The 60,948-nt window shown below is 51.2% G+C and overlaps 3 protein-coding genes across 5 annotated transcripts; 1 reads left to right on the forward strand and 2 right to left on the reverse strand.

The window, feature by feature from the left end:
- The first annotated feature begins 9,498 nt into the window (after window positions 1–9,498).
- On the forward strand, window positions 9,499–39,824 carry Pkn1 (protein kinase N1). The gene is made up of 22 exons (XM_021169479.3): window positions 9,499–9,697; window positions 15,911–16,211; window positions 18,398–18,549; window positions 22,443–22,587; window positions 24,983–25,128; window positions 25,546–25,759; window positions 26,177–26,371; window positions 28,539–28,648; window positions 28,731–28,874; window positions 31,923–31,998; window positions 32,082–32,223; window positions 32,312–32,405; window positions 36,242–36,321; window positions 36,396–36,471; window positions 36,559–36,650; window positions 37,603–37,779; window positions 37,955–38,017; window positions 38,131–38,207; window positions 38,482–38,624; window positions 38,892–38,999; window positions 39,102–39,182; window positions 39,554–39,824. Exons 1-22 carry the CDS (start codon window positions 9,677–9,679, stop codon window positions 39,755–39,757), a joined length of 2,841 nt encoding a protein of 946 aa, XP_021025138.1. The 5' UTR covers window positions 9,499–9,676; the 3' UTR covers window positions 39,758–39,824.
- A 127-nt stretch (window positions 39,825–39,951) lies between these two features.
- On the reverse strand, window positions 39,952–43,289 carry Ptger1 (prostaglandin E receptor 1). Of its 2 annotated transcripts, XM_021169480.3 has the most exons (3): window positions 43,006–43,289; window positions 41,073–42,040; window positions 39,952–40,652 (listed from the first exon to the last, which is right to left on the reverse strand). In XM_021169480.3, the coding sequence occupies exons 2-3, from the start codon at window positions 42,021–42,023 to the stop codon at window positions 40,386–40,388; spliced, it is 1,218 nt and encodes a 405-aa protein (XP_021025139.1). In that variant the 5' UTR covers window positions 42,024–42,040; window positions 43,006–43,289; the 3' UTR covers window positions 39,952–40,385. The 2 variants fall into 2 exon arrangements, with proteins under 2 accessions (XP_021025139.1, XP_085699897.1); XM_085843771.1 differs by lacking the exon at window positions 43,006–43,289 and having other exon boundaries at window positions 41,073–42,347.
- A 1,838-nt stretch (window positions 43,290–45,127) lies between these two features.
- Gipc1 (GIPC PDZ domain containing family member 1) lies at window positions 45,128–57,252 on the reverse strand. 2 transcript variants are annotated; one of them, XM_021169924.3, is made up of 7 exons: window positions 57,155–57,252; window positions 48,695–49,015; window positions 47,797–47,982; window positions 47,522–47,702; window positions 46,780–46,892; window positions 45,931–46,012; window positions 45,128–45,804 (listed from the first exon to the last, which is right to left on the reverse strand). In XM_021169924.3, exons 2-7 carry the CDS (start codon window positions 48,980–48,982, stop codon window positions 45,653–45,655), a joined length of 1,002 nt encoding a protein of 333 aa, XP_021025583.1. In that variant the 5' UTR covers window positions 48,983–49,015; window positions 57,155–57,252; the 3' UTR covers window positions 45,128–45,652. The 2 variants fall into 2 exon arrangements, with proteins under 2 accessions (XP_021025583.1, XP_085699898.1); XM_085843772.1 differs by lacking the exon at window positions 57,155–57,252 and adding an exon at window positions 49,838–49,860.
- Between the last annotated feature and the right edge of the window lie 3,696 nt (window positions 57,253–60,948).

Below are 60,948 nucleotides of genomic sequence, written 5' to 3' on the forward strand. Positions count from 1 at the left end.
CCACACGTACACACGATTGAATAAATGCAATAAAAAATAAACACTGGGACTAGAGAGATGGCTCAGTGGTTAAGAGCACTGACTGCTCTTCCAGAGATCCTGAGTTCAATTCCCAGCAACCACATTGTGGTTCACAACCATCTGTGATGGGATCTGATGCTCTCTTCTGGTGTGTCTGAAGACAGTTACAGTATACTGTACAGTGCACCAAAGATAAATAAATCTTTTAAACAAACAAACAAACAAACAAATACTGAACTAGTGAATTCTAGTTAAAGTCTCCTGAGCTGGGATAACCGTCCCCGCCACAGACCCCACTAAGCCCCGACAATAGACCTGCTCTGCTAGGGTGCTGGATGTTGTGTTAGAATCAAGGCTAGTGTCTAGACAGACCACACCAGGGCAATACATTTCCCTGTAGGAGGTTTACTGTGGGGGAAGAGGGCAAAGGTGGCGACGAAGACGAAGGGGAAAAAAGAGGGTGGAGATCAGCAGGGTATGCCTTTTTTTTTCTTTAAAGATTTACTTATATATTATATGTGAGTACACTGTAGCTGTCTTCAGACACTCCAGAAGAGGGAGTCAGATCTCATTACGGATGGTTGTGAGCATGTGGTTTCTGGGATTTGAACTCAGGCCCTCTGGAAGAACAGTCAGTGCTCTTAAACGCTGAGACATCTCCAGCTCGAGGGTTTGCCTTTTATTTGGGTTGTGACATAAACACTTGCAGGTAAAGGTGGGAGGTGAGGTAAATGGATTCTGGAAATGTATGGCGGTTGCCACAGCAACAGATGTGTGGGTTCCTGTTGCCTGTGGTTGATGTCACTGAGTTCGGAGGCGATCTGCCAAACCGGTTTCTGATACCAACACCGGAGGCAGAGTCACTAAAGCCCACCAGGAACCTAAGACCTAGAGCTGCTGGTATCAGACGTTTGTTTGGGTCTTTTGTGTGCTTGTTCATTTTGGCTTGATCTGGTTTCAAGATGGTTTCTATGTGTAGCCCCGGTTATCCTGGAACTTGTAGACCAGACAAACATCAAGGCTAGAAGAGATCCACCTGCCTCTGCTGGGTTTAAAGGTGTGAGCCATCATGCATGCTCACACCTTTTGGATTGGTTTATTTCCTTTGTGTCTGTGACAGTTTCTGCATGTAACAGGTGGGAATGCTGGAATTAGGTCTGAATACTGCAGGACGGTGGCAGGTGTCAACCCCACACACAGTTCTTACTTCATAGGAAGTGATAGTTTATTCTAGAGCCAAACATAAGTGGTCATGGTTCAGGAGTGCAGATTTCTGTGACTCCAAAGTCCAGTCTTCCAGCATGGAAGCAGCTTCATGGAGTTCCTATAGTAACAGGACCAAGAAAATTATAAACCAAGGCACCTTTACTTATTATTTTGTTTCTTGAGTTTTGTTTTGTTTTCGAGACAAAGTCTGGCTGTCCTGGAACTCATTATGTAGACCAAGCTAGCCTGAAACTCACAGAGAGATCTAAGCCTGTAACTCCCCAGTGCTAGGATCAAAGGCCTGTGGCCTCCCAGTGGAGGGATAAGGACTCCAACCCACCCATGAAACTTCTGACTCCGAATTTGTCCTGTATAAAATAAATGCAGGAGCAAAGACAGAACAGAGACTGAAGGAACGGCCAACCAATAACCAGCCCAACTTGAGACCCATCCCATGGGCAGGCACCAATCCCTGACACGGTTATACTTTGTTATGCTTGCAGACAGGAGCCTAGTGTAACTGTCCTCTGAGAGCCTCCACCCAGCAGCTGACTGGTACAGATCCATGCATATTACCAAGCCAATCAGTGGCTGGAGGTTGGGACTCTTATGGAAGAATTGGGGGAAGGATTGAAGGCCTGAACACCAGGGGGCTTCCCGAGACTGAGCCACCAACCAAAGAGCATCCTCAGGCTGGATGGGGACCCTCAGCACGCATGTAGCAGGTACACAGGTTACTCTTCATGCGGGTCCCCCACTGACTGGAGAGGGCGCTGTCCCTGACTCTGTTGCCGCCTGTGGATCTTGTTCCCCTAACTGGGCTGCCTTATCTGGCCTTAGTGGAAGAGGAAGTGCCTGGTCCTGCAGTGCCAAGATGGTACGGGGGTGGGGGTGGGGGGGTGGGGGGTGGTCAGGGAGGATGGGAGAGGGGCCATGTAGGTCAGAGGTGGCTGGGAGGAGAGGGATGGCTGTGATCGAGATGTAAAGTGAATAAATAAATTAATGGAGATGGAAAGGGAAACGCCTGTGCTATGACACCTAGATAAATGAAGACATTTAAAAAAAAACACGTCTGTAGAAACAGCAGAGAGGCCTCGGTTGCTGTCTGTCAGCATTCTTAGCCTTCTAGTGAGAGAAGAGGGTTTTCTAAGTTAGCACACTCCATTGTTTTGTTTTTACCAGTTTATCGGGATGCTAGGCCTGACGTAATAGACTGGGTTGGCTCTTTAAGGTTTCAGAAAGATGGTCCTCGAGAAGTTGTAATCAGGTTCTGGACCTCCTGCATTCCAAGCTCCGCGCAGGCATTGATGTTTTCATCAGCCAGCCTTTAACAGACACAGCTTCTTTTCAGGAATCCTGTCACACAGGGTTCACTCCCAGGCTTTCAGTCTGAACTCAGATGAGTCACTCCTTGCATGTAGTGTGGTCTGTTGTTGAGATCGTGTCCCTCAGCCTAAGCTGGCCTTCAGCCCCTGGTCCTCCTGCTTCAGCCTCCCAAGGCATGCGACATCACAGTGGGTTCTGTGCCTGGTTTCCTTCGCTATCACACATTATTTTATTTTGTTTTGGAAGGGGTGGTGATGGAGTCTCAGAAAAGCTAGGCAAGGGCTCTGCCGCTGAGTTCACCCAACCCTGCTCAATTTGTTCTTGTTGAGGTAAAGTAGTTAAAAGCACTAAGCAGCCCAGGCAGACCTGGAGGTCTTAGACTGTCCTGCCTGAGCCTCTGGAGCGACACATTTAGTATTGATGTTAGGTAAACCTGTCCTATGGTATATATGCTTCCTCCCTCTCTCTGTGTATGTGAAAGCCAAACAAGACATCAGATGTCTTCCATTGCTTTCCATCTATTTCTTTTTTTAAAAAAAAGATTTATTATTTTATGTATATGAGTACACTGTAGCTGTGCAGATGGTTGTGAGCCTTCAAGTGGTTGTTGGGAATTGAATTTTAGGACTTCTGCTCGCTCCAGTCCGCCCCATTCACTCAGTCCCTGCTCGCTTCAGCCCAAAGATTTATTTATTATTGTAAGTATATTGTTGCTGTCTTCAGATGTACCAGAAGAGGGTGTCTAATCTCATTACGGGTGGTTGTGAGCCATCCTGTGAATGCCGGGATTTGAACTCAGGACCTTCCGAAGAGTAGTCAGTGCTCCTAACAAGGAGGCATCTCTCCAGTCCCTGGCATTTTGGAGGTTTTGGTTTGTTTTAGTTTTGTTTTGATTTTTGACACAAGGCTTCTCTGCATAGCCCAGGCTGGCTTTGAACTCACACCAGTTCTCTAGCCTCAGCTTCTGGATTGGTGGCTGGATGACAACCTCACACCACTGTGTTCAGTTTTATATTTGGTTGGCAAAGAACTTTTACCTCTAGAGAAACTCAACCTCATTCAGCTCCACCCTGACTAGGACTTTGGCTCTGGATTCCTGGTGGGAGTGAGGCTTTGGGTTCCTTCCAGCTCCTGAAACTAAAACGCCATAACACGTGGAGTGGAGCTGCCATCCTTGGGGCCACAGCCTCTTCCCCAGGATCTTCTCTACAGGGTCATCTTTCCAGGCCAGCTTGTACCCCCTAGCCACAGCTGTCTGCCAAACACTCAGACCAGATTCCAGCTATGTCCAGTTTATTTCTCTTTCCAGACACTTGGTATAGCTGTTGTTGTTTGTTAGTTATCTTTTGGTGGATCGGGACACGGATCCCACGGCTTCCTACATGGCAGGCAAGTGTTTCACAATTGGGACAAGTCCCTAGCTCCTAACTGGAGGATTCCAGATCCGGGCCCTCTGCCCCTGGCAGTTGTTGACATAGTTTCTAGTGCGTTCTAGACTTCATTGTAGAAGCTTGGAACTCAGTTATGAACAGGATAAATTCCTAGTCTCAGAGAGAGAGGAACAGCAGAGAAAATGTATTTACTTGTGTTACTCCAGTTACTCCAGATGCTAAGTCAGGAGGACAAGGAGTTTTGAAAGCTGCCTTGTCTACAGGGTGAGTTCAAGGCTGGCCTAGGCTGTGTAACAAGACTCTGTCTCAAAGTAAAAGTTGGAGCTGGAGAAATGTCTCAGCAGCCAGGAGTTCTATTCTTGAAGAGGCCATGAGTTTGGTTCATAGCTCGCATGTCAGAAGCACGTGTAACTCTAGCTTCAGGAGAGTCAGTGCCCATGTCTGGCTTTGGTGGATACCTGCAGGTGTTGTATAATATACATGCATACATACATAAATTCAAAAAATTAATTTTTCCAAGTCCTTATTATCTTTATCTGAATGCTGGGAGAATTTAAAGAGCGGCTCTGTTTCCTTTATTCTTCTTCCTTTCCTTCCTTCCTTCCTTTCTTCCTTTCTTTCTTTCTTTCTTTTTTTCTTTCTTTCTTCCTTTCTCTTTTCTTCTCTCTCTCTCTCTTCTTTTCTTTCTTTCTTTCTTTCTTTCTTTCTTTCTTTCTTTCTTTCTTTCTTTCTTTTTTTTTTGAGACAGGGTTTCTCTGTGTAGCCCTGATTGTGCTGGAACTCACTCTGTAGACCAGGCTGGCCTTGTCCGAGACCCATCTGTCTCTGCCTTCTGTGTGCCTGGATTAAAGACGTGCACCACCACTGCCTAGCTCATCAATTTCTATAATTAAAAAAACAAGGAGTCCAAGTCTAGACTTCTGAGAGTCGTCTTGTTCCAAGACCTAAAAATCTAGTTTTTAAAATGAAAAGTTATTTCTGAAAGGGGTGGGGGCTGGGAATACAGCTCCTTGGAAGAGCACATTCATAGCATGTAGGTGTTCAACCTACAGCACCAAAAGAGATTAAGGTTTCAGGGAAGGGAGCTGGCTCAGTGGGTGAGAGCATTGGCTGCTTTTCCAAAAGACCTTGGTTCTTTTCCTAGCATCCACACTGTGGCTGACAGTCATCTGTGACTGCGATTCCAGGGGATCTGACGCTGGCCTCTGGCTTCTGAGGGCACCAGGCACACACGTATTACACAGATGCACATGCAGGCAAAATACCTACACATGCAAACTAAGTGAAAAAAATATTATTTTCAGGAAAGCATACTATGGGGCTGGGCAGTAGAACCCCTGTCCAGATGCACAAGACCCTAAGTTCAATCCCAAGTCCCAAGCAAAAACGTTGTTTGTGGGTACTGGCAAGATGGCTCAGTGGTTGAGAGCATTTGTTGCTTTTTCAGAGGACCCATGTTTGGCTCCCAGCTCTGGCTTGGTGGCTTACAGCCACCTGTAACTCCAGTTCCAGGGGATCTGAGGATCTCTCTTGACTTCTGCAGGGCCAGGGATGCATATGGTACACAGGCATACATACAGGCAAGACACTCATACACAGAAAAATTATATGTTCATGTACACATATATGTATGTATACAGATACACATACATATATAGTGAATGTGCCTTGTTTTAGGTGAAAGCGCCTTGTTTTAGGTGAAAGCGCCAGAAAAAATCCGGCTTAGGAGGTGGCATTTGAACAAAAGTGGGAACGAATGGAGAGAGAGAGAGAGAGAGAGAGAGAGAGAGAGAAAGTGAAGATAAAAAGTAACATTACAGATGGAAGGAATTGCCAGTTCAAAGGTCCTGAACAAAAGTGGGAACTAATGGAGAGAGAGAGAGAGAGAGAGAGAGAGAGAGAGAGAGAGAGAGAGAGAGAGAGAGAGAGAAAGTGAAGATAAAAAGTAACATTACAGATGGAAGGAATTGCCAGTTCAAAGGTTCTGAGGTTAGGACAGGCTTGTTTTGTCTGAGGACTAGTGAGAAGGCCCTATGACCACAGTGGATTGATGAAGGCAAGAGAAAGAAGATGGGGGTCAGAGACCCCAGAGCTTTCCTTAAGAATCTCTGGACATCTTCCCCTGCTCTTCCTTCCTTCCTTCCTTCCTTTCTTTTCTTTATTTTATTTTTGAGACAAGCTCTTACCATGTGGCCTCAAATTCACAGAGATCTTTCTGCTTCTACCTCCTGGTCTCTGGAATTTTCTAACTACTGGGCATGTTTCTACTCATTCTTTAACACTCAGCACCAGGGCCAACTCCTCGGGGAACCCTGGCCTGCTCGCCACCATGGTGCAGGTGTCATCAGGGATAGTGTTCCAGTGCCACCGTTCACTGTGTCCACTGCTCCATTCTACAGATAGAGACAGCAAGGCCTGTATCTAAGTCACTGTTCTATTGCTGTGAACAGACATCATGACAAAGGCAACTTATAGAAGAAATTATTTAAGCGAGGTGTTGTGTACAGTTTCAGAGGATTGGTCCATGGTCATAACCATGGTGGTGAATGGTGGCAGGCAGGCAGGCATGGTGCTGGAGCAGCTGAGAACTTCCATCCTGATATACGGGAACGGCTCAGAGAGAGCAAGTCTAGGCTAGTATGGGCTTTCGAAACCTCAAAGCCCACTGCCAGCAACACATCTCCTCCAACAAGGCCACACCTCCTAGTCCTTCCCAGACAGTTCACCAATGAGAACCAAACACTCAAATGTCTGACTCTATGGGAGCCAACCTCATTCAAATGACCACAGCTGGAGCCGAGTACCTTTGATATTAAGTCAAACCATGCCAAGGGCTGGAGACACAGAGTCGAACCATAGGGGAAAACCATGAGAGTCTCAGAATGGTGACATTTCCACAGATGATTAAAAAACAAATAAAAATTATTTAAAACCTGGCCAGTGAGATTCCTCAGAAGGTAAAGGCAGCCACCACTATGCCTGGCAATCTGAGCTCAAGCCCAGGACCCACATGGTGAAAGGTGAGAGTGAGTCCTGAAGTTATCCTCTGCCTCCACATATGCCATTGATAACACACGTGTTCTCTCGTTCACACACACACGGGGGGGGGGGAGATTAAATATATTTTGACATGTAATAAAAATTTGGGCTGGAGGGATGGCAACAGCTAAGAGCTCTTTTGCTCTTGTAGGGGACCCAGGTTTGTTTCCCAACAACCCATGGTGGCTCACAACCATCTGTAACTCTAGCTCCAGGGGATCTGATGCCCTTTTCTAGCACATGGACACTTGGCTGGCCTCATGGGCACATATCTACACACACATACATATATACATAAAACTACATCAAAAAACGATTTTAAATGTAATTAATTTTTCTTTAAAAAAAAAAAATAAATGAGCAAAGGGGACCAGCCTTGGGGAAATGTGACAGAAAGACATTTTATTCCAGATCGCAACCTGTACAAAGACCCTATGGCTGGCAGCAATATAAAGAGACCAGAGTGGCTGAACAAACTACCTTGAAGGCCAAATGAGGCTGAGAAACCTCTTCTACAGCTGCTTCAAAGGCAAGCCCAGACTCTCCAGCAGGGAAGGAGCAGAACACAGTGACAGGTAACATATCTGGGGCCCAGAGTAGGCTGGAGATCGGCCAGGGATGCCTCAGGGATCTGGTGGGACTTTTATCATTGCTATGTGGAGATTTTACAATACATTCTTTGTCTGTCCCTTTTAAAGCCTAGAGTACAGCTCTGTTCTCAGTCCACCCAAATCCCTAGCAGATTGTGATAAAGACTCACTGAGTAAATGAATGCCGGAAGGTTAAGGAGACTCTGGCTGGATTCCCAAGCCTCATCCCCAGAGGCTGCTCAGAACCTGGCAAGCAGGGCCCTGGGCAAAGCTTTCTCCCTGCCAACTCCCTCCGTGCCCTCCTCATCTGTAAGATGGGTGGGGTCCTTGCCTGATATGCAAGGGACCATGAACATCCTGGCTTGATTATGAAAGCAAGGGGCGTCTCTCTTTTATCAATCTGCAAAAAGGAAGTTAGATGACTAGGGTGGCAAGCTATTTAACTCACTCCACCAACATTTGAACTATAAAGAGGATGTCAACTTGCTGAAGCAGCGAGTGGCGAGTGACCAAGGGCGGCAGGTGACACAGGACCTGGTGGGCTCCTCCTGGAAATGTCTAGACTTTAGGCCCTGTTGGTATGCGGTTTGGGGATGAGACTGTAAGGAGGAGGAGGCTGGGGGGCAAGGAAGTAAGCCTCGACTATAGTCCTGAGAGTTCAGTGATGGAGTGTTGGGCCTGTTCAGGGCTTAGGAAGGTGAGTTTGGGTGCCCCCCCCCCAAATGATAGGGTGCAGAAGAAAAGCGATCCTGTAAGTCACTCACTGGCCACCACACATTTGCCTTGGCATGTGTGGTACATGCACGTGAACACACTCAATAAATGGATAAAGATTAAAATAGGAGTTGAAGAGATAGAAGCAATACTACTCTTGTAGAAAACTCAAGTCTGGACCCAGCACCCAGGTGGTGCAGTCCACAAACAGTTTATAACTTCATTTTAGGGCATCCCATGTCTTCTTCTGACCTCCAGAGGCACCCACACGCATGTGCATAACTCACACAAAGAAACACATATATACACATGCAAGAAATCAAATGTGAGTCTTTTCTAGCAAATAGTGTAAGATTTGTCTTTTGGACAGTAATTAAAATCATTATCTCTCCTACCTTGTAGGACTTTTAAGGAGATGTTTTAATCCTCCTCACCCAGTAAAACTTTTGTTTACACAAAGCCCCCCCTGCTCCATTCTAGGAAATTGATCGCTTGGAGCAGTGACCCCTTTCCCCTTCAATTTCCTCTGCGCCAATTTTCTCAGACTAGCCAATTGAATAAGACTGCGAGGTCACCTGAGTTAGAATAGAAACCATATGCACTTCCTGTCTTCTCTTTGCTTTTCCGCAGTGCACTGTCTTGATGAAGAGTAAAGTTTGCCTTGTTCGGACATTTCATTTTGAAGGATGGTCTCTTTCTTTGCCACCCCGGAACTTATTCCTAACACACATGAATCAAAATAAAGTCTTTAAAACAATGAGCTAAAAGTGATAACTGCTGGCATTTATTGTGCACTTGGGGTCTTACACTTGCCCTACTCTTCCTCAAGTTTTACAGACATCCTAGTCCTGAAGGGTATTGTGTTCCCCCAAGGCCCAGGACACTGGGATTTGAAGTCAGGCTCTCCCTGTGTTTGCCTCCGGGGAAACGGGAGGGAGGATGCCTCTGTGCAGCTGGGCCGTGTGTGTCGGGGGTGGTGGTGGATGGTGACCATTGCATTCAAAGGGGTCGGAGGCGGGGGACAAGGCCTCTGAGGCTCGCGGTCGCTTAGGCCAGCTCAGAGTCCCCTACGCTACAACGAGCGCTTGCCGCACCCCACAGCCAACAGGGACCCCACTCCCCGCTGCAAGCCCCGGGGGCCGCCGGGAGCCCCGCCCCCGCCCCGCCTCCTCCCCAGGCGCGGACCTCGGCGCTCACGTGACCCACCCTGCAGCCGCTGGGGCCGGAGGGCGCAGCTCGGCGGAGGCCTGGCCAGGCCGGGCCGAGCGCAGCAGGCCGGAGCGCGCCGCGCGCCTGGGAGGGTCTGGGCGCCGCGCCTCCCGCCTCACCCGCCCGCGTGCTCGCAAGCCCTTCCTCGGCGCTGGGACCCCTGGCGGGCGGCCGGAGGACATGGCCGGCGACGCCGTGCAGGTAGGCGACTTGTCCGCACCCGCGGGGCGGCCAGACGGCGCGGAGGACCCCAGGCACGGGTAGAGTCCCGGACGAGGTCCCCATCGGGAGCCCGCGCGGGCTCTTGTAGCAGGTGGAGGCGCCGACCGGGTCGGAGGAAGGGGTACTGTTCGGGATTCTACCCTAGCATCCCCTCCTTTGGCCCTCCCTGAGAGTCAGCGTGTGTAGCGGGGTCCCCACTTCGGTGTCCGAGGCTAGCTGCGGATCCCGGTGCCTGTCGTCCCCACGTCCTACTCTGGGTCCTGCAGCGTTCGGTTTCTGGCAGGTGCCGCTTCACCTGGAGCAGGTGCCTGGCACCCTGCCGCGGACCGGAGGAGTGCCCGGCCCGATCCCCTCCCCCGCACAACAAAGCCCGGGCCACCCCCGCCTGCAGACGTCTTTACGATGGTCTTGACGCCACCCAGATGGGCACCTGTTGGAGGAAGTGTCTAAGTCACTTCACTAGGCCTGAGGCCGGGTTCCTCCTTCCGCCTCGTTCCCCATAACCACCCTTCAGGCTGACAGATGGAGCTGTAACCCAGGTGGGGCGTGTCCTGTCATACAGACAGGAAGGATTTTATGTCTGGAAGGTGACAGGGCTGGGTCTCTACTCCCTCGCAACAGACACCTGTGACTGGCATCTGCCAGCCACATGGCCCTCCCTGTGTGACCTGTTGGGCGTTACTGAAGCAGGGTCAGGGTCGGGGTGACTGACTTCCCACTCTAATTCAATGGCCCAAAATCTGAGATCTTTGTATCTTTGTGGCTCCATTAATTCGTCACCATGCAGTCCATTGTCCTGTGTAACTGGTTCTCATCTCCTTCTACACCTGCCCCCATGTCTCCCCTGTACCCTCCTGTACCCGTCTTCCCCAGTCCTGCTGATGGCCTGCCGGCCTTGCCGTGGAGCTGGGCGTATCTGGTGCTGCCGATCTCACAAGGTCAGACCTCCAGGCTGATGCACCGGTGCCGGCTCCCTTTCAAGCCCACTGAGGGCTGTGCAGGGCTCTCCCAGTACATGCATGTGCTTGGTGTGTCCCGCGTAGGACCCACATGGAGGCTGTGATTCCCAGAATGAGGCTGGACCTACATCTTGGTCCCCGTCCCGTCTTCTCCCTTATGTTCATTCCCGCTTGGACTTGCTGCCTGGTTCCACCGTCTCCGTGCCTGTCTGTTCTGTGTCTGGCAAACGGATGTCCTGTCTAGATTCTGGAAACGCCCCAGGCATTGAAATCTCAGGAAGTGGGGTTTTGGGTTCCTAGCCACTTTGCCAAGAGGGTTTCCCCAAGGTGACAGTTCTTGGTCTGCTGTCTGCAGATCTGTAATGGCAGGTGGAGAAGCTGACGTTCTAATTCCTCAAGTCCAGGCCAGGCGTTTGCCCTGCTGCCCTCAAGTGACTCCTTGTCCCTGGGCAGAAGTGAGTCACCGGGGAGGAGGACCCAGGAGGCCCTGCCTCCTTGCCTGCATGCTTTTCACATTCCCAGGCCTTCTCTGCTGGAGGTGGGGCCAAGGACCTTCACCTCTCCTCTTTGCTTGAGCTGGCCCTGCTCCTGGCTGTGTACCTGCTTTGCCTGCTGGGTTGGGGGCACTGGTGGGCGACAGTGGGTGGGGCCTGGTCATGACAGAGTATTGTTCAGTGAGGCCAGGTTTAAATACCAATGCTGCCTTCCCTAATGAGTTCTTGGGTCAAACGCTTTTTACCTTACAGAGTCTTGTTTCTGTTTTGGAGGAGGCAATGGGGTTAGGGATGGTTATGAGGGCCTGGTGGCGGTGGTGCACACCTTTGATTCCAGGACTTGGGAGGCAGAGGCAGGGGGATCTCTGAGTTTGAGGTCAGCCTGGTCTATAGAGTTCTAGGACAGCCAGGGCAACTCAGAAAAACCCTGGGTGAGGGTGGGGAGGTGGGGTGGGGGTTAGGGTGAGGGGAGTGAGGGTGGAGATGGTGGCTATGCAGAGAGAGGTGGAGCCTCAGCCAGTTCTGTGCTTCTCTGACACTTTTACTTTGAACATAGAGCTTGGCAGTCTACGCTGGGAACCCACACCCCTTCCCAAGGCCCCAGCAATGGCCTTTGTGTGGGGGTCATTGTGTAGTGAGACTGTCCTGTGTACCTCGGGATGTTGACACTGGATAGGTGTCCCCTGTATACTTTGGTTGTAATGACAGCAAGAATGACCCCAGATACTGACATGCGTTTCTTAAGGCGATGAGAAGATGACCTTACCTTCACTGAGAGCGCAGCTATGGCCTCTTTGAGCCTCAGTTTTCCCCTATGGTGACTACTGCTCAGATACACCGTGAGGAGATGACAGGGTCACAGGATCTGTCTCTTGGCCTGCAGCCTCATCAGAAGGGCTTAAGAGCCTAGGAGAACATTGCTCATTGTGATGGTGATGGCTCACTACTGCAAGGTGTGCTGGACGTGGGATTCTTCCCAGCTAATGTGAATCTTGGCTCTGTCTCTTGCTGCCTGTGGGACCTGGAGCAGGGGGCTTCAGCTAGTTTGTTCGTCTGTCCGTCTGTCCTTTCTCTCTTTCATTCTTTCTTTCTTTCTTTCTTTCTTTCTTTCTTTCTTTCTTTCTTTCTTTCTATCTGTCTTATGTATCCATCTCTAGCATCTACATCTTGCTGTGCTAGGTGCAAAGGTGCCTGTTACAGTCCTAGCTCTGGCAAGGTGGAAGCAGGAGGATCAGGAGTTCAAGGCCAGCCTTCACTATGTATTGAATTCAAAGCCATATGGGTTATATGAGACAAAGCCACAAAATGAAACATAGTACCTGTAACGTGGAGGACGTTCTCTGAGACCTGGGTGAGGCTGGAGCAGGCGCTGGTTTGTTGCTGTTGAGGTACAGAGCTTGTACGTGCTACCAAGCTTCACCCTCTGCCTGCGGCTGCTATTATCACCACCACTACCATTACTTTTATTTATTTGTTATTTTTAAGTATATATGTTGGGGGGTGTGTACACATGCCCACAGAAGCCAGAGAGGTCTGATCCACCCAGAACTGAAGTTACAGGCATCTGTGAGCCATTTGTCAGGGGTGCTTGGATCTGAACTCGGGTCCTCTGGAAGAACAGTGTGAGCCCTTAACTGCTGCACCCTCTCTCTAGCACCACTACTATTTTAAAATTATATATTTGGTTTTTCGAGACAGGGTTTCTCTGTATAGCCCTGGCTGTCCTGGAACTCACTTTGTAGACCGGGCTGGCCTCGAACTCAGAAATCTGCCTGCCTCTGCCTCCCAAGTGCTGGGATTAAAGGCATGCGCCACCACACCTGGCGATATATTATTTTTTAGAGCGGTTTTAGCATCATGGCAAAATCCAGGGGGAAATAGAATCTCATATGTATCTTGATCCTGATATAAACAGCCTTGTAACTGCTATTTCTGACAGTTGAAATTTAGTAAATAGCTGTGGGCTGCGTTTGGCCCCTCAGGGTTGTTTCTTTCTGGTGTTGGCATCAGGGAGCGACTACTAAGCCAGGTGGGCTCCCTAGGCCTCTGCTGTGAGCAGCCAGGGTGGACATCTGGGTAGGAGGAAGCAGGAAGTTGATGCTGTCTGTGTACCGGAAGCATGCATGCAGCGTTTATGTGTGTGTGTGTGTGTGTGTGTGTGTGTGTGTGTGTGTGTGTGCGCGCGCGCGCGCGCGTGCGTTTAATCTCTCTCTCTCTCTCTCTCTCTCTCTCTCTCTCTCTCTCTCTCTTTCTCTCTCTCTCTCCCTACAGAACTTGCTGTTCTGATACTTAAGGGGAAGTTGGGGACAAGGGACAAGTGGGAGGGTCTCTCAGTAGTGACATGAACACGCACTAGCAGGGCTGAGAGCCTGAAGGACGTGAGGGCCTGAGGTGGTGCATCTAAAAAGAAGTCAGCATGTACAAGCCCTTTACCACACACACACACACACACACACTCTCACACACATACAGTTGCACGTAGGCATGCACATGTGTATGAGCTTGTGGGCTATGGCCACTTGGCAGGTGGAGGGTGTGTGAGTAGCTTCCAAGGGATGCAAACTAGCACCCAAAGCTGTTTGTTTATCGGGGTGTGTGCAGGCAGGTGTGGGAGTGTGCACGTTTGTGAAGCTGTGTCCCACCTCCATGCTGATACCGATAGGAGTGCAGTATGTGTGAGACTGATGTGCATTCCTGAGCCTGGGTCCCAGACATACACCTGCAGGCGGCCGTGTGTGAATTAGCATTCTGTGCACACACTGAGCCAGGCATAGACCTGCAGAGCTAGACGCGCACACCTTTGGGAACCTATGTTCTACCCACAAACTCGTGCAGGTGGGGACTGGTCTAGTCTGCTTTCCGTCACTGTGATAAAAGACTGACCAAAAGCAACTTGGGGAGGAAAGGGTTGGTTTGGTTTTATAAATTATAGTCCATCATGGAATGAAGTCAGGGCTGGAGCTCAAGACAGAAGCTTAAAGCAAAACCACAGAGGAACACTGCTCACTGGCTCACTTCCTCTGGCTTGCTCAGCTCCTTTTTTTTATACACCCCAGGCCCACCTGCCCGGGATGGCACTGCCCACGGGGAGCTGGGCTCTCCCACATCAGTTAGCAATGAAGAAAATATCCTATAGACACGCCCACAGGCCAATCTGACAGAGGCAATTCCTCAGCAAATCTCACACTTGCAGAGCTGGAACTGTGACCACACCTATAAGACTGTGGTCCACACACATGCAGTGTACCACATAAGATCCTGCCTGCTACATAATCTACTGTGGATGTGTCTATCCAATGTGTCAGGTATTGAGGACTGTTTCTCCCTGGCTTGTCTCCAGAGAAGCAGACATGGCCATTTAGGGGGTGATGTGGCACACACCCTTAATCCCAGTGCCTAGGATATAGAAGCAGGTATATGAGCTCTAAGCCACCCTGGTCTGCATAGTGAATTCCAGATCAGCCAGTACTATGTAGAGAGACCCTGACTCAAAAACAAAACAGAACAACTCCCACCCCCAAACAAAACAACCAAAAAAACTTGCCCTAGAGCTGGCCTGGCGCAGAGGATGCTGGGAACTGGAAGGAAAGAGGAAGTGGCAGTCCAGAGGCCCTGGCAGGGCTGAGGTTCAGGAAGAGGGCGAGGCTCTTAGGCCAGACCTACGACCCAGATGGCAGCTGATCCCCCTTTGGATTTGGAGCTGGAGGTAGGGGCTGGGATCTCCTTAGCATGGCAGAAGGAGATCCCACGTGGCAGAAATCGAGGTTCTGTTCTGGGTGCCTCTCGATTGGCGACTAAGCATAGGAAGGAGGAAGGGAACTGGTGACATCTCTCCAGGTGGGGGGGTGAAACTTGGGTGCTGTGTCAGCGCTCAGCTTTGGGAGATGTGGGAGGAGATGAGCTCTGCTCTTTGGAGTACCAGATATAGAAGATAAGAAAGCAAGACCAGGCCTTGGGACCTTCTAGTTTGGGAATGTAGATGAGAGACGTCAGGATATGTTTCTAAGGACAGCAAAAGAAACAGTAGCCTGCCCTTGGGACTTCCTGGTTAGGAATGCAGGACACCAGGAGAGAAAGGGGGTTATCTGACCCTTCTGGAAGAACCTCATTGCATAGGTAACAAATTAAGGGAGACCCTGTAGGGACCCTGGTGTGCACATGGGGAAGGAAGCCTTGTGCTGGCCTGGTCTTCACCCTCCTGTTTTCTTATTGATATTATTTTCTTGTTATGTGTATGTGTCTGGGGGTTGTGTCCATATGCACACCCGTGCCTGTAGAGGCTAGAGGCATCACATTCCCCCCCCCCCCCCCCCGCCCACACCGATTTGAAATTAGAGGCTGGAAACTGAATTAAGCTCCTCTGCCAGAGCACTATGTGTTTTTAGCTGCTGAGCCATTTCTCCAACCCCTGACTTATTTATTCATTTACTCATTCATTCATTGATTCATGCATCTATGTGTGTGTGGGAGGGGGTGTCAGAGGACAACCTTTAGGACTTGATCATCTTCTTCCACTATGTAGATTCCTAGGGGATGAACTTGGGCAGGCCTGGCAGCAAGAGCCTTTACCCCTAAACCATCTCTCTGGCCAAGACATCCCATTTATGAGCGTCAGGCCTCTGTCCTTGGGATTTTGGGGTGGAGTAGGGTAGGGTGGTTGTGGGTCAGGTGATCTGTGTTCTGGTGAGGCCACCTGCCCTCTAGCTTCTGACCTTCTGTGTGTGGTCCCTCCCCTACAGAGTGAGCCTCGAAGCTGGTCGCTGCTGGAGCAGCTGGGGCTGGCTGGGGCTGACCTGGCAGCCCCCGGGGTGCAGCAACAGCTGGAGTTAGAGCGAGAGCGACTGAAGCGGGAGATCCGAAAGGAGCTGAAGCTGAAGGAGGGTGCTGAGAACCTGAGGCGAGCCACCACTGACCTGGGCCGCAGCCTGGCCCCTGTGGAGCTGCTGCTGAGGGGCTCCGCTCGACGCCTAGACTTGCTGCACCAGCAGCTGCAGGAGCTGCATGCACATGTGGTACTGCCTGACCCTGCAGCAGGAAGCGGTGAGCAGAAAGCCTGGGAGCTGCGTTCCGTCAGGACACTGTCCTGGGTTTACAGAAGCCATAGGAGAGGCCAGGCTTACAGGGCCACTAGCACCTGGATGAACACAGTCACACCTGTTTCCCAGACCCCACTCAAAGCTGTCTTTGGCATTAGGAGTACCTAGATAGACTCACCAGCATCCAGGTAACACCAGAGACCCACACACTGTCACCAGATACCTAAGGACACCATTACAGCTATTCCCAGACAACCTCTGAGTAACATGCTATCACATGAGCCTCCAGAAGCTCAAGTCACACTGACAGACACCCAAATACTGCACATCTGTCACCCTCATGGCTCCCTAAATCATTCCAATACATCAGCAGCTGTAAACCTTTTCCTGTTGTTTTTGCTTAATTTGTGTGTGTGTGTTTTATATATTTATGCTCTTCTCATGTTTGTTTTCTTTTTATGTTTTTTAAGACAAGACTTTTCTAAGCTGCCAGGGCAGGGCTATGCTTCAGTCTCGGGAGTGGCCGAGATTACACACCTGAACCTAGTTTTTAATTTGACGGTCGTGGCACACGCCTTTAATCCCAGCACTCCGGAGGCAGAGGCAGGCAGGTCTCTGAGTTCAAGGCCAGCCACTGTGGAGTGAGTTCCAGGACAGCTAGGGCTACACAGAGAAACCCTGTTTTTAAAAACACAAAATTTGTTTTTGATTGTAGTTAAAGTAAAATCCCACAGGTTGAAGAGCTGTGCTAGTAAACGCTTTGGCTAGGGAAGTGTTTGCTGTGTAAGTATTAAGATGTGAATTTGGATTCCAAGCACCCAAGTAAAAAGTCTGTGTGTTGGTAATCCTAGCACTTGGGTGGCAGAGACCTATGGATCTCTGGGCTCACTGCTCAGTCCACGAGGCAAATCAGAGAGCTTCAGGCTCAGTGAGAGACCTTGTCTCAGAAAGGGAGGGAGGAAGGAAGGAAGGAAAGAAGGAAAGTGGAGAACAATTGAGTAACTTACCCTATGTCCCTCTGGCTTCTATGTACACACATGTGTACTTGTACATAAAGAAAACCCACAACACAATTTATCATTGCCAGAGTTCAGTCACTTTATGTGTGTGCATGCAGTAACGAAGCAACGGTTCCTTCATCTTGTACCTAAGATGGTCATGGTCACAGGGACACCAGAAGACACCCAGAGTTTGTACTGTCACACACATATCCAGAGAAGTACAGCCAATTATGCCACCCGGGCAACACAGCAAACCCGATTACGTGATTCCAGAGATAGGAGCACAGTCTCGTCCAAACAGTGTCCAAGGTTTGCGTCCTGTCACTTTCACCTAGAGAGACACACTAACTAAGCCACAATGACACTAGAGCTCTCCCACTAGGTCACACCAACCTCGAGAGGTATCCCACCACTGTCCCATCCACAGCAGACTCTAGCTACAGCCAACAGGCTCAGCCCCTCTACATATGGCTGTGTCAGCTGATGGGGTCCAATACTGCTGGAGTTCAGCCAAGAGTCTCATAAGCCCCTTCTGCAGTTCCCCACCACTGCATCTCTCTTGTGTTACAGACCTCACCTCTGACAATGACAACAGCCAAGTCTTAAAACAATCCTAGACACCCCTAGAGATCAGAACTGAGCTGTAAAGCCGGGTGTGGTGGCGCACGCCTTTAATCCCAGCACTCGGGAGGCAGAGGCAGGCGGATTTCTGAGTTCGAGGCCAGCCTGGTCTACAAAGTGAGCTCCAGGACGGCCAGGGCTATACAGAGAAACCCTGTCTCGAAAAACCAAAAAAAAAAAAAAAAAAAAAAAAGAACTGAGCTGTACCAACAAGAAGCAGTGTCATCGCAAGCTCACACATATACACTGTTACACCCACATCTGGGGTTCTACCACCAGTGGCCTACAGACATAATCACACTCACACCAGTAGGCTTATACACCCTAAGGCAGATGGGGGCATTTTTTCCAGCTAACCCTGAAGACCTGCATACCTGGTCACTAACTCACTCTCCCTCATGCTAAAGCCCAGTCTGTCACTGAGAGCCAGATATCTCCTGCCCGTGTACTGGCCCCTAGGCTCCTTTTCTGGATGAAGGTTTCCTATTGGCTGGGACAAAATCTCCCAGGTCTCCTGGGTACACTGAAGTGACCACTGTGTGATTCTCTTCTCATCTTGTTTCCTCAGATGCTACCCAATCCCTTGCAGAGGGCAGCCCTATCTGCTCATCCACCAACCTGAGCCGAGTGGCTGGGCTGGAGAAGCAGCTGGCCATTGAGCTCAAGGTCAAACAGGGGGCAGAGAACATGATCCAGACCTATAGCAATGGCAGCAGCAAGGTGAGACCACAGTGCTCCAGAACCTTTCGTCACTGTACGAACCGGAGGCTGTGTCCCTCCCGTGTGCTCCCTGCCTCTGACTTATCTACTCTGGGCATCATATTATTGCAGTACATGGCCATTTGTCTGTGGCTCTGCAGACACTTGCACAGAGATGTTCAGAGAGGTGAGGAGGGTGTAGCTCCAGCTGGTCCAAACTGGGTTAAGAGTCCTCAGTCCAGTGGAGGTCCAGACTTTGTAGTTGAGAGCACTGAGGCCCAGAGAAGTGAGAGAGCAAGGCTGAGGTCAAAAGCTAACCTGGAGTGACAACTTTGGAATTTTTGTTTCTTTACAAACTCAGAAAAAAGAATGTATTTTCATTTTAATCCAAGGTGTGGGGTTTGGGGCTGCTTCCGACCGTCCATAGCAGCTGACTATGATTTGCCTCATGCTCTAGCAGAGGCATGGTTTTGCCAGCTGCAGATTGTTTCTGCAGTTGTGTAACACTTGAAATTCTGGGAACTTCTCAGAGGGTATAGAAATGCTACAGTCCTGATAGGTGGGTGTAGCTGGTGGTCATTCGGGGGGATGGTTGCAGTTTGTTAGTAGTTGTGCTCAAAGAAGAAAGGAGAAGAAAGGAATAAGACTCCAGGATTCCCGCTCCTCCCTCTCCCCTCTATCATTTCTCTCCTATCTAGTGATGGGGGGAAACCAGGGGGAGAATGGTTGGGAAACGGAAGAACCCACAAAGTAGCACAAGACAGACTGTAAGTGGTGCCTGGACATGGAAAGTGAAGAATAAAAATGGGAAATTAGAGAAAACAAGCAGGGAATGGAGGAATGGATTTTGTTTTTTCAAGACAGCAGCAAAAAATGTATTGTAGCTGTTGTCACTGGGATGTTTCCTGCTTTGCTCACAGAGGGTTTTTTTTTTTTTCTGTTTTCTTTTTCTTTTTTTCTTTTTTTCTTTTTTGTATATTTTGCTTTGAAAAAGGTTGAAGGACTGGCTGGGAAGCTGGAAAAGTTGCTAGTGGAAATGGAGGGGCCTGAGAAACAACGTTTAAACAAACATGACTGAAATGGAGACAAGAAGGGGGCCACTCTGCTCTCTCTTCTGAAGGGTTGGAGTTGACTGTGCATGGGAGAGGTTGCGGATAGAGGTGGTGAGCACCAGGAAAGAGAGAAGGAAAAGGCTCAGTCCTGAGAGCAGGAGTTTCCCTCAGGAGGAAAGAGGGAAAGAAACTGTGCCCGAGGGCAGTCAGGTCAGAGACCAGCTGAGGAAGTAAGAGGACAAGCTGATGAACTGGTTAGAGAGAAGGGGTTAACCTCGAACCAGCTGCAGCTCCAGAGATGGAGGAGGGGCAGCCTGGCCTTAGGAGATCACCGATAGTTAGTTGTACAGCATGTGCCTGCTGACGGTGTGGAGCAGGGTCATGGGGACATAGGATGGCATTCTCGAGGCACGATAGAGCTACGGTCTTTTAAAAAAGGGCTATGACTTCTTACGAATGCACTAGCTTTATATGAAACAAATCCTAAATAACTGTGCTACTCAAAATAGAATTATTCTCCAAGACTAGAAGGGATTGGTGACAGCTTAGACACCAGTCTGCAGTTGCCATGGTTAACATGGTGGGGGGAAGAAACTGCAAATATTGGATCACGAAGTAGAACGAGGGGATGAATATAGTAAAAGACGAGGGGTTGGGTGAAGGGCAGTACTCTGATATACAAGAACAGATTCAATTTGATGATGTTACTGTAGAACGTTGTCACTTAGTGGCTTTAAGAGCTTGGGGCAGGGGGGCTGGTGAGATGGCTCAGTGGGTAAGAGCACCCGACTGCTCTTCCGAAGGTCCAGAGTTCAAATCCCAGCAACCACATGGTGGTTCACAACCATCCGTAACAAGATCTGGCGCCCTCTTCTGGAGTGTCTGAAGACAGCTACAGTGTACTTACATATAATAATAAAAAAAAAAGAGCTTGGGGCAAAGCTGAGGAGCCCAGGAGAAAGTCCACCTCATTTACAAAGATTATATACAAGGTTCTGGAGAGGCCTTCACTGACTTTTATTTTTTATTATTTTTTTATTACTATAATTATTTTTATTTATTTATTTTTTTGGTTTTTTGAGACAGGGTTTCTCTGTGTAGCCCTGGCTGTCCTGGAACTCACTCTGTAGACCAGGCCGGCCTCGAACTCAGAAATTCGCCTGCCTCTGCCTCCCGAGTGCTGGGATTAAAGGCATGTGCCACCACGCCCAGCTTATTTTTAATTTTTATTTTTTTTTACAAAAATTAGTCTCAGCTGTGAACAAAGCCATATTAGACTGTCAAGCAAGACAGGTGTTGACAGAGGACTTGGTTATGAAAATATGAATACCAAATGTAAAAAAGTTATTAGACCATTAAAGGCTCAAGCAGTGCCTATAGACGATTGCATAAGGGATATGACCAATGTTGGATCTAACATGTGCCATGCTAATATAGTAGGTCAGGTTTAGCTACAGGTGTCCAATATCAAAATGCCTGGTACTTCAATTACAGGAAATTCGGTCATTTGCAAAGAGACTGTGACTAAGCCGCTAAAAGTCTTACATCTCAAAATGCCTGGTGCTTAAATTGTGAGAAATATTGTCATTTGAAAAAAAAAATTGAGCGAGGCATCTGTATAAGGAAATGTGTTTTCTAAATATAAACCAGAAGGAAGGCCCAGCCTTTCAGGAGTGTGCAGGCGATGTGGCAAGAATTGCCGTAGGACTGATCAGTCTGTAGGACCAAGAGAGTTATCCAGGGCAGTTTCTAACTGTCCAGAATTGGCCCTGGGGCCTAGCTTGAGGCCACACAGAAAAAAAGTAGGAACAGTTTGCTTCTTGTCAGCCAGGAAATAACAAGCAGGCAGAAAAACCTCAACACTCAGCAAGAGAGAGTCACCGGGTTATAGGAAAAACCGTGGAATTAAATCAACCGATATACTATAAGAACGCGTGAACATCAGAGCGGAAGCCAGTGAGAGCTTTGCCTGGAGGATGCAGATGCGTTTATATTTCCACAGGGAAGCAAAAGCTGTGGGTCCCATCAGAACTGATCAAGATAGGAACCCAGCAGGAGAGGGCTCCGGAAAGTCTTGGCCATGGACCCGAAAAGCACTTATTTCATTGAAAATGTCTCTGTTTATAATGTCCTGCTATGCACAGTTCATGGCTTAAAACAGAAGGGAGAAACGTAGTGACAGCTTTGGAGTTTTGGTTTCTTTAAAAACACAGAAATATTATAATCCCGGGTGTGGAGTATGGGCTGCTCCAGACCGTCCACAGCAGCTGACTGTGATTTGCCTCGTGCTCTAGCAGGGGCACAGTTTTGCTAGCTGCAGATAGTTATTGCAATAGTGTGACATTTGGAGTTCTGGGGACTTTTCAGAGGGTACATAAATCAGCACGGCCCCAGTCGGCAGGGTTGGCGGTTGTTGGTCATACAGGGGGTTGATTGCAGTTTGCTAGTAGTCACGTTCAAAGGAGAAAGGAGCGAGAAATTAGACCCAAGGATCCCCATCCCTCTCTCTGTCCCTGTCCCTCCCCCTCTCTCTCCTCCTCCCCTTCCCTCTCCCTCTCTCCCTACTGTTTCTCTCCCTCCCCTCTATCCCTCTTTCTCTCCTATCCAGTGATGGGGGTGAAACTGAGGGGATAAAGGGTGGGAAAAAGAAGAACACACAAAGTAGCAAAGATCAGCTACACTGAGTTGTTGGGTAGCAGAGCTGGAACTGAAGCCCGTGGATTACCTGCCTCTGCACTGGCCCAGGAGGCTGGGACTATGTGTCCTTGTGTACACAGGAGAATGCTCTTACCTGTTATGATGTGGACAGCAGCTCAGATTTGAGTTCCCACTCTGCCTGGCACCTTCCATGTCTGTCCCCAGGACCGGAAGCTGTTGTTGACAGCCCAGCAGATGCTGCAGGACAGTAAGACCAAGATTGACATCATCCGCATGCAACTTCGCAGAGCGCTCCAGGCACTACAGGCTGGCGAGCTGGAGAGTCAGGCAGCTCCTGATGAAGCCCAAGGTAAGACCCTTCCTGGACATTGGCTGCCTGCATTCAGCCTTCCAGGGGTCCACCTGCAACCCACAATGCCTATTCCTGTCTATTTCTGGCTGTTTCATTCAAGGTTTGGGCTAGGATAGTTGTTGCCAAACGCCACCCTCAGGCCAAATGCACCTGATCCATCCTTCCATCCTTCCATCCATCCATCCATCCTTCCTTCCTTCCTTCCTTCCTTCCTTCCTTCCTTCCTTCCTTTTGTCCTTCCTTCCTTTTGTTGTGGTTAGGGTGGAATCCAGGGACTCCTATGAACTAGGCCTGTGTTTTTATTGAACCGTGCCCCTAACCCTTCAATGGTAAAATCTATGTGGCACTATAGTACTTATCAAGCCCTATCCCTTGTTTTTAGGGTTGTTTTGAGATTTATCTGTGCGTGTGTGCGTGCACGTATGCATGTGTGTGTATGCAGGTGCCTCAGAAGCCAGAAGGAGGCATCAGATCTCTGGAACTAGAGTCTCGGGTGGTTGTGAGTCATCTGCTGTGGGTCTGGGTAAGCAGACTCCTCTGTTGAAGAGCAGAAAGCTTTTCAACAATCAAGCCATCTCTCTAGCCCCACCCCTGGTTGCTTTCAGTTTACTTTAGTTTTGAGACATTTTCTATAATAGCCCTGCCTGTCCTGGAACTTAGTATGTAAACCAGGCTTGCCTGTGACTCACAGAGGCAGAGTTCTTCCTGCCTCTGCCTCCTGAGTGCTGGAATTAAGCGTTTGTGTTACCATATCGAGCCTGTTATTGTGTTTTGAGATAGGGTGTCATTATGTAGCTCTGGCTAGCCTTGATCTATGTAGACCAGGCTGCCTCTAACAGATCACCTGTCTCTGCCTCCATCCCCCACTCTATCCCTTTCTTTTTCTTTTTCTTTTTCTTTTTTTATTTTGAGAAAAGATTTCACCGTGTGGCCTAAGCCAGACTTGAACTCTCAGTCCTCCTGCCGTCACCTGTGAGTGTTTGGAACCACAGGCTTGCACTGCCAGGCCTACATGCCTTTGTAAAGAAAGTTTTACTGGCACGTAGATATAGCCATGTTTTCATGTTTGGTTTTTACCACATGCACAGAGCTGAGAAGTGGTGACTGAGCCTTGGTGAGCCAGGCGTAGTGACACAGGCCTCTCATCCCACATGCCTTTAATCACAGCACGCAGGGGGCAGAAACAGGCACATCTTTGGGAGTTCCTGGCCAGCCAGGGCTACATGGTGAGGCAAACTAGAATAGAATAGAAACAACCATCACAGATGCCAAGGGATGTCCTACTCACACTGGCCCTGGACTTGTGGTAATTCTCCTGCCTCAGTCTCCCAGATGCTATGGTTGATTACAGGCATGTGCTAATATGACCAACATTTTTTCTCTTGTTTCATTTTTCCTGTTATTTGTTTTTGTGTATGTGTTGTCACAAGTGAATGAGTCACCTTTTGGGAGTCAGTTCTCTGTCTCCCTATCCCTCTCTCCCTCTCTCCCTCTCCCTTTCCCTCTCTTCCCCTCCCTCCCTCTCTCTCCCTCCTCCTCCCCTCTCCCCCTCTCCTTCTCTCACTCTCTCATGGGTTCTGGGAATCAGGTTGCAGTCTTGATAGCAGGCTCCTTTATCTTTCCTGCCCCTTTACTTTTGGGGGGGGGGCGTAGGGTCTCATGCACCCCAGGCTGGCCTAGAAGTTACTCTCTGACCCCAGCTTCAGTGTCCCAGGTGTGCTCCCCTCTGTCCCTCTCTTGCTTGTCTTTTGGGTCTCTTGTTTTATTTGTTGATGCTGCTTTTTTGGTGCTGGGGATGAATCAGGCCCTCCTGCACCGCGGTCAGGCGATGTACCAGTGAGTTACACGGCTGGCTCTGTCACTGCTCTGAGGGGCCATGCTCCCAGTACCATCTCGCTGCGAATGAGCTCCACATGCACACTGGTCCAGGACACACACATTCAGTTTCTTACTGTGTCCCTATTGGTGGAAGTTCAGTAGGATGCAGAGGGTACCAGTGTCATATGAGAGTCTGAGTTTTGTATTTGAATATATGAGTGATGGCTGCTGGGCGTAGATAATATCTGCCCTTGAAGATTGCAGTGTTCCCTTTGTCCTAAGCTAGCCCCTGGGAATGACAAGGACTGTTACAATATATCTGTCCCTAAGCCTAGGTCATCAGTGTGCCTGTGTGTCATCGCTGTGAAGGTACTTGGGTAACCATGTCCCTAGACATTATGGTGTTTGAGTAAGAGTGACTGGATTTGGGTGGAAGGTGACAGTCCCTTCCAGTACAAGAATCATGATATGCTTTGGTGGCTATGTATGATGAGCCTGTGCCTGCACATGATGGCATGTCTGGGATCAGGCTAGTCTGAAGGTTGTCTCATGGTCCCATGGCCCATGTCCATAGGAGATCCAGAACTGGGAGCCGTAGAGCTACGCATTGAGGAGCTACGACACCATTTTAGAGTGGAGCATGCAGTGGCAGAAGGTGCCAAGAATGTCCTGCGCCTGCTCAGTGGGGCAAAGGCCCCAGACCGCAAGGCAGTCAGCGAGGTGACATTGAGGGTTCTGCTAGGGGCATGGTATTTAAGGGACATAGGAGAGATAGGGGGTTCACAGCAACAGGTCCTGGCGAGGGTGGAGCTGTAACTCAGATGGACTGCCGCTAGGTGTGAGCCTTAGTAGGACAGGGGAGAGACAGTCCGTGTCTAAGCTAGGAGCAGTGGAGAGTCCCAGGGAGAGCTGAGGCCTAGCCCAGAGTCTGACAGAGGTGGGGCCCATCAAGAAGCTTTAATGAGGGTGGGGCCTCAGAGGGTCCTGGCTCCAGGTGGGCAAAGCCTAGTTTCCAGGCTCTACCTTATGGGTCTAAGTAGGTTTGAGGTTTAGGCCTGAGGAAGAAGTTGCTGGAGGTGGGTGGGTTCTTGGGGAAGAGTCTATGCCTGTCCTCAGCTCTCTGCCTTCCTGCCTCAGGCTCAGGAGAAATTGACTGAGTCCAACCAGAAGCTGGGCTTGCTGCGGGAGTCACTGGAGAGGCGCCTCGGGGAGTTGCCTGCCGATCACCCCAAGGGGCGGCTGCTTCGGGAGGAGCTCACTGCAGCCTCGTCCTCAGCCTTCAGCGCCATACTGCCTGGGCCCTTCCCTGCCACTCACTACAGCACCTTGAGCAAGCCTGCACCGCTCACAGGTGGGCTCCGGACTGACCACACTCTTGGGACCTAGCCCTGAGACCACTTGCCTGGATCTCCAGGCTCCCAGCCTTGACTACTCTTACCCTGTCGCCTCCTTGCCCTCTTATCCTGGTCCCCATTTCCATCTCTACCAGCCAAGCAACCCCATCTTCCTGCTCTGTTCTGATTCCAGACTGTTGTCCTCACCCTCCTCCTTGTCCAGCAGACACTCATGCAGCCCATCAGATCTTAGCCCCAGTCCTGCTGTCTCAGTCTTTTCCCTTGGCTGCTCTGAATGTCGCCTCCTTAGACCCCTGCCTCTCTGACACCCTGTCAGAGCCCCACTGGCCGCCCTTCCTCGGCTGCCACTTGCAGCCTGTTGCCTGTTGAGCTCTCTCCTCTGCCTCCCTCCCACGAGCCTGCCCCTCCTACAGGGACCCTGGAAGTACGAGTGGTGGGCTGCAAAAACCTTCCCGAGACCATCCCCTGGAACCCTCCCCCCTCAGTGGGGGCATCTGGGACCCCCGAAAGCCGCACTCCATTCCTGAGTCGTCCCGCTCGGGGCCTTTACAGCCGAAGTGGAAGCCTTAGTGGACGGAGCAGCCTCAGAGGGGAGGCAGAGAATGCCAGTGAGTGGTCATGGGGAGGCTGGGTGGGTGGGTGGGTGGGGTGGTCGGTTTGTAGCATTTTCTTTATTGATTTGACTATTTGCTTATTTATTTAAAGCCAGGGTTAGCTTATTTATTTAAAGCTCTGTTGCTTAGGCTGCCCTCGAACTCTGGGCTCAAATGATTCATGGTTCAACAACTGAGTCAGCTGGTCCCATAGCTGCTATGGCTTCTATTCTATCTACACAGTGTCCCGGCCCTAGCGAGAGGACTCAGAGGTTAGGAGTGTGCACTGAGCTTGCAGAGGACCCCAGCCCTCATTAGGAGCCTTTAACTGCTGTCACCACAGTCAGCGGCTCCCATGCTCTTCTGACTTCCCTGCTCCCTATACCATGTGCACAACCTTCCACACTCACCTGCGCACGCACGCACACACACACACACACACACACACACACACACACTTCAAAAATAAAAAAATTGGGGCCAGAGAGATGGCTCAGCAATTGAGAGCACTTGCTACTCTTGAAGAGCACCTGAGGTTCAGTCCCCAGCACCCACACAGCTGCTCACAACCACCCATAACTCCAGTTCTAGGGGGTCTGACACCCTCTTGTGACATCTTCAGGTACCAGGTACACACCTAGTGCAAATACATGCATGTAGAACAAACATACACATAAAAATAAAAATAAATAGAAATAAAACAGTAGCAACAAGAGAAACAGAACAAAACAAAAAAACCCATAAATGTAAGAGAAGATGTAGGGAAATCGGAACCTGTGTTGGCTGTGGGCATGCAGAGTGAAATAGTCATCATGAGGAATAGAGCAGAGGCTTGGGGCACAGATCAGCAGTAGAGCTGCCTAGAACCCCCCGGTGAGGGGCTGGAGTATGGCTGTGGTAGGCCTCCTGCATAGAACTCCCTCCCTCCCTCAGTGGGAAGATGGGCAGGACTCAGTGAGAGAGCAGCTGCCTAGAACCTTCCAGTGAGGGCTGGAGTCACTGATTAGGGATAGACTACTTGCCTACTATATTTGAGGTCTTGGTTCCTTCCATCCTAAGCCCAGCAAAAATAAAGGTGAAATTAGCGATAATCACGTGATCTAGCAGTTCAGCTTCTATATGTCCATCAGAGAACTGAGCAGGGGTTTGAGTTGGTAGATGCCCAATTTGTGGCATTATTCACAAGGCAGCAAGGGAGAAGCTGTGCCATGAGTGGACAGGAGCACGGTGTTCTAAACAGAGTGGGCTAGGATTCAGTCTTGGAAGCGAGGAGAGCATGAACCGTCCCTACGTACACAGACAGACACAGAGGGTGGTGCAGGAAGCAAAAGAAGCCAAGGACAGCCTGGTTCCACTCAGCATTTGCTAGAGCCACAGACCCACGGAGACAGGAAATAGGAGGAGCGGCAGGTGCTAGAGGCTAGGGAAGGGTGTCCTCATCTTCTAGAACTAAGGCTCAGAAGCCATCTGAAGGGCAGGAGATAACTGGTAGTGATGGGCACAGCAGTGAGTGTACTGAGCTCCAAGGATCTGTACTTACACAAGCCCAGTGGGCTGGGGACAGAGGTTAGGGGGAGCTTGTCTAGCAGGAGTATGCCCCTTAGTTCGATTCCCAGCACCGGATAAACCAAGTACAGGAGCACACACCTGTAATCCCAGCAGGCTTGGAAGTAGAGACAGGACAATCAGAAGTTCATTATCATCCTAAAAACATAGAGTATCCAGGGCCAGCCTGAGTTACACAAGACTGTCTCAAAAACAAACAAGCCAAACGCGTATCTGGTGTAGTCCTACAAGCCTTCCAGAATTTAGGAGGTAGAAGCAGGAAGATCAGAAATTATGGGCCAGCCTAGGGTACATGAAACATTGTCTCAAACAGAAGAAAAATGAGGGCTGACATGTGTATGCCTGGAACCCTAGTACTCAGGAGGCTAAGGCAGGAGGATTCAAAGCCAATCTGGGTTAAGCAGTAAGTTCTAGGCTCGCTTGGTCTTTAGAGTAAGAGTGTATCTCAAAACCAAAAGAAAAACACACAAAACCCCTTTCCCCCAAACCCCAGTCTGAATTAAAGGCTTTATTGTGAAAGGCAAGCTAGCAGGACACTGAGGGAGTTGAGGGGCTCTGACAGGATATGGAGCAAGCCCTTCCCTCCCCCTTTCCTGCCGCCCTCTCCTGGTTTCAGCTGAGGTCAGCACCGTGCTCAAGCTGGACAACACAGTGGTGGGGCAAACAGCCTGGAAGCCATGCGGCCCCAATGCCTGGGACCAGAGCTTTACCCTGGAGCTGGAGAGGGTGAGCCGTGCTCGGGGATTGGGAATTAGAAGGGGAGTTTAGGCGTCAGACACAGGAAGTGATGGCCCTGTTTCTTCTTAAGGCTCGGGAGCTGGAGCTGGCTGTGTTCTGGCGAGACCAGAGGGGTCTGTGTGCTCTCAAATTTCTGAAGTTGGAGGACTTCTTGGACAACGAGAGGCATGAGGTGCAGCTGGACATGGAACCCCAGGGCTGCCTGGTGGCTGAGGTACAGCCTGGTTTCTGACTTCTGACCCCAAGATGTTTCCTGCCTCCTTGCCTCCAATTGCTTAGCATGGAGAGGTTAATTTCAGAGGCTTCTGAGTCTTCATGGGAAGTAAGCCTCACGAAGGCTGGGATTGGTGCCAGGCGAATCAGCAGCAACAGACCACATAAGTGACCGTGTTCCCAGAAGGCTGGGCCTCGTCAATTGCATGTTGGTCTGGTGATAGGTAGGACTCAATGGGTAGAATGCTTGCCTAGCATGCACAAAGCCATGGGCCCCATTTCTAGTTAAGATAAAACTAGGTGTAGGTACTGGAGAGATGGCTCAGCAGTTAAGAGCACTGGCTGCTCTCCAGAGGACCCAGATGTGATTCCCAACACCTACATGGCCACTTACAGCTGTCTGTAACTCCAGTTCCAGGGGAACTGACACCCTCTTTTGGCCTCAGTCACTAGGTTCTCATGTGTTGCACAGACATACATGCAGGCAAGACATTCATATACATTAAACAAACAAACAAGCAAACATTAACACTAGATATAATACAACATCGAGTCACATGATGAGCAAGAGGACAGAAATATAAAGACTTTACCAAAAAACAGCCAAAGCCAAGTGAGTGGTGGCGTTCACCTTTAACCCCAGCACTCTGGAAGTAGAGGCAAGCAGACCTCTGAGTTTGTGGTTAGCCTGATCTACGTAGTGTGTCCCAGGCCAGTCAAGTCTATAGAGAGACCCTGTCTGAAAAACAGAAAACATTTTCTTCCACTGCAGCTTAGTGAGGTCTGTCTCAAAAACCCAAGCACTGGGTGAGCCCTGTGTGCAGTGCTGGGCTTGCACTCTGGAAGCTCTGGCTTCACCCCTAGCATTGCAGGACAGCAGCAACAGACTCAGGTGGAGGTGGGGTGTGGCTGCAGCTGACAGAATCTTCCAGAGTGCTGTTGTCACTGAGCCTACCGTGTTGAGTTCTGCCATGGGGAGAATGTTCTGTCTGAACTGTGGCTGGTCTAACTGGAAACCACTTTTTCCCACCGACACTTTGAGTAATTTAAATGTGATTTCTACATATGGCATCTGCACAGGGACATTCTGGGTCTAGAGATCAGTGCCTATATGTGCTGGAGTTGCAATCCTAGGCTGTCATCATGGTTCACACAGGGATGGCCCATCATCACTGCGGCTTCTGAAGCAAGGGGCCAGGCTCCATCCCTCCTGGCTCTGATGCAGTCTAAGATAGGGGTCTGAGAATATATATTTCTGCCCACGGCCCCTTAGCCCTGTGAATCTGGGCTTGTTGCTCAGCATCTCACTATGCCAGCAGCATAAGTGGAGGGGGCGCATGCACCCAACGGAATGCAGAAGCAAAGAGACACAGGAGGGGGCTAGGCTCCCAATATCCTGTATGTGGGCATACACCAGTGATCTCACTTCCTCACTCAAGGACCTCCTAAATAGAGCTATAGGCTTGTGACAAAATCTTCAGTACACAGGGACATTTTGGGATTGCTGAGTGATGATCCTCGTGTGGCTAACCTGGAACTATACTTGGGAATCAAGTCATAGGTGATGGGAGACTTGTTTCCCAGACTTCCATGTCAGGCTGGGTTTTTTTGTTTGTTTGTTTTGTTTTTAAGATTTATTTATTTATTATATATACAGTGTTCTGCCTGGATATATGCCTACAGGCCAGAAGAGGGCATCAGATCCCATTACAGATGGTTGTGAGCCACCATGTGGTTGCTGGGAATTGAACTCAGGACCTCTGGAAGAGCAGTCAGTGCTTCCCACCGCTGAGCCCCCTCCACGTCAGTCTTGTGGGTGCAGACCCCTTCCTCCCTCAGAGAAGGGTCTGACTGCCTGCACCCTCCCTTTTCAAGATGGAAGCCTGGTGTGATTTGAATATGAATGTTCCTGTCTTAGGTATTTTTCCTGTGACTGTAGTAAAGTACCCTAGCAAAAGCATTTGAAGGGGAAGAGGGTTTCTTTTGCTCAGAGTCCACCATGGTGGGGGAGTCAAGCAGGAGCTAGTCACTCTGCATAGGAAGTGAGGCTGGGAAGCAGAGTGGTGAGTGCCGTCCTCCGCTTGCTTCTCCTCTCCATGCTGTCCAGGACCCCCACCTAGGCAATGATGCCTCTCCCAGCTTTGGCAGGTCTTCCCTAATAGACACAGGGAATCCTTCACAAGTGCCTGGAGCCTGGTCTCCTGGGTAGTCAACTTGACAACTAACTTTAACTCTTTCAGTCCCTATGAGGGCTCACACTTGCTCCCCAGCTGGTGGCTCTTTGGAGAGGTAATAGAACCCTCAGGAGGCCAAGCCTCACTGAAAGAAGTGTGTCTCTAGGGCTATTGTCAGGCCTTAAGTCCTGCTGCTTTCTGTTCCCTGGTCCTCTGAGATGTACCTGGGCTTCAGTCTTCTACCACAGTGGGCCCCACTGCCGGAGCCGCCATGTCGTCCTCCCATGGTGGGCTGTACTTCCTCAGCTATGCCAGAGTAGAGCTCCCCGAGATTGTTCTGTCAGGTACTCTGCCACAGTGAGGAGAACGCAGCATACACTTATGAGGGCAGACAGTGAGTGCACTGACCACGGCTTCCATGCTCATCAGCTTTCTGTTGCTTGACAGAACACTCGGGAGAAATAAACTTACAGGAAGCAGGATGGTTTCAGGGTTGCAGCACTCACCCCATTGCTTCTGGGCTTGCAATGAAGCAGGCCGTGGAGTAGAGCTGTTCACATGCAGGCATGGAGACAGAAGGAGGAGAAGGTAGTAGGTCTGGTAGCTAGAGACCTGCTCTTGCAGTCACACCCTTCCCTGTGAAGCCCCCTGCTTCCTTCCCAACAGTCTGTGATGCTCTGAAGCCTTCGCTCGATGAACCCATGAGTGGAGTCATTGACCCTCCTGTACATAGTCACTTCCAACAGCTCAGCTTTGCATGCGGCTGCTAGAGCCAAGCCACATGTCCTCAGGGACACTTGGTGTCATGGAGCCCCATACATAGGTTGTGTGTGTATCTATTCCTGCGACCACTGCAGCGAAGCGTGTCCCCACAGGTCACTTTCCGTAACCCCATCATCGAGCGGATCCCTAGGCTCCAAAGGCAGAAAAAAATCTTCTCCAAGCAGCAAGGTAAGGAGGGCCTGAGTGAGCTGGGTTGTACAGCCAAGGACCCCAGGATGTCATGGGTGGTGACCCTACCCTTGCAACTTCAGGGAAGGCATTTCAGCGAGCCAGACAGATGAACATTGATGTGGCGACTTGGGTGCGGCTGCTCCGTAGACTCATCCCTAGTGCTGTGGCGACTGGCACCTTCAGTCCCAATGCATCTCCAGGTGCTGAGATCCGGCACACTGGGTAAGGAAGGAGCGTGTGGCCTGTTTCTCTGTTGCTTCTGTTTCAGAGCATCCTAGGTTGCCAACTCACCCTCCTCCCTCTCCTGCAGAGACATATCCATGGAGAAACTGAATCTCGGTGCTGACTCAGACAGCTCGTCCCAGAAGAGCCCACCAGGGCTGCCCTCCACCTCATGCAGCCTGGTGAGTGTGCACCCGCTCCCCTCTGGGCAGGGGAGGCTGGGGGACCTGCTGTTTTTGTTTTGTTTTGTTTTGTTTCCAGAAACCTCCAGATGCTAACCCAGGATCATCCAGGAGAACAAGGCTGGTTATTTGGTTGTTTTTGTTGAGTATAGTTTCAGGCTTTGAACTCTTGAACCCCTGAGACCCCTGTGTGCTGGGATTGCCATGCCCAGTGTATAGGGTAATGGTGATGAGACCCAGGGCTTTGTGCATGCTGGGCAAGTGCTCTGACAACTACATCTCCAGCACCTCCCCTGTCTTCTATACCCATTTAAAATATCAACGTGGGAGCTGGGCAAGGTGACACCAGCCTAGCTTCCCAGCAGTGGCATGGCAGAGGCAGGGTGCTCACCACAAGTTTGAGTCCAGCCTAGACTACATAGTAAGTTCTAGGCCAGTTTAGGCTACATATCAAGACCCTGTCTCAGAAACCAGAGCTGGGGGTGTGTGCTTGGAGACTAAAGTTTGCTCAGTAGCATAACTCTTGGGCAGTGTGCTTGCAGCTCTGGGCTCCATCCCAGGCTGATAAAAGAAAAGAACAAAAGAAACAAAGTGTGAGCTGGTGGAAGAGGGCAGAAAGGTGCCTGTGTGACTGCTGCACTGGGAGGCAGAGGCGGGGGATCTGGAGTGAAGTCACCTCAGCTGTGGAGTTGGATTTTGAGATTGTACTATAGCTTTTCTTTCTCCCAATCCTCCTGTAAACCCCTTCTTCCTCTCTGTCAAATTCATGGCCTCTTTGTTCATTAATTGCTATTGCATGCATCTATGTATGTATAAATATATATTCTGATATACATCCTGCTCAATGTATATAATGTCACTTTTCTGTATGTTTTCTTTTTTTTGTTTTTGTTTTTGTTTTTTGTTTTCCTAGACAGGGTTTCTCTGTGTATCCCTGGCTGTCCTGGAACTCACTTTGTAGACCAGACTGGCCTTGAACTCAGAAATCTGCCTGCCTCTGCCTCCCGAGTGCTGGGATTAAAGGCCTGCGCCACCACCGCCCGGCGGCTCTGTATATTTTCAAGTCTGGTCATTTAATTCTAGATAATCAATTAGTGTGGTTTTCCTTTGGGAAGACCCTCTCTCACATCAAACATACTTTAATTGACTGTAGTACTTTCAGAAGGGTTGGGCCTCGTGGGCTTTGCCCCATCCACTGTGGTATATCTGTAGTTATTGTCCTTGTCCAGCTCATTTGGACGGTCATGCTGTTGAGATGGACACAGCCTTATACTGAACTCCCCAATCCTCTGGCCCTACCAGTCTTTCTCTCTCAGTGTTCTCTGAGCCTTAGGTATGGAAGTGTTTTGTAGATGTATCCACTGGAACTGGGCTTCTGCATTTTGACTGAGTGTGGCTTTCTGTGGTAGTCTCCATCTGTTGCAGAGAGAAGTCTCCTTGGTGAGGGATGAGGAACACTTTCATTGGGTATCAGGCAGAGGCTCTCAACCTTCCCAATGCTGACCCTTTAATACAGTTTCACATGTTGTGAAAAATAAGATTATTTTCATTGCTACGTCACAACTATAATTTTGCTATTGTTATGAATCATAATGTAAATATCTGTGATTGTTTTATGTGACCCCTGTTAAAAGGTCTCTTGACCAGTGCCCAGGAAGGTCTGACCTACAGACTGAGAACCACTGATAACCATAAATATTTAGAGTGTAGTTAGGGGTTGTGCTGGTTTAGTAAAGTGGTGACTGTCGGACCTCCTCCAAGTTCTGTGACCTCACTAACCCTGGGTAGTCGGCTACGTTTCCAGCACCTGGCATTACTTAAGGAATAAGTCTTTTTTTTTTTTTTAATGGCTTTTTTGAGACAGGGTTTCTCTGTATAGCCCTGGCTGTCCTGGAACTCACTCTATGGACCAGGCTGGTCTCGAACTCAGAAATCCACCTGCCTCTGCCTCCCAAGTGTTGGGATTAAAGGCGTGCGCCATCACCGCCCGGCTAGGAGTGAGTGTTAAGTCCAGTTAGGAAGCTGTTGATCCAAAACACAAAGGAAAAAAGCCACAATTTATATCAAGGGCAAACTGTGTTGCTCTATGATAGGGGTTACCCAAAGAAGTGGAGGTGTAGCTGTTATGAACTACCTCTAGTTCTGTGGTCATAGATTTTTTTTGTAAAGAAACAAGGAATTGACTCTGTTCTGTGAATCCGATGAGAACTGCGTGGTTGATGGCAGCCACGGAAGCCATGCCATCGACAGAACTTGTGTGGGTTACTAGGTACCATACTTCTTTCCTTTTCTTCCCTCCAACCATTTCTAGCTCTGGCAGGCTGCCTAACCATAGGCTGGTCCATCGGCGATCAGCATCTGCTGGGTTCAGGCCAGTGCACGGTGGCTGTCCTGTTGTCAGCCTTGTCAAATACAGTGTTCCTTTTACTTTCCTTTTATTCTTTCTTTCTTTCTTTCTTTCTTTCTTTCTTTCTTTCTTTCTTTCTTTCTTTCTTTCTTTCTGTCTGTCTGTCTGTCTGTCTGTCTGTCTTAGACAGGGCCTCTCTATGTAGCTTTGGCTATCCTAGAACTTGCTATAGAGACCAGACAGGCCCTGAAATCACAGAGCTTGCCTTCTCTCCTAAATGCTATGATCAAAGGCTTGTGCCACTATGCATGGCTTCTTTATAAAATTTATATTACCATTCAGTTTATTTTGTGTGAGTGTGGGGATGCTCATGTAGTGGTCAGAGAAAATTTGCAGGAGTCAGTTCTCCTTCCACTCTGTGAGTCCCAGGGCTCAAACTCCAGTTGTCAGTGTCGGCAGCAGGCACCTTCACCCACACACTCTGCTGCTGCCCCAGTTTTCTTTCCTTTTTGATCATTCCGCCCCAGCCTCTCGAGTGCTGAGAGTGTGCCTGGCTGTGCTGTCTGCTTGGTACCTTTTCTCCATTTTGAAAAGGGAGGAAGATGGAAGCCAGGGTCTCACAGGAGAGGCCAGAATTACACCACAAAGCCGCACTCTCAGATCCTGAGTCTTTTTTGTTTGTTTCAATATATGTGTTTGAATGTTGTTTTCTGGGGCTCTGCACGTGTGCTACACCTTCAGGTGTGGAGATCAGAGGACAACTTGCAGAAGTTGATTCTCTCCTTCCACCTGTGGAGTCCAGAGCTCTACCTCAGGCCAACAGGCTTGGCTTAAGTAAGCACCTCCCTTTTCTTGAGCCAAGGCTGCCCCAGACCCTGACTCTTTTCAGGCATGTGCTCATGTGGTGTGGCTAGGCTGGCATGAAGCTCTGTAGTAGAGTGTTCACCTAGTAGGTATGAGGTCCTGGGTTTCATGCCCAGCATTATAAATCAATCAATCCATAATCTGTGCAGGCTAGAACCAGGAAATTCAATAAGCAGACAACAGATATTTAATATGTAGTATTCTGGGAGAAAAATAAGACGAGATAGGGTGTGCTGAGGGTTTCTGCTCTTTAGCACAGGAGTCAGCTGATCCTCACATAAATGGTATCTCAGAAAGGGTTACAGAGGGAAGAAGAGCTGGCCCAGTGTAAGCCTGGGGCCCAAGTTGTCCAGCAGGCGGAGGCAGAAGGAGCACAAGTCAGTGTGGCTTGCACAGTTTGGTGAGAGTCTGCTCAAAGGAAATAAAGCGCTGTGCTGGGGAAGTGTGCACAGTGCTCAGGTCTATACTGTGCTACCCATGTGAAGGCAAAGTCAGCTATGAAGCGGTGGTCCTGGGGAGGAGGGTGTGGGGCAGACATAAGGCAAGGATGAGTGTGGCTCAGGGCCCTTTTGGCTCTGGGGCTCATGAGCTCTGACTTATGGCTACTGTGACCTCTGCACCACAGAGTTCTCCAACCCATGAGTCCACCACATCTCCAGAGCTGCCTTCAGAGACCCAGGAGACTCCAGGCCCTGGCCTGTGCAGGTGATACCCCTTCCTAGTCCCTATCTGTACCCCTGCATATTCTCCAAGTCCCCACGAGATCTCTTTCTCCACAGCCCCCTGAGAAAGTCGCCCCTGACACTTGAGGACTTCAAGTTCCTGGCAGTGCTTGGCCGGGGTCACTTTGGAAAGGTGACTTGGGGGAGGACTTAGGGGCTCGGAGTTTTACCCCAAGGGCCTAGACTGTCCACTAAAGCCCCTGTTCCCACTGTGTGCCAGGTGCTGCTGTCTGAATTCCGCTCCAGTGGGGAGCTCTTTGCCATCAAAGCCTTGAAGAAAGGTGACATTGTAGCCCGAGATGAGGTTGAGAGGTGAGGTTCTGCCCTGACCTTGGGAATTTTTGGAAAACAGACCAAGAGTGTCCTCTACTGAGCATTTCAGTGAGAGGGATTCATGGACGAGAACCCCCCTCTTACTGTGAGTACTGTGACTCATCTGTGACCCCTTCCCTTTCCAGAGTGAACTCTGAGATGTCTTCCTCTCTGCTCATGGTGTAACAGTCCACTAGAGGTCACACAGTCACAGGCAGGAGGTTCGGACTCAAGTGTCCAGTCTTGGAACTGCCTCGGTTTTGGGGTCAGGGTCCTAGGTTAAAATCATCCTCTAACAGATGTGCTTCCAGATGCTGGGAAAGGCAGGCCTTCCTTAGAACTTAGCCTCCTGATGTGTCTGTCAGATGCCCTTGGAGCTCGTCGTCCTCTTACGACTGTCCAGCACATTAAAGAGGAGGTCGAGTCAGAGAATTGTTCACAGTTCTTGATCCCTGTGGAGGCTTCAGGCTGTCCCTAGACTTCCCAGCCACCTTTTTAATGACAAAGAACTTTAATAACCAGGAACAAAAGCTCAAATAAGTAAGAGTTTATTTATTAATCTGGGTTGCAGAGCCCAGTGTGTCTGCCTTAAGGCGCCTCTGTCCTGATGCCACTGCGGTGCCACTGCGGTCGTCGGCCTGCTTCTCTGCGGGCTGGGCTTGCTGTCCTCTCACTGACAGGGAGGGAAGCCTCTCACCACTGATCAGACCCCATGCTTCAGTCCTCACACCGAGCCTGATGAGCGGGCCAGTGCTTCCCAAGCCCGTCCCCAGCATGGACTCAGACTGTCTGTCTGCCTGAGCCTTGCACCCTTACCCATTTCCCAAAATGAGAAAAGAATCCAATCGCTCAAAATTGCACAGCAGTGCAACTCAACAGATACCTGAGTGAACCTGGAGGGCATGGGTGTAGGAGGGGCAGCTGGGCTCTCTGACTTCTGCCTCCTGTCCAGCCTGATGTGTGAGAAGCGGATTTTGGCGGCCGTGACCAGGGCAGGACATCCCTTCCTGGTGAACCTTTTCGGCTGTTTCCAGACCCCAGAGCACGTGTGCTTTGTGATGGAGTACTCGGCGGGTGGAGACCTGATGCTGCACATTCATAGCGACGTGTTCTCAGAGCCTCGGGCTGTGTGAGTCTATCCCAGCACCACGCCCCTCCTTCACACCACCCGAGGCCCCGCCTTTCTGCCCCACCTCCTAGCCCTCCACCCTCAGGCCTTCCTCCTGCACAGCTTTGGGACCCCGGGGGTCAGGGACTTTGGTGCCTGAGGAACCAGGCTTGTGCGATCTTATGCATCTCCGCAGCTTCTATTCCGCCTGTGTGGTGCTGGGACTGCAGTTCCTCCATGAACACAAGATTGTCTACAGGTGTGTACGTGAGAATGTTCTGCCCACAGACTGGACATGGTCAAGCTCTGCACAGAGCCCCGATCCCTACCCAGTCACCCCTCTTTACATCCCCTGACACCCCCATTCCCCAGGGACCTGAAGTTGGACAATTTGCTCCTGGATACTGAGGGCTACGTCAAGATCGCAGACTTTGGCCTCTGCAAGGAGGGTGAGGGGCTGCAATCCTGGGATGAGAGGAATAGGGGGTGGGCTACCCTCTGGTGCAGCTGTATCTAGGTGGTCAGGTGACATTTTCTTCTCTATGGGCTTTGCTGCCAGCCACCTGCTCACCCTAGCAGCTTCAGAATAGTTCACCGCTCTAGCCCCATCTGGGTCACCCCATACTGACCTGGGGTAGGGCTGGATGGATATTTGGAGCATCTCATGCTCCTACCCCCCTAGCAACTATAGGCTCACGTGGCCTTGCTCTCCACCCCACCCAGGGATGGGCTATGGGGACCGGACCAGCACGTTCTGCGGAACTCCGGAGTTCCTGGCGCCGGAAGTGCTCACAGACACATCCTACACGCGAGCAGTGGACTGGTGGGGACTGGGCGTGCTGCTCTATGAGATGTTGGTTGGAGAGGTGAGGCCCAGGCTGCCTTTTTTTTTCTGTAGAGAACATGCATGTGCCTCAGAGTGAGATGGGAATCTGCTCCTACTATGTGAAGTATGATCTGGAACCGGCAGCCTTACCTCTCTAATCTTTCTGTAGTTGTAAAGTGGGATACTTACCCCTGTAAGCCAGCAGCGGTGCAAGAGTGTCCCCTGAGGGGTGGGGGCCTTTGGTAGTGCTGGGTGTGTGGACTGGCTAAAAGTGGGATTTTACAAACCCGCAACCTCTGCCCCCCAGTCTCCGTTCCCTGGGGATGATGAGGAGGAGGTATTTGACAGCATTGTCAACGACGAGGTTCGCTATCCCCGCTTCCTGTCTGCAGAGGCCATCGGCATCATGAGAAGGGTAGGCACACCTCCCACCTCCCGACCACCTCCGGCAAGGTAGGCTGGGAAGGGGTCTCGGGACTGGACTCAGATATAGATCGACTCCTGTGCATGCTCACAGCTACTGCGGAGGAACCCGGAGCGGAGGCTGGGATCCACTGAGCGCGATGCAGAAGATGTGAAAAAACAGCCTTTCTTCCGGGTGAGCGGACCCCTCCCCATCCTCTCAGTCACCCCAAGGACCTGAGTATTCTTCTCAGCTCCAGTTCATTCCCACCCCAAATCTAGTAGCTGTATCTTAAAGAGTTTTGTAGCCCCACACCCCACAGCCACCATGACTCTTCACAAATGTTACCTCCGTTTGTCTGCAACCTTCATTTCCCTTAATCGTCATCCCCACTGCTTCTCCAGGCCCATATCATCATCACAGGACTTACCCTAGACTACCTCAGACTCCCTTGATTTATCTGAGTTCCCAGTCCCTCCCCATCTTATCTGCTTCCTGCTGATCTCTAGACTTCCCTTCAGACCCCTCAAACTCCATCATGACTCTCTCTGTCCCCCTCTCCACAGTCTCTGGGCTGGGATGTCCTGCTGGCCCGTCGCCTGCCTCCACCCTTCGTGCCTACACTTTCAGGGCGCACAGATGTCAGCAACTTTGATGAGGAGTTCACTGGGGAGGCCCCCACACTGAGTCCTCCCCGGGATGCACGGCCCCTTACAGCTGCGGAGCAGGCAGCCTTCCGGGATTTCGACTTTGTGGCCGGAGGCAACTAGCCCCAAGCCCCTGCCTTACCCAAGAGTTCTTGATTTTTTAAAAAACAAGCCTTTGGGATTTACTCCATACATGCATTTTCAGCCTCTGTGTGCATCTGGACTGGTGTGCTTGGAGCAGGTGACAGAGGCAAGGCAGACTCTTGGGGGCAGGACTGATGGGGCTCATTTGAAAGGTCAAGATGGGAACATGCAGTAGTGGGCTTAGGGGTGTATTGGGGAGCATTGGGGTTTTAAGGCTGTGTGGGTAGAAGGTGTTGAGATTCTTGGGATAGTTTGGGATAGATGCTTGCAAGAGTCTATTGGGGTGGTGACAGAGATGGGAAGTGAATCCAAAACTTTGCTCTATTATGGAGAGCCCAAATCTTAGAACTAAGGTTGCGGCGCTGTGCGCATGCTCTTCAAGCTGCTGGCCTGGGGAGTCCCACCTCTGGTGTTTCGAGCATCCCATGTATCTGTGCCATCTCGTGACCAACGTTAGAACTGTACTCGTCCCCAGTGGAGCCTCTTTCATCCCTGTGCGGTGACAGTGTTGTGGACCCACAGGACGCAGTGCCCTAGGCACACTGAGTTTGAGACTCTATGCCCTTGAGCCCAGCCCAGAATGGTTTGGCTTAGCTTCTGGGCCCATTCAGAGGTGACTGAAACCACTGTGCCGGGAACTACGCAGTGAACTGGCCTCCCAGGCACTCTTGGTTAGGCCCAGCTCCGTTGGACCACCCTTGGCACTGACCCTCAGTGGTAGGAGGCGAAGCAGTTGGCGCAGCATGGCCTGGCGCAGCAGGATGTACACCCATGGGTCCAGGATCTGGTTCCACGATGCGAGGCGTACAGCCAGAAAGAGTGGCCGCTGCAGGGAGTTAGAGTTCCAGCCCCCGATGGCCAACACCACCAACACCTGCGAGAGAAGCAGGTGTGAGCAGTGGAGCCCGCGGGAGAGAAGGGGTGGGGTGGAGGGTCAGGATGCCAGGGCGAGCCATGCAGGACAAATAGGATCTGTGCAGGAAGGAGAGTGACTAAGCAAAGGTCATCAGAGATTGCGGAGAATCCGGCTATAGAAGACCCAGTATTACAACACACATAGGACTCTAAGGTCAACAAGCTGGGAAGGAAGAAGGCTATGAATGGATGGAGCGGAGGGACATAGAAAGTAAAAGGCTTGAGTGAGTGAGACTATTTACGGAGATCCTAAAGAGAGTGAAGAAAAGGGTCCCGGATAGCAGAGGGGCAGGCTTTGTCTGCAGGCAGGGTCTTCAGGGGGCAGAGCCCAGGAGGGGGCAGAAAAGAGTTTGGCTTGAGGAGCGACTGCGCCCCTCACCAGCAGGGGGCTCCAGCAGATGCACGACACCACCATGATGCCCACGAGCTGGCCCACCATTTCCACATCGTGTGCGTGAACCCTGCGCGCGGAGCCGCCGCCCCGAGAGCTGCGGAGGGTGGCTGTGGCTGAAGTGATGGATGAGGCAGACGAGGCGGAGGCCAAGCGGGGTCCACGAGATCCCCAGCGCCGGCGATCATCGGGACCTGCGGTCACTCGGAACCGTCGAGAGCGACGCCGTCTCCAGCGGGCACGGAGGAGCGCCAGGCCGCTGAGCGTATTGCACACTAACGCCGCAAGGAGCGCGGCCAGGCCAAGGCCAGCGAAGAGGCCGGCAAGCAACGCCTGGCGCCAACCTCCACGAGGCCCAAGGCTAATAAAACACCAGGTGCCAGGGTACTGTAGCTCGTAGCGACCCACGTGTACCAGTGGCAGCAGCGCCACCGCCAAAGCCATGGCAGCCAGCACGGCTAGTGCCAGGCGTGCGCGGGCCACAGATACGCGCGCCGCGTGGATCAGTGGCTGCGTGACACCCACACAGCGCTCTACGGCCATGCCACAGCCAAGCAAAAGTGGGCACAGGCCGAAGAAGACCATGCAGCCACCCAGGAAATGACACGCCCCGCCAGCAGGCGCACGTCCCGCAGTATATAGGCGAAGCACCAGGGCGCCCGGGATCACATGGCCTGCTAGGTCGATGGCAAGCAGGCTGGCGACGAACAACAGGAAGGTGGCAGCCGAGCGGCGCCGCCGCATTCGGCCTGCAACCTGGGCCAGCAGCGCCAGCGCCAGCACGTTGGACACAGCACCCAGAGTCATGGAGAAGATAGGCAGCGCTGGTGATGTGCCATTATCGCCTGTTGGCAGCACCACAGATGTATTGGGGAGCCTGGGTGTTGTGCACGTTGCTGCCTCATCCGCTAGGCTCAGGTTAAGCCCGCAGGGGCTCATATCAGTGGCCAAGAGGGCTGCGTAGATAAGAAGAGGGCACAGTGAGGTAGGGTCCCAACCTTCTGTGCCCAGGGCACTGCCACATGACCGTAGCTGCTCCATTTCGGATCCTACTTCACCTGTCTCTGCCCCCATCTCTTGTGTCTGGCTTCATTCTGCTCTCGTATCTGCTGGGGGTCTTGACTGACCTGGCACGGGTCCCGGGTATCTAGCCTCATCTCCACCTCACTCCCACCTCCAGGTTTCCACCCCATCAGTTTCCTAGTCCATGACCCCATGGGATAGACCCTTGCCCACTTCTGATCCCAATTTCCACTTTCGTGTCTGCCTGCCCATCTCTCCGTTTTCAGAAGTCTCCTTGGCTTGCCCTGGAACTGGCCAGGCTAACCTTAAATTCAAAAGATCCACCTGCTTATGCCTCCTGTGTCTTCGGATTAAAGGCTCACACCACAACTAGCTTTGGTCACCTTTTAACTCTGTCCTTGATGTCCCCATTCCAACACCGCCACCACTTATAGTTCATCTCTTCCAATGGCCCTGTGCCTGTCTCCAGAGACTGACCCAATCGGCAGTTAGATCTCTTCCCCAAACAACCCATCTCTACACCTATAGACCAGTTCTTGTGCCCCAAGGCCTCTATGCCACATCTCTGGTCTCCGTGGTCCTCTCTGTCCCCACAGACCCCTGCTACCCCGAACCCATCTCTGATCTCTATGGTGCTCTCAGATCCCATGGGCCCAGCTCTTTTCCAGAATCCCATCTCTGCTGCCCTCTCTTGTCTCCACGCAATCTCTCACCAGTCTGGCATTGCCTCATTCAGATGCCCATCCCATACCCCTATTTGAACCGGCCCCTGGCTTGTCCATTCTCTAGTTGAGAGGAGATGGACAGCCTAGGGCTGAGAGCCATTAAACAGCAAGAGAGCAGGAGGGCTATAGCTAGCCTTCTTTGGCTTGCTATCCTCAATGTCCCAGCTTCTTACCCAGTGCTGCTCAGGATGCAGGGTCCCCATGGCCTGGAACTTGGCTCCTGCTGCCTGCTCCAGCTACTCCCTGGCTCCCGGCAGGCCGCTCCCTCTTCCTGGGGCGGCTCCTAGGCTTCGTGCCGCCTCCACCCGCACTCCACTGGCCTCCAGGGGCTGCTCCACCCCATGCATGCCTGCTCTCTGGGGCTGGGAGCCTTGAGTGGGCAAAACTGCTGGCAACAGTCAGGGCAACTGGGCCCAGCTCCTTCCCGCCAAAGACTGAGGTTCTCTGAATTGGTTTGGTCTCTGTGACCCCCTCCTCTCAGCGGGGCAGGAGCAAACCCCCACACCCTCACCCGGGCCTCTTGCCCGCCTCATTAATAAAGCGGATAAAATCTAAACACTGGAAAATGTGAGCATCGCCTGGGGCAGGCTGGGAGGGCTATGAGTTCCCGTGGGGGGGAGGGGGGCAGGAGAGTGAGTGTGTGTGTGAAGGAGTGTTGTCCTCATTGGGCTTGAGGGTTTGGGAGTTGCCTGGGTGTGATGGGAGCTAGCAATGCCTCCTACCCTTGTCGTTATGGTTGTCACAGTTGGGCAGAGGTGGGCAGCCTAGACCAGGGCAACAGGGAGTCATCCTAGGAGAAGAGAGGTGGCTAAATGACTCAGGGGAGCCAGGCTATCATCTGTAACCTGCCTTACGGGGAGGTAGGCAATTCATAGGGCACCCTGCATCCATAGCTATGTCTCACCTTGTCTTGAAAAGGGGCACACATGCAGCCACTGTCAGCTTAGTCATAATGGGGGAGTAAACACTGGCTAGCACTCACCATTGCTGACTGTAACATCTATCCCTCCCCCACCCCCCATATGAAACTGATGCTTGCCTCAGCACTGGGTGTAAATCTGTCATTTTAAGTCTGTTCGCAGCCCCAGAGCACACCTCCTGATGTAGTCTCCCTTAAACCAATGCCCATGGACCCCGAGAACTTGTCCTGAGACACATAATCACATCTCTGTTTATCCTGACCCCCCCCCCTCAAAAAAAAAAAAAAAAGAATACACTAGAGACCCATGCACACACTGAACACAGGTCCCTGAAACTCAGAGCACCCAAGGCTTACCCACAATAGTCACAGCTCTGGTTCAACCTGGCTACCAACCACCCACTACACATGGTCCCAGCTGCTCCCAGCAGACATGCAAGACCCCAGTATAGGACTTGGGCTACAGTTCAGTGACAGAGCACATCCTTAGCATGTATGAAGCCCTGGGTTCTACTATCAGTACTGAAAATGGGCTTGTGATCAGGGATGGCAAGTAGCCATCTGCAGGGCTTCTGTCCTACATCCAGGATACCCATCTCCTGCCTGGTACCAGGGAACCAGTACCACTCAGCCTTCCTGCAGCATCTCTGTTGGGCTCACCCCAAACATTCCTACTGGCTGCTAGAGAGAGACCTCTGGCCTGGTTCCCCTTGTTCCAATTGCCTCCCCTCTCCCCAAGTCTGGCCAGGGTCCCACCCTCACCCTTTCCTTGATCTCCCTAAATCCTAGGATGAAATGGACTGTCAAAACAAGCTTGGCAGGTTTACATCTCTGTGAAGCACTGTGCCATGGATGCCTGTCCCCTGAGAATAACTAGGGTAACAGGGCAACAGGCCTTGCTGCCACACACGGGGGCTTTCACACAAGAGGAGCATATGTGAGGCCTTGGTGAGTGGGGAACCAGGTCTGAACCCCAAGCAAGCCAGAAACTCCAGCACTGCCTGGAAGCTTGACGGCGTCCAGCCAGGGGGAGGGGGCAGTGGGGCAGCCAATTCCTAATTCAATTTGGAATCCAGGAGATAGATTTCAGCTGCTGCATTCTTTCCCTGGCCACCCCTCCTTCCCCAGAGACAAACAGCTCCCAGAGTAAAATCTCTATATCCAAGAGAGGGTGTGTTGACACAAAAGCCCACTGCCTTCCTCCCCCTCCCTCCTCATTGTCTAAAAACAAGGAACCGGGATTCACAGCAGTGTCCACTCAAATGGGAGGTAACAGACACCAACTGAGAGGGCTCCTCTCAGGTGGGAGATGCCCAAGGTAAGGCATTATTGCCATTCTGCATTTCTGGTGTCAAGAAAGCAGGGAGAGCAGGGAGTGGTGACGCACACCTTTAATCCCAGCACTATGAATGCAGATGCAGGTGGATCTCTGTGAGTTCAAGGCCAGCCTGGTCTACAGAATGAGTTCCAGGACAGCCAGAGCTACATAGTGACTTTGTCTTGAAAATAAACAAAGCAAAAAAAGTAAAGTAGGGAGGTCATGACCCCAAAGAGAACTGAGGCCCAGGGGAACAGAAGGGGCAGTTGCCAGCTGATGGTGGGAAATGTCGGGGACAGAGGTGACGGACTGCCCAGTGTGTTGGTCCCTCCCCATGCGAGTACTCTATTGAGGTAGGTGGGGAACCCGGCAGGGGTTGGCCGGGGACCCCAACCAGGCTGGGCACCGTGGTGGTAGTGATTGGAGTGGGGCCAGGACCACAGGGCATTTGCACCCCATGCCTTTCCCAGGCTGCTGATTTATGAGCCTCAGCTGTGTGCCCAGGTCCTGGCTGTGGCACCCCTTCTGGAAACCCCAGCCAGGCCAAGCCAGGTTATCTCAAGGTCCAGGTTCAGTTCCAGTCTTAGTAGCGGCCAACCTTGGCATCCCCGATGGCTCCCCAGACATCAAAGACGAATTCATCTGGGAATGCGAAGTCACCGAGCCGCTCATCCAGGGCTTCTGCCAGCTCGTCCGGGTTCCTTTTGTCCTTTCCCAGCTCCACCATGGTGGCAGCTGTCAGGCAGGAGAAAAGATGGAGGCACAGATGTCATGATGGGTAGAGGTGTAGGCTCAACTCAGCCTGGGTGAGACCTGGAAGCCCACTCCCACCTTCCAGGCATGGGTGGGTGCCCCACTCACCCAGCTCCGTGTCTCTGATCCCCATGTAGCTCTCTAGCAAGTCATCCACCTTTTCAATGGCCTTTTCCTCAAAGGCCGACGGCTGTGGAGGGCGGGGACAAGACAGCACAATAACGTCAACAGGTGCTGTGATACGCACTGGATGCCCGCAGTGCTGGGGATGGCTCCCAGGGACTCAGCAACAGCTCTACCAGTGAGCTGCATCCCCAGCTCCTGGTTTTGTTACTGTTACTTATTTTATGTAGAGGACTGCTTTGGTTGCACATGTGTATGTGTACAAGTGTCTGCCTGGGACCTGTGGAGGTCAGAACACTGGACCTCTGGAACTGGAATTAACAGATGACTGTGAGTCACCCACTATGGGTACTTTGAACTGAACATGCGTGATCTGCAAGAGTCACACGTGCTCTAAACTGCTAAGCCATCTCTTTAGTCCCCAACACCCAGACATTATTATTCTCATATTGAGGCATATTCTAAGTTGCCCAGACTTTGAACACTAAATCTCAGCTTCCCAGCAGGTAGCTAGGGTTATGTGTGCGTGCGTATCCACCCTGGGCTGGCTTTCATATATTTTCATCTAAGACCTTGGCGACAAGGTCTTATGGTTTGAGCTGCCCTTGAATGTGAATCCTCCTGCTTGAAACCCCATGTCTGGCAGTGCTTTTTGTTTGCATCACTAATGTCTGCTCTGACAAGAAGTTACCGACTCTTACTCTCCAGGGAGGAGTCCCCAGGCTCGATGGAGCACGGCAGGTCTCAGAGCTGGGAAGAGTGGGTTTAAGCAGAGGTGTCCAGAGTCTTTTACATAATTAGAATGCGGCCACTGGCCCAGGGTGGCTCACTCACCAGATCCTCCACTGTGGCAGGGCCCCGCGATCGGAGACGGAGGGTCCCTCGGCCAGTGCCCAGTTGTGGGCCTGAACCAGGGTGGCCACCGGCTGAACGCTGACTGATCATATCTGTGGGAGGTAAAGATAGTGGGGAATTTCAGCATACAGTAAGTACAGTACTCAGGTATCTAGGCTTCACACAGCCACCTCTCACCATCGCCAGGTTCTGCAGGCTCCTTGGGAGAGGGGCTGGGTTCCAGGAAGGCAGGACTTTGCATGGAGCGTGAGGGGCAGCTGGGAGTCATGCAGAAAAGCAGCTGGAGAATGGAGGGTAGCTTCTCTTTGAAGGACTGAGGTATGAGAAGCGGGAGGATAGCTGCTGAGTTCCAGATAAGCCCTTTCTACCCACACCAGGGGCGCCTCAGGCCCATTCCAGAGAGTTAGTGAAGCCAGGTAGAGACGGGGGCAGGGCACAGGAGCTGTTCAAAGCAGCCAAGCCTCACCTCTCCAGGCTGAGGGGGCTGGCCAGGGTTGGGGGCACTTGGCTGGGCTAATGGCTCCTGGAAGTCGGGTGTGGGGGCAACTTCCTTCAGGCTAGGCTGTCAGCCAGCACTTAGTTCTTGGGTAGGGTGGGGCTGTCCCCATTTTGCATTGCAGGCTCGGGTGCCACCTGCTGGTGGTTCCCAGGACTGCCATCTGTATTTCTTAAGAGCTCAAGGTCATCCCAGTGGGTGGTCCAGGGTGCAAGGATGGCTCACCAAAGGCCTTTCGAGGCTCTGTGAGTTTGAGGGTGAAGGTGCGGCCTCGGGGCAGCTCCTTGAGGAGCCTGGCAACCTCGTAATGCCGACAGCCCAGCAGGCTCTGCCCGTTGATGGCTTCAATCATGTCCCCCACGCTGATGAGCTGAATGTGGTCAATCACACTGCCTTCCTTGATGCGCTGTGGAGGGGCAGGCATCAACCCTGGAAGCTCCACTCTAGGTCCCGCTACAGACCCTGGCCACTGACTAAGGGTGTGCCACCCACCCGGGCACCTTAATGAAGGCGTAGCCGGCTCCGTTGTCGGTGATGGTGAGCCCCAGAGCCTCCTCGGACTTGAACACTTCCACCTCTTTGCGCTGCCCCTTCACATGGGCAAAGATGAAGTCTTCCAGGCCGATCTGGCCCCCCAGGAGCTTGTCCATGTCCACTTTGTGGGTGTTGAGGGTGCAGAACATCACCTACAGAGGTAGGGCAGGATGCTCATTCCTTCCTCCCTGGGTCCTCTTTCCCAACACATCCCTACCCTAGGGACTGGTGACACCCAGGGCCAAAGAGAGGTCCACTGATTCACCACATACTACGAACAGGGTTTCTGTCGTGGTAAAAACTCAGAGCTAGCTTGATATAGAGAAAGTACTTGATACCTACTGAGGAGTGACTGGACCCTAGACTCCCACCCAGCCTTCTTACCTCCTCCACTGGAATCTCTGCCCCACTGTCGCCCCCCCCCCCGCCCCCCGCGGCTTCTCAGCTTCAAGCTTGGAGTCATGCCTCCAGGGCATCATGGAGAAATAGAAGCTGCTCCTGACCTCCAGCTCCCAGTGTTTGGGGGGGCACAAGCCTCCCAATACCTTATGGAAACCCAGCTACCACGTGTCTGTCAGTCCTCCACAACCTACCAGGACACAGGCTACTTCAGACCTAATGGGAAATTAGTATCCGCAGACACACAACCTCCGAGCCTCATAAGGCCAGTTGGGAACACACATCCCCAACCCCCACCTACTAGAGTACAAGCCTCTCAAGGCCTGATAAGAACTCAGTATCCTCCGGTAGCCACGCCTCTCAGATTCAGGGGCTGCTGGCCTGCGAGGAACATGAGCCCTAGCTCATAGGAATACGTGGCCAGGCCTGTGGCTTGCTCTTAAGGGACCTTGGTCCTACTGATACCTCAGCAGCTGGTAGTCGGAAGGCCTCAGCGATCTTGCCGTACAGCTCCTTGACATTAGTGAAGCCCTCGATGCGGCCTGTGGGGCTGCCGTGGGCCAGCTGGGTATGGAACACGAGGCGAGGCCGGAGGGCAGCAGGAGGTGGGGGCAAGCCCATCTGGGATTCCCCTGCTGCGCTTCCACCCAGGGGCCCAGGCTCCCCAACACCCAGCCCACTCCGGCTTGGCTCCGCCTCCTCATTTTCCACCAGAGGCGGTGCTTTCTTCCTTCGCCCCAGTCCCAGTGGCATGAGCAGCCAGAAGTGGGGACTCGGCCGGGAGACCTGCAGAAAGGGAACCGGGCTTCATTCTCTGAGTGCCACCCATCACCACCACATATTATCAACATCAACCAACATGGTTGTGCTTTGCAGAGCAGGGTTCCTTAACCCGGGGGTCTGGTGCAGGCTGGTCAGGTGCTCTACCACTGAGCATCACGTAGCTGTTGATGTGAATCGGACTCCCGAGCACGGGTGTCAGGATACCTCCAGAACTGCCGCCTGAATCAAGCTGTGCTGAACTTGCATTCTGTCGAGGCTTGCACCGACCCTGACTGGCTGGCACTGTCCACAGAGCTGCAGCTTCTCCCATACACTGGAGTCAGCTCTACACTCTTAAAGCTATGAAAACTAGTTCCGCTGTGCTGTTTAAAGAGTAACAACAAACGATCCTGTCCATGTTCAGCACAGGAACAGGGCTCTCCCCGAATCAGCCACTTCTCCCTCCCTCACAGGTTTGGTTTTGGCTTTGTACATGTGGACCCACCTCCCTAGACTGCTCCTTACTTTTTTTATTTTGAGGCAGTTATCTCTTAGTTGCTCAGGCTACCCTTGAACTTGCAGTCCTCCTGCCTCAGACCTTAGAGTAGATGGGATTACAGGGATATAGCAGCACTTCTGCCTTGCCCAAGTATTTTCTGTGTACAGTGGATTCCGTCTGGGCACCCAGAGCTGATGTGAAGCTAGAGAGCTGACTCTAGAGACAGCCCAGATGCTGGGGTGCAGCTCATGGGTGGAGCACATGCTAATGATGACCGGGTTTCATCCCAGCATCACTATGCACAGCAATAATCCCCACTGAAATACCTATTTACAAGCCCACACTACCTGCTGTGACCTCATTCAATCCTCATTCCCATGAGGTCCCAGATGCGTCCTGCTCTGACCACGCCTGCTGCGCACTCTCTGAAGGGAGGATAAGGCACTGGCACTGTCCTTTGCTTTCCACGTCTCTGAAAAAGACTCTCAACTTGTAGTCCAGGCTGACCCAGAACTCACAAACTCCTGCCTCAGCTTCTCAAATGCTGAGAAGACAGATGGAAACAGCACACCCAGCTTCCTTTCATTTTCCCCATCAGCTTCCTTCAGTAACGCTGTGTGCAAAAAACCCGAGTTTGGATCTGGTTTATGTAAGAAAACAGATGTGGCCAGGCGTGGTGGCGCACACCTTTAATCCCAGCACTTGGAAGGCAGAGGCAGGCGGATTTCTGAGTTCGAGGCCAGCCTGGTCTACAGAGTGAGTTCCAGGACAGCCAGGGCTACACAGAGAAATCCTGTCTCGAAAAAACAAACAAACAAACAGGAAAACAGATGTGGTAAGATGCGCTTGTAATCCCAGAGCTGGAGAAAAAAAGAATCCCTAGGGTTCAATGCCAACCTAGCCTACTTAGTGAGTTCCAGGTCAATGAGAAACCCTGTCTCAAAAACCAAGGAGGGAGGCTGGCAAGATGGCTTGGTGGGCAAAGGTAATTTACCATCACCCCTGCATGCCTGCGTTTGAGCAACTGGGCTCACATGGAAGGAGAGAGCCTATAGTTGTCATCTGACCTTTACCTGTGCACTGGGCTATGTGTACCTACACAAAGACATATGCACACAAAACAAACACATGGAATAATAATAATAATAATAATAAAACCAAAGTGGACAGCTCCTGAGGAGGGACACCCGAGGTTGTCCTCCAGCCTCCATAGACATTTGCACCTGCACAGGTGTGACACACACACACACACACACACACACACACAGAGGAAACAAAACCCTTCTGAGTCTCTCCTTCAAAGCAGAGTGCATGGTCCCTGCCACGCCCCTTGAGACAGGGCTGGCAGATGACTGGTTCTGCCACTGAGTTCTAGCAGAAAGAGGCATGTGACACATCCTCATAGAAACATTGAATTACTGGGGTAAGATCCTCCCTACACACAGTGATCAGCGATGGCTGGCTGTGCTGATGTCCTCGCGCTCCTTAGTAACTGAAGCTGTGGTGGTCTACAAGAGAATGCCTCATAGACTCATAGATGTGAATGCCCGGTTCCTGCTTAACAGACTGTTTGGAGAAATGTGTCATTAGAGGGTGGGTTTTGAGGTGTCAAAAGCCCACTCCAGGCCTGTCAGTCAGTCTGTCTGTCTCTGCATGACGCCTCTGAATAAATTGTAAGCTCTCAGCTGCTGCCCCAGCACCCTGCTTGGCACTTCCAGGCAAGCCTCTGTGCTCGGAAGGTAGAGCACTCTGTGACTTCCAGGCCTGCCTGCCCTTATAGTTCCAAGCCAGCCAGAGCTACTAAGAGAAAGCCTGTCCCTGGCCTCCAGCACCCACCAAAAAAGCGTATGTGTGCGTGGGTGGGCATTGTGTGTGCTCCTGTGCTCAGAGAGGCCAAAGGAAGCAGTGGTGTCCCCAGTCGTTCTCCACCTTAGTCCTTTGAGGCAGGGCCTCTCAATGATTCCCCCCGCCCCAGCCTTGGGCTAGCCCCAGCAATGCTGGTCCTCACCAGAGCAGCAGCACTGGTCTCTGAGCTGCTCCTCTTTTATTTTTTCTCTGTCCCTCCATCTAGCAAGCAAACATATTTTAGGGGGCAGTACTTACTATATTCATGCACTTATTTTATTTATAATTAATTTTTAATAATAATAATAATAATAATTCCTGGCTGTCCTGGAACTCACTCTGTAGACCAGGCTGGCCTCAGACTCAGAGATCTTCCTGCTTCTGCCTCCCGAGTGCTGGGATTAAAGGCATGTTTATTTCCCCCTCCCCAGGTTCATTTTATATTTTTTTTGGCCGAGTCCTGCTATAGTATCTTGATTAGTCTTGAATTTCTGGTCGATGATCTTCCTGCCTCAGCCTCCAAGTATCTGGCTTTCAGCACATGCTGCCACGCCCAACCCTGATTAGCAGCATCATGCTGGATGTACAATCTGTTTACCACACTGTAGACATAGTAGGTATTTAGGCGGCAAATGGGGTGAACTTCAGCCCACAGCTGCCTGCTGAGCCGTACCCCTACTTTGGTCCATCTCTGGGAAGAAAGCTATTTTTTCTGATTTACTTACAAGAGCTACAATAAACCAGCTGGCACTGACCATACACTCCAGACCCTTGTAACACGTGGCCCAGCAGCAGTAAAAACCTGGTGTTAGAGAAGCCCTGGTCCCATCTCTAGGACCTCTCTCTCATACATCATCCCTCCAGGATAAGAATATTCTAGGTAGCAGGGAAGGCACAGAGCGCTGTCGTAAAGAACTTCACATTCAGGGCATCTCTGAAGGGTGTGGCTGGAGTGGAGGGAAGGAGGGAGGAGAAAGGGGAGCAAGAGAAGGTGGCATTTTTCTTCTGGTAGTGCTGGGATGGGGCTAGGCCTCCAGAACACTAGGTAAACAATCATGGACCACACCCAGACCCTGATTTCATTTTCAGTCACTTGTTGTCCAAAGCAAAAAAAGCCACAAGCTCCCTCAAGGGTGCTTCATTTGCAATCCCCCAGGAAGTTCCTTGGCCTGACACAGATCCTCAGGGACATTTCACCTTCTTGTCTTCCCCCTCCCCCACCAGGTAGCTCAGGCTGGCCTCAAACTAGCTATAGCCAAGGTTGACCTTGAACTTGTGATCCCTGCCTCATCCCCCAGAGTGCTATGGACACAGGTGTACATTACCATACCTGGCTAAATTCATCTCTCTTATTTTGAGGCAGGGTCACACTAAGTAGCACAGGCTGGCCTTGAACTCCTGATCCTTCTCCTCCTCCTCAGCTTCCGAACCAAACTCCACTTCCTGTGGACTAGGAACTGCCTGTGCTCTGCAGAGCCTCTCCTGAGGTAGAAGGGCACCCAGCTGGCTGGATCACATCCTCCTGAGAGGGCTCCCTGCTCAGCCATGCATGCTCTCTTCTCACTTCCGGAGCGCTATTCATCCCACTCATCCACACTACAAGCAGCCTCTGGGTCTTTAGGCTTCCCTCCAGTTTCCTGTCAAGACAGCAGCCAGAATGACCCTATAAACAGTCACTTCCTTCTCTGCTCTGATCCCCCAGGCACCCACTGTCCCTTATGCCCATGCGTCCTGCTCTTCCTTAGCCACTGGGGCCTCTTCCGTGCTGCTGCTCAGATAGTTAGGCCTGAGCTAGCTGCCCGCACCCTCCCTTACCCTTCAGCTGGGATGGGTATTTTATGTCTTTGTCCACTGCTAAGGGAGAGTTCTGTCACTAAAGTCTACCCCCCAGTATGTGGAACACTGGCTGCACATAGCAGCACAGGCCATCTCCCCAGATCACATGCCCTGCTTCCTGACCCTTATCCTGCTGACAGCACATTGCCTGGCAGGGGGCGCTGCGACTACTCTGTCCATTTGCTTTTGTCCTCTGGGATAATCAATAGTGCCCAATGCCTTTTTATACATTTTTAATGCTCTTGATTGGCTTTTTTGTGAATTGCCTGTTAACTCTCTGTTACTTTGTTTTTGGTTTTCGAGACAGGGTTTCTCTGTGTAGGCTGTTCTGGGACTCTATACACCAGGCTGGCCTCAAACTCAGAGATCTGCCTCTGCCTCCCAGGTGCGGGGATTAAGGGCTGGCACCACCACCTGTTTTCTTTTTCATCAACTTAAGCATTTTGTTTACATTTATCTACCTGATGTGTATGTGTGCACGCCTCAGAGAACAACTTAGCTGCCTTCTTTCTCTCCAACATGTTGGTCCTGGAGGTCAAACTCAGGTCACCAAGTTTAGTGGTAACTGCCTTTACCCACCGAGCCATCTCACCTTCTGCCCACCATGGGTTCTGGGAACCAAATTCAGGTTCCCGAGAAGAGCTTCAAGCACTCTCAACTGCCGAGCCATGTCTCCAGGCCCTATGTGCTCATTCATGGATGTGCAGGCACATTTGGAGGTTAGAGGCCGACCTTGGGTACTGTTCTCCAAGAGTCATTACTTTGCTTAAAAATTTTACTGAAGCTGGTTCAGCGGTCAAGAGCATTGCCTAGTCTCCCAAAGGACCTGGGTTCGAATCTCAGCATCTACATGGCAGCTCACAACTGTCTCTAACTCCAGCTTCAAGGGAGAATCTGACACCCTCTTGAGTGCATAGACATGAGTGCTGGTGACACATCCACACACATAAAAAAATGATCACTCTGAGGCTAGGCTGGTTAACACGGCAAGTTCTTGGACAACCAGAACTATGCAGTGAGACCCTGTCTCAAAACAAAAACAAAAACGGGGGGAAAAAAAAAAAAAAGAACAAAACCTCCAGAAAAACAAAAAACCAAAAATTACATTTGTGTGCATGTGTGTTGCCACAATGTGAGTGCAGAAACTGTAGGAGTCAGTGCTTTTCTTCTACCACATGGGTCCCAAGGATCAAACTCAGGGGGCCTTTACTTTGCTGAGCCATCTCGCCAGTGTGCCCACTCTATTTACACTGGGAAGTCAACTCAGAGTCTCCCATATGCTAGGCAAGGACTCTAGCACTAAGTTATAGCCTGTATCCCCAGCCCTACTTTGTCTGAGACAGGGTCTCTCCTGGGACTGAGCCCTCCACTTAGGTCAGCTGGCCAATGAGTCCCACACGTCTTCCTTTGTCCCCAGTGCTGGGGTAACAACAGCAAGCCACCATGCCTGGCACTTCCATGTGGGTCCTGACTGTCAAATTCAGCTGGCCCAGCAAGCACTCTACCATATGAGCTACCTCCTCTGTCTACATGGCTTCTGTATGGTTTTGTTCTGAGGAAAACGAATGGCTCAAGAATGAGAACTGAAGACCCTGAGGTGTGGCGAGGTGGTCTGGATGCAAGCCCCACCCTTGCCACTTAACAGTGGCCCAAAGCCAAGCTGCCTAACTTCATGAGGCCCCAGTTTCCGCATCTGAAAATCTGACAGAAGTCACATTTCTCGGGGTACTTCTGGGATTCCAAAGACTGCTGCATGTGGAGTGCTCATCACCTCAGGAAATGTTATTATTTGCATGGGAAACGAGTACCTTTTATCTGCAAGGAGGGTACTCTACCGATGAACCACGCCCCCTCCTCGATGCCTCACTGACTGATTTTAGGCAGGGGCTGTACCGCTGAGCCACGCCTCCAGAACTTTACATCCTCCCTTCTCTGGCCCAAGAGCACCCCAGTTCCTATGCCTGGCAAGGCCTTTTCCAGAATTCTCCAGGCAGCCGGTTTGCCTCAGCCCACTGAAGAGTTTCCCATGGTCTACAGGACTTAGGCCTATGAACTTATATGCTACTCTGACAACATATCTCATCTTCCAAGCTCTCCGCTGTTATTGATCTTTATGTCTCTGGTTTCTAAGTTTGTTTTTTGTTTTTTTGTTTTTTTTATGAGAATGAGACTGCATGTCTGTCTGTCTGTCTGTACCACTTGTGAGCCTGGACCATGCGGGTGCTGGGCATCAAACTCCCAGTAAGTGCTCTCCAGCACCTGTGTCTCTATTTCAGAATGCGAACCAGATGGTAACAGTCATTTGACCTGACGAAGGGATCCACAGTATAGGGGAAAACAAGAGAGAGAGAGAGAGAGAGAGAGAGAGAGAGAGAGAGAGAGAGAGAGAGAGAGAGAAAGGAAGATGTGTCCTGTGTACCAGGCATAGCAAACTCCCGTGAATCACATCTCTAGCTTTATTACTTGTGTCGCTATTAGACGCTTTGCTCTGCCCGGGTTGTGTGTGTGTGTGTGTTTTCCAGGACCCTGGTGCCCAGTGATGCTGAGACCGCACAGCACTTCTTACAAGGATCTACAATGGCTGCCTGTTACCTGATTGTTTGTTCCCCACCAGACTGCAGGAAATTCTGTCCCGTGTTTGGAGTCTTCTAAGCAAAATAAGCTGCCAGGCACAGTGGCTGCTCAGTCTCTGTAGGTGATGGGTGCATAGTTTAGGCGTAGGGCACCTGCCTAGCGTGTGAAACCTCGGTCGGGTTCCACCAGGGCTGAATTGTAGAATGAATGTCTTACATCCCCGACTGCCTGTGGTTCAAACCCCCACAACATGACTGCTAGAGAGCTAAGTGTGTGTCTCTCCGGTCTGTCTGCAAGGAGCTGAAGGGAAGTGGGTTGGATGGATTTCCGGAGTTCAGCACTCTCATCCCAAAAAGGGCCTGAAACTCAGCAACCCCCCACCCCCGCAGTCACAGAAAAGCCAAGTGGGGGGAGCAGGAAGCAAAGGAAGGGGGTTGTTCCAGGGGCTCAGATAACGCCTGGCATAGGGGACACCACACCTGCCCCGGTCGTCCCTCCCTCCTAACCCCGGGCACAGTATTGCTTCGGGGAGGAAGGCAGGAACTTCTGATTCATTCTTGAAAAACCGGATCCTGAAGGTTTCATCTCTCCAGTGTTTCCGGGGCGGGGGCTGAGGGGCGTGAATGCACAGCTTGACCGGTCTTGGCCGCCTGTAGCCCCCGCGCTCCCCAGACACCAAGTCTCTATACTTCCAGTCATCCCTCTAACAGTGAAGAGTGGACAGGGTGGGTGTTGAGGAAATGGGGTTAAGCGACCCATGGTATTTGGGCCTTGCCTCTCCAGCTCAGAGAAGGGACACGAGGGCAACCTGGAAGCTGTCTAGTGACGCGTGGGCGCGGAGAGGAAAGCAAAACCCAGCAGGTGCGGCTCCGAAGTGAATATGGGGGTGGCGGTGGGCGTGAGTCTAGGGGCTGATCTCTGGGACTAGTTTCTGGACTCAAAGGATACGGGTCCCTAAGCCCCATGGGTCATTTACTAGCTGTGTGACCTTGAGTAAGTTACTCCACCTCTCTGGCACCAGTGCCTCACTTCTAAAACAAGTTAACAACACCTCCCAGGAGGGTGTTTTGATTCAACGCTGTGCAGCATAAGCGCCGGACGAGGAAACACCGATCTCGGCTTGCGAGGGGGAGTCATCAAACTAGTGCTGCGGTTGTTACTGTTATCCCGACCTGGGTCTCGGTGTTCCCCCACCCCACCCCCCCGGCCAGCTTTGCGAAGAGGCCTGGGAAGGGTCGGGAACACTGACCCACCACCAACAGGGAGCGTCCTGAGAGCAGAGAGCAGGGGCGGACCAGAGGCCCGGCCAGCGGGGAGGGGTCCGTGTTTGGGGTCCCGACGCGGCCAGCTCCACCCCACCGCCACGGCTCCACGCCCTGGAGGCCGCCCCCCGGGCGGGGGACACTCACCTGCGCCGCCGCCACCGTGCGCGCCCTGCTCGGTCCTCTCGAAACTCCGCCCGGCTTCTCCCTGGGCCTCCGGGACTTGGGCGGGGCCGGCGTCCCGGGCGGACTAATCAGCGACGGCCGTGCGCACTCGCGACCAATGGGCGCCTCCCGTCGGAACGCTCCGGAGGGATCCCTCCGCCGTGCCTCGGGCTCCCCCCACTGTGTGAGCAGTGGTCCAACCTTACTCGCTCTAAATGGCGAAGGGCTGAACCATTGTGAGGCTGCACGGGTTGGGAGACGGGTGGTAGGGGTGGGGGAGCTGGCAGCGAGAGTCAGATGACGGGGTTTGGAGGACTGAGTTCTGTATCCAGGAAAGCGCGGTTTTTGAGAGGTCAGCGAGAGGCCGGGGGGCAGCCCCAAGCCCCTCTTCCCTCCCAGAAAGATGCTTTGATTCCAGAGGGTGGACCACAGTGAATAGGGAGGGTCCCGCGTGTCTCCGCTTCTTCCACTCTACACAATAGACAAAGGCGATCGCGCATTCATTCAGTCTTTCAATATTTAAGTGCCCCTGCCTGGTACCAGGCTCGGTCCTGTCTCTATAGACACAGGATGGAGTATACACAATGTTAGATACAGGGTGTGCAAAGGCTCCGAAGCTGCACATAGAGCTGCAAAACTGTGTAAGACTCTATGGAACGTATCAGAACAGTAGAACACTCGACTTGTCAATTGAGCACCTACTGTATGGAATCGAAGCTAATGACCAACCAGTCCAGGCTTCTACCATCAGGGACGATGGACTCTTTCTCCCCCTTCTCCTTCGTTCTTCTAGGTGCTCTAAGGTTGAACGTAGACCCAGCTCCTCCTCCTCTTGGAGGATCAGCTTGGGTCAAGTGCTCAAGGTTGAGGCACTGTCACTGGTGGATGCTAGGCTGACAATCTACTTTCAAGCCACTTCTCCTGCTTCCCTTTTATGAGTTTATCTCCATATAACTCTGAGTTTACTGTGCGTATACTTTGTCATCCACTTTCTTACCTTTTTTAAAAAATATTTATATTATATTATATTTATTATTATATCTAAGTACACTGTTGCTGTCTTCAGAAGAGGGCATCAGATGTCATTACAGATGGTTGTGAGCCACCATGTGGTTGCTGGGATTTAAACTCAGAACCTTCAGAAAAGCAGTCAGTGCTCTTAATCACCGAGCCATCTCTCCAGCCCCCACTTTCTTACCTTTTAACACACACACACACATACACACACAGAGAATGAGGAAGGGAAAAGGGAGGGAGAAAGAGGGAGGGACAGAGAGAGAGGGAGAGGAGAGAGAGAGAGAGAGAGGAGAGACTGGAAATTACTTGAATCTTTGAAACCTCAAAGCCAGTAACATACTTTCTCCAACAAGGACACACCTCCTTCCAAAACAGTTCCATCAAGACCTTTTTAAAAAAACACTGTTTCTTCTTTCCTTCCTTTTCTTCTTCCTCCTCCTCCTCCTCCTCTCCCTCTTTCTCCTCCTCCTCCTCCTCCTCCTTCTTTGTTGAGATAGGGTTTCTCTCTGTAACAGCTTTGGCTTTTCTAGAACTCACTCTATAGACCAGGCTGGCCTCCAACTCACAGAGACCCACCTACCTTTGCCTCCAGAGTACTAGGACTAAAGGTGTGCATCCTCACACCCAGCAGTGAGGGAACCAAATATTAAAGTGTATGAAACTATGGGGGGTCATCATTATTCAGAGCCCCGCATCCCATTCTCTGCCCTTCTTAGGCTTGTAGCCATATCATAATGAGAATGCATCCAGTCCAATTCAAAAGTGCCCGTAGTCTACCACAGTCTTGACACAGTGTAAAAGTCTAAAGTCTCTTTTGAGACTCAAGGCACTCTCTTAACTGTAACCCTCTGTAGAATCAAAAAAAAACAAAAAAAAAAACCAACAACAAAAAAAAAAAACAAATTCTGTACTATTTCAAAAGGGAGGAAAGGGGCATTATGGGAAATACTAGACCTAAGCAAGACCCAAACCCAACAGAACAAGCTCCCAATGCTATCGTTCCATGTCTGAAGTCAGAGGGCTTAAACGGTTCTGTCCTCCCAGTGTTGCTACAGGTAACAGTGCTTCTCTTTTCTTTGAACTTTTATTCTTCTTTTATACATTACATCCCAACACAGTTTCCTCTGTCTCCACCCCTCCCAATTCCTCCCCACCACCTCCCCTTTCCCACAGATCCACTCCTCCTTTGTTTCCTTATTAAAAACAGGAGGTGTGGCGGGCCTCCCAGGGACACCCACTGAACATGGCCTAAGAAGATACAGCAAGAGTGGCATATACCCTTATATACGGCTGAACGTGGCAACCCAGTGGGAGGAAAAGAGTCCCAAGTGCAGACGAAAGCATCAGACACAGCCCCACTCCCACTGCTGGAAGTTCTACAAGACTGACAGCCTCACTCCCACTGCTGGAAGTCCTACAAGAACACTAAGCTACACAGCCGCAGGCATATGCAGAAGACCTAGCTCAGACACATACAGGGTCCATGTTTGTCACTTCAGTTTCCATGAACTCTTATGAGCCCTGCATAGTTGATTCTGTGGGCTGTGTTCTCATGGTATCCTTGACCTCTCTGGCTCCTACAATCCTCCTTTCCCCTTTTCTTTGGGGTCCCCCTGGGCCCACCTAGTGCAACAGTGATTCTAAATCCAGTAAGCTGACACCACTATGCTGTCAATATGACACCAAACTACAGTGCATTAGGGAGTAATATTCCACCCGTGGCCCCTAGACCCTTTTCTCACATTGTAAAACTCAATTTAGCCCATCGCTAAAAGACCCTTAGCTTTCAAAGTCCCAACTCTGGTCAAAAGTCCAAAGTGTCTTCTCTGACTGAAGGCAGTTTCCGGGGTGGGTTGACTGTGTTGTGGGAGTTTCCCTTCACGGCTTTGGCTCCCTGCTGATCGGGTACATACACCCACCCCAGAGCTATCTTTGGATCTGAGAAAGAAACACACACACACACACACACACACACACACACACACACACGCTTATTTTTAAATGCCTTGTCTACTTCAAAGGCTGGACACTCCTAAACCTTCCCCTTCTACTCCAGGCCCAATCAGGGAAGTGGTCAGTGGTCGCTTACCCGGTTGTTTGGCTTTATCTCCTGCCGCTCCTGCGTCCCATCTTTCCCCGAGTCATGGTGATACTGCACCATTCCTCTCTGCATCCTCAGTGTCTCGCCCTGTGCTCAGTCATTGGCTATTGGCATCTTTATTGATCAATCAAAAACCAGTCGGGGACAAGAACCTTCAGAGTGTGGACACTCAGATTTCCGATTGAATCGAAGCCATAGCACCAATCTCCAACAGAAGGTGAACTGTTCTCCTTAGGCGTCTATGGTTGAACATTTGGTCCCAGCCTGGCAGTGCTGTGTGGGAAGGTTGTGGAACCTTTAGGAGGTGTGGCCTTGCTGGAAGAAGCATGTCACTGAGAGGAGGTTTGAGAATTTGTAGCCTATTTCCACTTGTATGTAACTCTGTTTGTGCTATCAGACTGCTGTGCACCACTGTGGCTGCTGGTTATACTCCCGCTGTTGTCTTCCTCACCATGACAGAGAGGAACCGTGAACCAAAAGAAACCGTTTCTCTCCTAATTTGTTTTTGTCGGGGTATTTTATCACAGAAACAGAAACCAAGACAGAGCTCCTGCAAAATCAAGCCAAAACTTACCACATATCATGGCACAGAGTAAACCTGGCCGTTGCAATAGCCGGGAACGGGAAGGAAACAAGGAAAAATTGGCTCAAAGCAAAT

Source organism: Mus caroli, unplaced genomic scaffold, assembly GCF_978045245.1.
Source record: "Mus caroli unplaced genomic scaffold, Mus_caroli_1 scaffold_10, whole genome shotgun sequence".
Lineage (NCBI taxonomy): Eukaryota > Metazoa > Chordata > Mammalia > Rodentia > Muridae > Mus > Mus caroli.

Excerpts from the sequence above, each read along its gene's own strand:
- Pkn1 (XM_021169479.3), top strand. The coding sequence starts at position 9,677 with ATGGCCGGCGACGCCGTGCAG. Across the intron at positions 38,208-38,481 it reads CTTTGGCCTCTGCAAGGAGG|GGATGGGCTATGGGGACCGG; the intron begins GTGAGGGGCTGC and ends CACCCCACCCAG. Across the intron at positions 38,625-38,891 it reads ATGAGATGTTGGTTGGAGAG|TCTCCGTTCCCTGGGGATGA; the intron begins GTGAGGCCCAGG and ends TCTGCCCCCCAG.
- Ptger1 (XM_085843771.1), bottom strand. The coding sequence starts at position 42,158 with ATGGGGGCAGAGACAGGTGAAGTAGGATCCGAAATGGAGCAGCTACGG. Across the intron at positions 40,653-41,072 it reads TCTGCTGGAGCCCCCTGCTG|GTGTTGGTGGTGTTGGCCAT; the intron begins GTGAGGGGCGCA and ends CTTCTCTCGCAG.
- Gipc1 (XM_085843772.1), bottom strand. Across the intron at positions 47,983-48,694 it reads TCCGACTACCAGCTGCTGAG|GTGATGTTCTGCACCCTCAA; the intron begins GTATCAGTAGGA and ends CTACCTCTGTAG. Across the intron at positions 46,013-46,779 it reads CTGCCACAGTGGAGGATCTG|CCGTCGGCCTTTGAGGAAAA; the intron begins GTGAGTGAGCCA and ends CGCCCTCCACAG.